Source organism: Talpa occidentalis, unplaced genomic scaffold (assembly GCF_014898055.3).
Source record: "Talpa occidentalis isolate TD23 unplaced genomic scaffold, MPIMG_talOcc4v2.1 talOcc4.11, whole genome shotgun sequence".
NCBI classification, from domain to species: Eukaryota; Metazoa; Chordata; class Mammalia; order Eulipotyphla; family Talpidae; genus Talpa; species Talpa occidentalis.
This window is the reverse complement of record NW_023601104.1, coordinates 84,074,705-84,146,793: the sequence shown is the minus strand read 5'-3', so window position 1 is coordinate 84,146,793 and position 72,089 is coordinate 84,074,705. Positions and strand designations below refer to the sequence as shown.

The window sequence follows — 72,089 nt, the reverse complement described above, 5'->3', positions numbered from 1 at the left end:
ACATATTGTTCCATTTTTCAGTAGGACACATGATTTTACAGTTTATCTAGTCTACTGAGGTCAACATAGAGTTTACATGGAAATCAGGCATTATATAGTTATCCGTACTGGCTTATATTTATATTCCCTGAGTAGCTTTAAAAATATTGATGCCTGGGGGCCTCTCTGGTGGCGCAGGTGGTTGAGCACAGTACTGTGAAGCTATCCACAGCCTCTGCAGTGCAGGTTCGATCCTGGCTGGTCAGGGATATACCCACATGGTGCGGCAGACCTCTCCTGTCTCACCTGCTGCTCCCCTCAGCAGTGTATTTTGGTCAATCTGCCTGTTCTGTTCCCCACTCTGTCACTGGTGAATCCTCTCACCCTCCCGCACATCTGGCCTGTACCCTGGCTCTTGTATGCATGAATAAATAAATCTTTAAAAAAAATTCTGATGTCTGAACCCCACATTGAGAGTTTTATTAATTGTCTAAATGACAGTGCTATTTAAAAAAAAAATTCTTCCTAAGTGCTTCTATTATGCCGTCAAAGAATATGAGAAACTGGAAAAAGCTTTCTTACTCATAGTGAGTTAATAGTTAGCATTTTAGAAATGCAGAATCTCATGCCATCTAAATCAGAACCTACAATTTTAACAACAATGTAGGTGATTTGTATCACATTATAGTTTAAGAAGAACTACTACTAAGGTAAACAAAAATAGAGAAGTTAAATAACTTACACATAGTGTGTATAGCTAAGAAAGTGTAGTTTGAGCTGTTTCAATTTGCCAAATATGTACAAAGGAGTACAAATTATTTAAGTGACTAGAACTTTTAGCACACAACTGAGGGGTAACCAGGAACCCCAAGCTGTTAAGAGGTACACACTGTAAAAGAAATTTGTCTATCCACACACAAATAAGCAAAGGAAGCAGACTCGTGTCTATCCATACACTAAAAAGCAAAGGAAGCAGACTCTTAGTGTGAAAGATTGCAGAACTCTTATGCAGAGAGAAGAAAGGATTTCAAATAGTTTCTCAATAACATCCCCTAAATTACCCATCTCCTCGTGGCAAATAAATGTTGAGCCAAACAGGTTTGGCCAGATGCATGGTCACTGAGACCAGAAAAGTTGTCAAATATCTGGGAGGAAATTATTGAAAGGGATTAAGCAGGTCTCAGAGAGCTGGGACAACAGAGACTCAAAATTCAAAATACAGCATATAAAGATAATGACTGTCATTTTCTTTGCCAAGGACCAGCAGCAGCCTCACCATGTATCCTCACCCACGTGTCTCTTTCAGTATCTTCTCCAAGTGTCTCCACATGCCTCTCCTTCATGTGTCCCCTCCTTCCTCTTCTGCTTCCTTTTATATATCCACCTTGCTCCTTCTCAGCTGCCCCCTATTCAGGAAGTTGGTTCATGGCATGCTGGGACTTGTAATTCAAGGCAGCTGCATATAAGTGGGAGAGGTAGAAAGAGAACTGGTTCAATACTTCTACCCCTTTCACAGCAATGTGTCTGTAAGTGAATCTTGATGCAAGTTGGAAAAAACAAAATCTCCATGTGCCTAATTAAGGCAAAAAGAATGTGCATCATTGCTCAATAAAAATTATAAAATATTTTAAAATAGTTTACAAAGCATTCAGTAATTAGTACTGATAAATTGTTTCTGCTTTAATTAATATAGAGAAATTTGCTTCTCTGCAAGATCTTGTATAAGCCATTAGGAATAAATATCCCAGTCAATATAGAACATTTTCTTAAGACAATCCATATATATATATATATATATAACCAATATATATCTAAATAAAAAAATGAACAAAAAAAACATTTTGTGCCCATTAAGTATCATAAATTACAAGGTAGTAAAAGTTAGCTTTAATGCTATTTTATTCTTCTGGGAAATTATTTGACTGATGTTAAACATTTGTATGTAGTTAGGGCAGAGAATATATTGTAAAAAAAATATTTTTTACCGAAGAAAGTGCCTGAAAGGATCCTTAGCTTAATGTCTATCTATCTAACTTCATTTATTACCAAAAGCAGAGTTCTCTGAACTTAGAGTGGGAGGCTTTGTTAATAATGCTTAGTCCTAAACATTCTGTGTGTGTATTTAAGATACTAAATCTTTAAGAAGGAACAATGGCTATCTCTCCTGCACTACTACAAACAAGAAAAAATAATGTATTTCCAAATAATGTATTTTCAAAGAACAGAACCATGTATATTTAAATTAGCTCAATTCTTTTAAAATGAGTTTTGTCATTATTATAATTCAAAAATATAATAGAAGGTCCTCATTGAAAGCACAGTGTTTGTGGTCTATCACATGCCAGTATTTCCTATTTCAAAGTTGAATTATTACAAACTTAAGTAAGCAATTATTTGGGTCCTTATTGAGAACTGAAAGTTTTCATCTTCTTTCCTCAACCAACCTTGAGAAATAAATGTTCTCTAAGACAGTGCCATTTATGTCTATACAAGCTATTAATCATCTTTATTGATTTTGGTGAACTGTCTCTTTAGCGGTAACACCTATGCCAAATTAATTTCACATCAAAGATGTCTCCCTGAAAGTACATCTTTCACACACATCCTTGACTCTAAGTTTATGTGAATTTTATCATAATTTTCTCTTCACTCAACCCTCATGTGATTTTTTTTCTCATTCTTACAGTTGGGATATTTTTTATCATTTGTATCTAAGAATCCCATTAATCTGTTTCTAAGTCACAGGTGGCAAATCAGAACTGGTTTTGCAGAATTCAGAGCAAGCATAAGAATGCCCCAAACAAATCAGTTGACTTGAGGAGACAACAAACTCAGCTTCCTTCTTTGACTAATATATTTCAAATTCCAGACTTGAAATAGAGATCCAAATTTTATTCAACATATTTAAAAGAAAATTGCACATAAATAGTTTTATATCAGGTTGTCACTTTAAAAATAACTTGAAAACATTTTCACTCTCTTTTCTCAGTTGCGTCCTTTACTAACTATTATTCAGAGAAGAGGAAGAGGGAACAGGATGGAGAAATGGATGGAGAAAAATAGATTTGCGGAGAAAGTGAGAGATGAAAAGGAGGGGGCTGGGCGGAGAGCATTTCAGATGGGAAAAAGTTCACTGGTCAGAAGCATACATTAACAACATATAAAAGTTCTTTGATTATTGTGAGTGGAAGAAAAGGAGATGCTTTAATCATCTCTGCTTATATATAATGGTCACACAAGCTACATTAAAAGAACATTATAGCTGTTTCAGGAAATTCACAGTTCAGGGTGAAATAGACCATATGTCCTCAATACCTATACACAGCAGGGTGCATGAAGGCAGCCATTAGGCCAGCTCCCTGTTGTGCCTAGGTACTGAGGACATATGGTGCCTTTCACCCTCAACTAACGTTTACTTCCTTTCCGTCTTTCCTCCAGCAAGTGAATATCTTCTCAATGTTGTTCTTCAGGCTGAAAAACCTGAATCTTCACCAACAACTAACCCCACTACAACACACACATATGCATAAGCTTCTTCTTGCCCAAAGTGATATTTCTTTAGATAAAATACTGTACTTGGCAATACATCCCCATGACTAATCAATCTGGGAACAAGTTAAACATATAATGATGATGCTTTTGCTGTATGTGGGCTGCAAAATGGAACAAGGTGTTATCTCCAAATTAAAGATGAAAATATTATAGAAAATGAGAGAGAAACAAACAGACAAGACATGTGGTTAACCAAAAAAAAAAAAAATTAGTAGGAATGAAACATAAGAAATTCACTATTTTCTTCACCACCTGAAGCAAGACAAATTTTCTTAAATTCATCCCTGAATGTTAAGAAGCTGCTTTCCAAGAAGCAGTCAGCAACCCAAGAATCCACTCTCTTGTTTTCTTTCTCTGTGGATATTTACTGTAGTTAGGTGTTTTCATGAGTTTTAGCAATAATGACAACAGGGAAAAAATAAACTATATTGTAGAAACAAATTCAAATGCTCTAGTAATCATTGTTACCTGATTCTGATATTGATATTTACCCTTCTTTCTCGTTCACAGAATCAGGTAACTTACAAACATGTACCCTCAGGGACCCTAGTCCTTTCTTAACCTCAAGATTCTGCTTTCTTTTTTAATCATGAGCATGGGATGTGATAAAGGTCAAACAAATCTAAGGATTTCTGTAGATATTATTCCTGGAAAACGTTGATTCATTATTAATAACTCAAAGCAAAGAAAGACTTTTAATTGCAATTGTGTTACTCTGTATGGAGATAATGTTGGCTGACAACACTATGTATGATTTAGGGTTGCAGGTTCAGACCTCTTTTGTAAATGTTACCACACCACACCCACCTCCTTTGCTGTAGCATATTGCCATGTCTGGAAACCTTGCAGTCATCTGGAGGACAAAAGTAAGTGCTAGTATTAACTGCACCTGCTTGTTAATAAGTGTTTGCCTGTTTAGCCAATTTTTTCAAGACTTGCTTTTCATTGTGAAACGTGGAGACAATCATTAACACTACACCAAATACTTTCAGCTCTTCATCTTCCATGGCATGTAGCATTTTGGTGTTCACAGGTAGCAAGCTGTGGAAGTCACTGATCATTTAGCTGTCACTATAAGGATGACTTTCCTCTGCTCTCTGCCATGACCTCTGGTGATGTTCCACAATCCTCAGCTGCAGGACAGTCATCAAAGCAAGAGGAAGGGGAAAAGCTCACTGTGGTCCTTGTTAGCATTGCTGAAGTCCCCATTAGCCAAAATTAGAGATTCCTACTCACATGCCTTCCATATATTTAAGCTGGTTGGACTAAGTTGTGCATGTGTTTGTGTGTGTTTTTCTCTACAAAAGCTGTGATAATACAAACATGGATTCGCACCATATTTGTTGAGAACTGGGTTTAATGTAAATGTTCACCTAAATGTAATGGTAAACTTCCCCCATAAAACCAAAGTTTGAAATATCTATATGTTATGACCACTCAGCAAGAGAATATTGTATAATATTTTTGTGTGAGTGCATGACTAAGCTAGGACAAGTTTTACTCATTTCTTTCAAAATGGAGAGCTTGATATAAAGAGATAAGATACAAGTTTTATTCTACTTCAGTTGCACCTTAAGAGAGAACATTTATCATATTTTTAACCACTTGGCCTTTGAAAATAATGCAAAGCCACCATCAATCATATTTAATTCATTTGGGTTATTCATGAGAAGAGAAGGAAAACTAAAATGTTTTAACTTTCTTCCCTCACTTAGCCAAGAATCTAGCCTTAATTCATTTTCCTCTCACCAACTCCCTAAAGAATCGGTGATACATGGAGAAAATATAGAGAAAAAGGAAAAGAATAGAAAGATGATGAGAAAAGAAATTGAAGAATGATGAGAAAAGCTGCTATAATCTTCAGGGGACAAAATCTCAGAACCACTGCACACCATGTATGGACTGCAAACCCTTGTTTGCTCACGACAGAAGAAGGCTGATAGAAACCCAAAGTAAACTAAGAGTTTGTTAGCTGTATGCTTTAAGTGAGACTCCTGGTGGGGTGCAATCCGGTGGAAGAAAAGAAACAGGTTTAAGTCAAAATTCTGTTCATTTTTTCTCATTGTGTGGCATTGGCCAATTTGCTAGCCTAACATTCAATTGCTTTTGAACAGTCCATCATAGGAAGGATCATACTTAAAGTAGAGTATTGGGGGGAAACTAAAGGAGATCGCCCACAGAAAAAGCATATGGAAATGCATTATGCATATGTTCAGCACATCTTCTAATCTTCCGTTCAGCAACACTGAGGTGAGAAGCTCCCGAGACTCACCATTTCCTGTGACTTGAAGTTTTCCAGCTGGGTGCAAAGACTGTCGCCAGGGTTGGCCCAAAGTAGTGGCTGAGAGAAAATTAAAATGAAAATATTCTAAGTTTATTTAACTATCTTAACTTTCCAAAAAACACATTTTTCCCATCCATATATGACTTATTCCTAAACTACCAGGAGTCTTCTAAACTGATATTCTCCTGAGTTTCAGAGCAGGATCCAGTGAAGAGTAATCTGGCTTCTTACTTAAAACAATCTGCTTATTGACTAAGAAAGAATCAGAGTCCCATCAGCTCATTCTCAATCCAAAAAAGACTCAATAGATATTTTCCACTATATAGACACAGCTATATATGAGTCACTAGTACAGAAATATATCAATCCTACCTTTGGCACACTGTCCATTCAATAACTGTCAAGTTTCATTACTGTCGTTCACTCAAGACAATTAAAGGCAAGTGAGTTGTCATATCTCTTCTTCCCCACAGCTTTGTAATCAAATGTTATGTGATCCCAGGTTATGCTGAAGTAGCTAGAACAACAACAAAAAAATCTCAGAGGTTAAAATAACAAAGCATTAATTCCATTAGAGGTTGACTGCCAGCTCTGACCTCATCCTTGTTGTTCTCACTCTGGGAACCAGGCTGACGGATCGAACTAAATGGAACATGGCTAGAGGCCATGGCCGAGAGCAAAAGGAAAAAGTCCTAGAAAGTCCTATAGCAGCAAATAAATGCTCAGTGACTTCACAAGTCACTACCCTGAACCCTAAGGTTTTCCAGGAGCCATGAAGGTGAGAGCCAGAAGTATTTGGTGTGAATTGTGAATGATTGCCTTCAGATTTCACAATGAAAAACAAACCAGGGCCTCCCTGATGGCACAAGGGGTTAAGATGCAACCTATGAAGCTATTTGCAGCCACTGCAACACGAGTTTGATCCTCGGCCAGGGAGCTACCCACATGGTGCTGCAGACCTCTCCTGTCTTGCTCGCTGCTCCCTCAGCAGTGTATTTCAGTCAATCTGCGTGTTCTCCTCCCCACTCTGTCTCTGCTGAATCCTCTCCTCTCACGCTACCTCCATACCTCTGGCCTGAACCCCAGTTCTTGTATGCATAAATAAATAGATCTTTTTTTTAAAAAAAAAAGCAAGTCATAGAAAAATTAGCTAAACAAGCAAATTTTAATTAACAAGCAGGCACACAGCAGTTATATAATCATTTATTTTTGATTTTTTTCAATTCAGTCAATCTTATAATCTGGACAAAAGACAAAGTTGTACATAAAGTAGGGGGAACATGAAACCAGTGAATCCCTAGACCTAGTCTTAAAATACGACCTTGCAGAGCAAGTGGTGTTATCTGAGTAGCATGACCCACACGATTATGGTGAAGGGTACAATGACATATCCTGAACATTGTTCACTTCATTCATAAAATAACATCTCTATAAAATCACATATTAATTAACAAAAACCTTGTTGTAGATTTCATGAAGATTTTTGAAGTACTTGAGTATTCACCTCTAGCAATGGATTTCTATTTAGCACCTATCAAATGCAGACTGGCTGCCCTGCAGTGAAAAATAAGTCACCTTGAAACTGAGCAGCAAAAATCTGTAACCATTTCTCAAGCATCTATGGGGTTCAGCTCATCTTAAGATTCCTGCTCTTCTAGCTGTGGGCTGCCTCTGCTTCACATAGCTCTCCTCTTCCTCACTGAATGACAGACGTATCTGCTCAGATTGTCCTTCTATGATTATGGCAGAAACATAAGATCACTAAGAAGAATGCACAGTTTTTTTGAGGCTTAGACTACAATCTAGTACTTTGTTATATCTACATTCTTCATTGGGGCCAAAGCAAGCTACCGGGCTGAGTTCTGAATTAAATGATAGGGAAACTTTCCCCAGTCCTGGGGTGAGGTTATTACAAAGTCACATATCAAAGGCACAGAAATGAGAAGGGGTACAGAATAATTATGACAGTCATTGCTGCATTCAAACATGTACCCCTTCAGAATACTTTAAAATTTAACTCACACACTTGTACATCACTTTGCTTTTCATACAAGTGTGTGAGTTTCAACAGCCCCTCTGCCTGTGGTAGATTCTGACTCATCGCCAGGCCTCTGACAACTACTGCTTCAGTGAAAATCAGTGTTTTCCTGTAACTCTAAAGTGTGTTGAGCAAAACAAAGGAAAGAAATTAGAACACCCTTCCATCAACTTGAAGCAGAATAAGATAAAGGGCTTAATTCTACAGTTATTTTGAGCTAAGATCAAAGAAGGTCAATCCTTAGAACACGAAACAAAGACAAAGACAGGAAATTCTTTTTGGTCCCTCCATGTATATAATTATACAGGTGATACCTTTGTTTGACCATACACCTGCAGTTCCTACTTTGTAGAGAATAGGTTAATGGAAAAAGCAATTGGTTCCCTGTGAGAAGTTTTAAAATAAATGAGCTGGAATGTTGCTACAGAGTACATAAATTTCAGAAAGAGTAAAAATATTCTAAAAAGAATTTTAGCTTTGCCTAATGTCTAGTAAAGTTGTCACCATAAAAGCCAGTTGTGGGGGAACTGGTCCTCCAGCACCTCATGGCTAAATGAGAGTAAATGCCAGGTTGGTTGAAAGCAGCCACCTTGACCCAATGCATCCACACTAAGGATGTTTCTCAAACCAGACATCTATGCTACTGAGCTTCCATTAAAAACAGAATGATTTAGAACCTCCCTGGTGGCCTAGGTGTTAAGTGTCAGTGCTATCACCTCTATGGCCTGAGTTCGACCCCGGCCAGGGAGCTGCCCACATGGCGCAGCAGACCTCTCTTGTCTCACCCGCTGCTCTCCTCAGCAGTGTATTTCAGTAGATCCACCTGTTCTGCTCCCCACTCTGTCTCTGGTGAATCCTCTCACCCCAACACCTCTGGCCTAGACCCCAGTTTTCTACACAATATTAAAAATCATTAAAATTAAAATAAATAATGGAGAATGACTTAGACTGTTTGCTTGAGCTACTATGTAAAGTTCTCTTTGCCTGAAAACAAATATATTTGTTAGTAAACAAAAGTTTTAAATTACCCATATAGTCTCAGTGAACCTGCTGATGGAGTCCAGATTGGTGGCTTGACCAATAGAAAATAGCATTTCCTTTAAATAGGATTGCTCCTCTTCTAGCTGTGGACTGCCTCTGCTTCACATGGCTCTCCTCTTCCTCACTGAATGACAGATGTCTCTGCTCAGATTGTCCTTCTACGACTATGGCAGAAACACATGATCACTAAGAAGAACGCACAGTTTCAGCTGTGATCCCACCCTGTCTTCTTGCTTCTGCTACTAGTAAGGGAACCAGAGCATCTCAGAGGTGCCTCAGACACCACTGCTCACTTGTGCCTGTCCCAGTAAGTGGACCCACGGGGTTGGTCAGCTCTCCTGGCTAAGAAGACAAACCCCACGGACTCAAAGTGATGGAAATGACCCCCCAAGAGGACTCTGTCCTCTCCTCCTCCTAGTTAATATTTATTTTAGGGCCTGTTTGATGCTGTTATTTTCCTGTACCTACGCAGTCGTGATTTGTTGCCTGTTACTTGATTTTTGTACAAATAAAAGTTTTGTTATTGAAATTACATATTGTTTTTTAAAAAACTGGAGAAAAGATATTATGGTGACTGAAAATATGGTTAGGTGCCACATATAAGTATATAAATAGCTTTTTGCTGTCCTTTTGGTCATATTAGATTCACCTTATATTTGCTGGCAATGTTGAAGTTCCTTATTGTTTGTATAAACTCTCATTTCTATGATGGATTTTTAAAATTACCATTTCATTATGATTGACTCAATGTCAGTTATCTAATTTTTGCCAGGACTATTACTGATCAAGCAAATAAATTCAACAGCCATATGAGGGAGAAATAAAGAAAAGACTGGTGGTGGGGTGAGGGTTAGGAAGGGTGACAAGGTTGTAGCTTCTCCTGAACAGTCTGCCAATATGATACGACATTGCATGTGGCTATCTTGAAAACTGTTAAATGCAGCATCATTTTCTCTGAGTTTTATTAAGCAATGTAAAGTTTATTGGTGACAGATAAAAGCTGACATCACAATCGGGTCCATGTTGGTTTCTACTATGCAAAGGAGATCTAATGGTGATTTTGTACAGGAAGCATATGCCCTGTTAATTACTTAAGGCATTAAGTTACTTAAAGAATCAGGAACCATATGGCCCATTAGATGCAGAAGTCAGAAGGTAATGGAGACTAGGAATCCTGCTCTTCCTAACGAAATGAAGATGTTGTGCAAAGTGATGTTTCTTTTTATAAGACTAGGAACCAAGGCAGAATTTCATCTTTCCAGAATTTCATCTTGCTCATTCAAAAGCTCTTTACATTCTTCTAAGAATGGCTTAAGGAAGTCAACACCCATTTTCATGCATTTGACTTAATTTGTCATTATCTCTGGAATAGCACTGACTAGACTGCATTATAATATAATATCACTATTTATTTACTCTCAGAAGTCTGGACTCTTCAAGATCAAGTGTTCCAATTTACACAGTTGGGTTGGTCCAGCCTCAGTCATAACAGACTGTCACTTAAGACTGAGTTGTCTTTGATGCTTCTAAGACAAGATGAAGTTTATCCCAAAGCTAACATTATCTTCCTATAAAGTAGGAATTTCATAAAAAGAAAAATCTTCATAGATATCATTCATCTCCTCTATAAAGTGCATCCTGATGATGAAAGATAATTGAATGACAAGAAAAAGATAAAGACAGACCACTTTAAATTTAATATCTTTGTCAGGATTGACTTTTAAAACCTATTTTTCAAAAATGACTTTATCAAAACATTGTAATTTCCAAATCATGATAAACCTATATTTAATATACATTCTTAAGTATGTTCTGTTGCAACAAATGATCTTCTAGGTTTTATAATACCTGTCTGGTAATGCTCCTTTAAGATGCAGCCACAGGAAAGACAGTGACCACCAGTTGTAACCTTGACTCTGGTGGTAGAAAGGTGAAATGGTCCAGGTAGTGGACTTCTATTTTGCTTTGTAAAGAGTGCCAGGATTGGGGATAAGGTGAGGGGAGCAAAACCTTCATACTCCTATCACATGAAAACTTTCCATTGATTTCATTAAATTCAAGGGGATATTAGATATACCTTCTTATGCTTTTATCTTATTTATAGTGCTTCTTGGAAGAACCAAATTTAATCTAGGCCTGAAATATCAGAATGACATTTTCAAACAAAGGTAAGTGGATATTACTAAATCTTTCAACAAATAAAGATAAAAATTACTTTAAAATATCATTTTTCAAAGTGGTGAGATTAAGTGCCCCTTTTAATGTCAATGTGTCAGGGACATCAGACATAATAAGAATCATAATTTAAAAGGTTATATAAAATAGATGATTATTAAAAATATACTGAAATCAATAGTTTTTGAAATTAATGTATATTTTATTTCACTATCATATCATGAACATACATGTGTAGACATTTGTAAAAATAGTATGGTTGTTTGTGCACTACATGTATACAAGTAGACAATATTTTAGTAAACACATATTTTAAAAGACTGCTTTTAATATTATTGTAGTCTGTTCCCACTAACGTTTCCACCTATTAATATTTATTGGAAAGGAAATGTGTAAGGAAGTAATACGAATGTAGTCTTTTGTTCAAATGTGGAAACTTATTGACCTTATTACATTTTATTGACCTTTGCCAAATGTAATCACATTGAGTGGTTCCATTTCACTGATTTTGGGGTTATGAAGTCTCTTTCTGAAAAATGAATTCCCAGATTTACTGCCAAACAAGTCCAAGTTTCTCTGGGGTAACCTGTTTTTTGCATTTATTTATATAGACCTTGATGTAAACAAATATAAATGACAGTGTGGTGGTGACTTGGGACATAACCTCCATATGGGATAAGTAAGAGGGAGTAGAAAATTAAGGAAAAAAGGCAGAGTTACAATGCATGTGTAACTCTCCATGTGAAAGGGATTTCTTAAATGTAAAGAAATGTACACATTCTTTTGTCCTGGCATTCTTCTCTAGAATGAGAAATGTATTCCTCAGTGTTATTTTATTCTCATATGTCTATTTTATTTCAAATTATGAAACAAATCTTTAAAATTTAAACAATTAAAAGATAAAAATAATACCAAATAAACATAGAATTGAAAGTTTATGTTACCTTTACCATAATATTTTATAGATCATATTGTTTTAACAAAGATTTGTGATGTCACCAAGATCTGGTCTGAGCCATAAGTCACATTGTTGCTATTATCTGCCATACCCTGAATTTTGGCTATGTCAAACTACCAGGGGGTATCCAAAAACATCCTTATCCCTGCTGTGCCTAGCACAACTTTTTACTAATATTTCAATTCCAGATCAAATGACACTATTTCTTGAAGACCATGCAGACTTTTGTGAACAATCATTGCAACCACTCCTCATCAACATAATTTCAATATACTGGCACTGATATTTCTTTCTAATATAAAGTGCCAGCTTTACTTATCCTATCAACTTCTAGAGAATAAAGTCCATGCCACAGAACATTGTATTCAACAAGTCAACTCATTAACCCACAAAAATAAACACCAATAATGTTATTGAGGATATGTAAATTCACATGTATTTCCTAATTTTTATATATTGCAAGTAATTCCAATGTGTTGTTTTCTTGTCTGGATCCTTTCTTGTCTGGATCCTTTCATGGTCTCCGTTTCTGTTAATCATCATAGAGCATTTGCTGCTTTTGTCTAAATTCTCTCCTAGCCCATTTTACTGAAAATGGTTTATCCGTATGTGGAGATTCAGTTTACTCCTTCCACGTAAATCGCTGCAGTCATTTCTATTCCCCTCTCCAAACCAAGTTAAACCCTTCCATTCCTGATCATCCCCACTGGACTTAATAAATGTGTGTTACATTGGATTATAATTGTTATTTCAAAACACGGTTGCCTTCTTTGAAAAGGACCATGTGGATTTCATCTGTGTATCCCCAGAGCCTCATATACATTATATTTTGCCATTGAAGAGTCTCAGTGAATGTGGGTTTAATGAATTGATGATATTAAAGACAAGCACATACTCATCACATCAGTGTGTTGTGGTTGTTTCAGTAGCATTGTATGACTGTGCACATAGAAAACTGTGATCAAGATCAAACATATACATGAAGCTTCTAAATTTTAACTTTATCGTTGCATACTATCTGAGTGTTAAGCATTAGCTGAATTCCCCTGGACACTGTAGGAAATCAATAAATAATAAAACCTGATGAAAAAGCTGTTTTACTAAATTAACTACTTATTCTAAACCTTGATCTTCTGAGAAAAACACATTCACATCAAAGTAAGTATCACTGACATAATTAAAATTCAACATCGAAAACGTATTCAGAGTTATTATACCATACATTACTAGGATATAAATATCCTTGCTTACATGATGTGATACAGAAATTGGGGAGAAAGTTCACACTTGCATACCATTGTGCAGGTTACCAAAAAGAACAATCCTAGAAAGAAATCTTTATCATAAAAGGAAATTCTTAGAAGCCATATTGGTTGGTGGAAATAAAGAAATGGTTGAATGAAAATGACATGCAGTTTCCTCTAAAGAACAAAAAACCATCAAGTTTTAAATGTGGCTCAATCATCACCTTATCGGTAATCAACCTGTATAGAGCACGGCTCATAACAGAAGTTAAAAGAAAATATTTGGTATTGGGTGAAAGGTCTGAAGTCTTAAAGTCCAAACTTATGTCAAGGAGATGATAAGATTTATAGATATAAATATTTGTGCTATTATACAAAATCAACAAACAACTATGAACCAGAAACACACTATGGGGGGGCGGGGAAACGAAAAATTGGGGTCAAAATAAGGGGATTGCAATTCTATGGGGAATATAAAAATAAAATTAAAAAAATAAATGACTAAATAAATAAATAAATATTTGTGCTATTACAAAAAATAATTTGAAAGATTCCTGAAACTACTCAGAAAACAACAGAAGCACCAAACATTCATTTTCTTGTAATATTCAGTTTCATCATCTTGTTTCTGATAGGAATTTGAATTTTTAATGATTCTCTTAAATTCTACTTCTTTTTCTTATTTTTTATGAATTGTGATAATAATCTATCTGCCGTGTCTTGTCTGTTTTCCTTCTCTACCAGATCCCTAAATGTTGCACCTGGGTACAGCAGTTTTGAGTATTTTAAATGCTCCTTCATGCAGGCATCTCAAGCTTCCCAACAAGGGACTTACTCAAATAAAGTTCATTATTTTGAGAATATATCCAATATTGCAATTTTCTTCTGTTCGTTTAATATATTTTAACAATCTAAATAAAAACTGTAAAATCACCTCACTATATAATTTCCCCCGTTGATGTTGAAGTTCTGTAGTAAGTAAAAAGATGTGTTGTGTGTATTTTCTTCACATTTCCTTGTTTATGTAAATCAGTTGAGACAAACTAAGTTCTACCTTGATTCTAAACAGAATGAACTCAAAGTTTATAATTAAGTTTCATCAAAAGCTCAAATTGGGGCCTCTCTGGTGGCGCAAGGGATTAAGACACAGCACTAGGAAGCTATCCACAGCTTCTGCAGCATGAGTTTGATCCCAGGCCAGGAAGGTGACCCACATGATGGAGCAGACCTCTCCTATCTCACCCACTACTCCCCTCAGCAATGTGTTTCCGTGAGTCCATCTGTTCTGCCTTCACTCTGTCTCTGGTAAGTCCTCTCACCCCCATGCTTCTGGCCTGTACCCCAGTTCTTGTTTGTATGCATAAATAAATAAATCTTTTAAAACACTCAAATTTTATTCAAGGAGAGAAAAATAGGTTTGTTTACTTAATTATAGAGCAAATACTTCAAATGCTATTTCAATCCATCTTTTATAGTTTCATTAAAAGCACAATCTTTATATATACATATATATATATATTTTTTTTTTTTTCCTGCTTACATCTTAAGATAGGAATGAGAAATAGTCCCTATGGCAAACACAGATATTTCCAAACAAGGAATCGTTTGTTCTTTTCTGTGTTTACAAATGCTTTGTTGGCAAATGCTGTACTTCTTATCATAAACATTTCTGAATAATGCAGTAGCAAGATCACATTTGAGCTGTTAATCTGTGTTAAACTTGCATTTTTCTCCTCATTCATCACGACCCAAAAGCCAACTTCTTAGTACTCCCTTGTCTTAGAGCTTTCTGTAAGAAAACAGTAAATGCTACTTCTAGATAATTTTTCTCCTGTAAATTCCTAAACTCATTGAAAAGAACATGTCATTGTCTCAGAAGAAAACACTTTCAGAAACAGAAAAAAGAGAAATTTTATCCTCACATAGGTGGGGTATAAGATGCCTGGTGGAGGGCCTCCCCTGGTGGCGCAGCGGTTGAGCGCTGGGCTGAGAGGCTGCCAGCAGCCTCTGCAACGCGGGTTTGTTCCCTGGTAGCAAGCGAGGGTCCCACCAAAAAAAAAAAAAAAAAAAAAAAAAAAGATGCCTGGTGGTGTGCAATGTGGGAGAAACATTCCCCAATTCCCCAGGTGTACGAGCTCAGACCAGAGGGACCTCCCCACCCCCCACCCCGCCCAGAGCCTTGGAGAAATGACTGCAGGGTGCACAGAGCAAGGTCAACATCAGCCCAGAGTTCCAGCTTTGTTACGATATCACTCTCGCCCGAGTGACAAGGAATCTTCCAAACTGAAGAACTTGGAGAATAACATGGATGGAGTTTTCTTCCTTGCATGGGCTTTAACTTTATATGAAAAGTTGGTTGAAATAAACTAACAGAAAATGATTCTGAATTGATCATAATTTTCAGAAAACATAATGCTAAAGAGTTGAAATATCTATCCACAATGAAGTGCTATTTTATATCATTCTGCAAATTGTGCTTCAGTAATAGCATACTGGAATGGAGACTTTGCATATATGTTTTCTCAGAAAAGAGGATCCAGACTAAACTAGGTTCTATGTAGCTACAGAATAACAAACCTGGATAATTTATTCTTACTACAACCAGCAGTCAAAATAAATGTAGTCACCTGACGCTGAATCCATGTGGTCCACGCATCAAAGATAGGAATCTGAAAATGGAACAGGTCACATGTGACCCAAATATGATCTGAATCTTTGTTCAGATCACATCTGGGTGAATTTTCATATTTAAAAAATTCTAAATCCTGGCCTCTCCAGTGGCGCAGCGGGTTGAGCGGCGCCGCACTGTGAAGCTGTCCACAGCCTCTGCACTCAGGTTCGATTCCCGGCAGGCCAGGGAGAAACCCACATGGTGAGCGGGCCTCTCCTGTCTGGCCTGCTGCTCCCCTCAGCAGTGTTCTTGGTCCATCTGCCTGTCCTACTCCCCACTCTGTTTCTGGTGAATTCTCTCACCCTCCCTCCCACACTTCTGACTGTACCCCAGTTCTTGTATAAAAATAAAATCTTAAAAAAAAATTCTAAATCCTAAATTAATTGTACTAATTGATGTGGCCCTTAAAATTTCAGACATTAATTTATATTTATGATGGATTTTTTTTTCCTATGTATATATTACTGGGACAGATGCTGTCTGGATGTGAGACTTACAGTAGGCATTCAATTGATATAAAAAGAAAGAATGAATTATACTGATAATTATCACTCTAAAATATTCAAATGCTTCTGAAATACTTAGAGAATAATTATGGAACTTCTCTTTATTCCTCTTAGAGGAAAGCACTCATAAACTAGCATTGTCTTTGGAGAACTTTTCATGCTTTTTCATGAGCTGGTTCATGAATGTATATTTTTATCTAATGAGTTCACACCATAAATTTTTCTATAACTTGTTGTTATGGATTAAATTTTATTCCCAAAAATATGTTGAAGCCCTACTCTCTGGTACCTGTGAATGTCATCTCAGGTAGGATATCAGGTCTTTGCAGATATAATCAAATAAAGATGAGGGCATGGGGTGAAACTTAATCCATGGGAGTAGGGAGGAGACCCTGGTACAAGGACACAGATAGATTGACAGAGACAACGACTGGAGATGCCTGTATGTCAGAGAATGTCAAGGATTGCAGGAGCTACCAGAAGCTAAGAAGAGACAAGTAAGTATCCTGCCCGAAAGCTTTAGAGGGAATGTGGTTGTGACAACATATTGACTTGGGTTTCTAGTCTTCAGAACTGTGGAAAAATAAATTTCTCTTTTTTTTTAAAGATCTATTTTTTTTTTTTTTTTTTTTTTATAGAGGCATGCTTTATTTATTTGTTTTGCTGGTTTCTTTGTTTGTTTTGTTTATACATGCACTGGGTACAGTCAGAAGCGCGGGAAGGCGAGAGAATTCGCCAGAGCCAGAGCGGGGAGCAGAGCAGGCAGAAGGACCGAAGCACACTGCTGAGGGGAGCAGCGGGCGGCAGGAGAGGTCTGCGCGCCATGTGGGACCCTCCTCCGGTGGCCGGGGAGCAGCCGGGGATCGAACCGGCGCCGCAGAGGCCGCGCGCAGCTTCGCAACCCAGCGCTCAACCGCTGCGCCACCGGGGAGGCCCTAAAGATCTATTTTTATTTATTTATGCATACAAGAACTGGGGTATAGGCCAGAGGTATGTGTGTGGGGGGAGGATTCACCAGAGGCAGAGTGGGGAGCAGAATAGTAGATCTACTGAAATACACTGCTGAGGGGATCAGTGGGTGAGACAGCAGAGGCCTGCTGCACCATGTGGGTCAGCTCCCTGGCTGAGAATCAAACTCATGCAGTAGTTGCTGGCGATAGCCTTAAAGGGCAGAGACTTCAACCTCTGCACCGCCAGGGAGGCCCGAATTTCTCTTATTTTAAGCCACCTACTTGTGATCATTTGTTACAGCAATTCTAAGATACTTGCTTTTTCACAGTAAGTAGCTTTGCATATCATTTCTAGTTTCTATGACAAAATACATGTTGATAGTTTTTATTTCTTGTGCAATGACAGTGCAATGCATTTTGAGCGTGTTTTTTTGCTCAAAGGTAGAGAATGATAAGCACTGTGGATGGTTTCTTTGTAGCTCTATTTCATGGTTTAAGTAAATGCACTGGACCATCAAATATGGCAAACAAGCACCCAATTCCTGTGTTCCACAAACACAGCCAAGCATCTTCTCCTAGACATTTCAACAAGGTTAGTAACTTCCATAGAGTACTTGGCACCTTCCTCTCTCTCTCCTAACCCCCTTTGTTATACAATATTATGCATATGTCATAAGGTACCCCTGAATAAAGTTGCACAAACTGAACACAGTTATATAATGAGAACACAGATTAAGAATAGGGACATTAGGGCCTCCCTGGTGGTGCAGGGGTTAAAGTCACAGTGCTGTCAAGCTACTGCCAACTACTGCAGCATGAGTTTGATCCCCGGCCAGGAAACTGACCCACATGGCACAGTAGGCCTCTTCTGTCTGGCCTGCAGCTTCCCTCAGCAGTGTATTTCAGTAGATTTACTTGTTCTGGTCCCCACTCTCTCTCTGGTGAATCCTCTCACCTCCTGCATCTCTGGCCTACACCCCAGTTCTTGTATGCATAAATAAGAAAAAGGAAAGAAAAATGCCTAGATCTTTCTGTTGACTGCTAACAACCCAACAGGACCTCCGGAACAACCTCTTCATTAAGCAGAGCCAAGGTCATTACCATATGGCACTAAAGAAGAGCACTATCTTTGCATAGTGGGTCTCAGAGGGAGATCTGTACCCAGGTTTGGAGTCTGGGTACAAGTAGTTTCAGGTAGATCTTTCAACTCTGTGAAACAATTGACTGTCCCATCCTTGCCCCCACATGTTCCCTCCTTTCTCCTCCTTTTATTTACAAATACTGTTCCAATTTTGCATTACAGGCACTAATTTTCTATTTCCGCTGCCTCAGTTCACATGGAGATCCACCTTCTGTGGCACATAGCACACAGCAGAGTCTTTCGAGATGGTCCCACAAGAAATATTTATGTAACCAAAACAAGAAAAATGTCACTGATGTCTCTTTATATAAATATCACCTGAGCTTACCTAACCAACACATTTATTTTAAAAAATGTTATCTGTGACTGAAAACACTATCATGTGTGCTGAGTGTCATTCTCATTTGAATCATATCCAAAAAATTCTAGCAGTAACCGAAAACAGGAAAGTTGTCTGCATGCTAAGACTAAGTATGGCTTTGGCATAAAATAGTTCCTGATCTGATCAGAATGTCTAAAAATAATGACAAGTATTGTAAGGTTCTGATCCACTTCAGGAGGACTTTTGAGAGGAAGTAGCAGGTCAATTAATTCACCTGCCTGCTTAGTGGCTGCTCCGAAAGGAGGAAGGCCAGGAATCTTCCACAAACTACAGGACAATGATGTTGCCCACCATCAAGTATTGTGGGGCTGGTGATCTCAGCTTTCACTTCTCTTAACTTTTCAACCTCACATCCTTGAGGGCAGGCCTTGTCTGATGCCCACTGAGACATATTGTTTATTATACTCACTACTTATGCTGGTAAATGAATAAGTATTACAAACATCAGCACTCTCAGGAAGCAGGACTGGAATTGAGCAGAGGCCCCTATGGACTACTAATGGGCCAAGGAGTATTTATTGAAAACCATTTCCAACATCTAATTCCTAACTCAGAAAAGGTGACCTAGAGGAAATGGAGTTTATGGCGACTATTGGAGGGGCAAGGCCCGGAATAACAGCCAATGCTATGGAGAGAATGGGCGAAAGGGAGGTACCTAGGATATCAGAGGTCAAGAGTGAATGACAGGATCGTTGCTTATTATAACACTTACAATAGCTAAGCTGTGGAAACAACCCAAATGCCCAAAAATAGATGACTGGATGAAGAAGATATGATCTTTATACACAATTGAATATTACTCAGCAATCAAAAAAAGATAAAACTCATGTCATTTACAGCAACATGGATGGAGCTGGAAGGGATTATGATCAGTGCAATAAGCCAGAAAGGAAAAGAAAAAATATCGGATGGTTTCACTTATAGGAAGAATGTAGAGGAACCAAATAAGGGATCAGGGGGAAAAAAGTAATTATAATAAATTAAAAATCAAAATCAGCAGGTAACTATAAATCAGAGACATTCTGCAGGAGACGAGGAGGGAAAAGGATCAAAACAGGGTAGGGAAGAGCACACGGGAATATGGTGATGGTGCACGGGTGAATTATGGTGGGAATTTCACAGGGACTACATCTGAAAGGAGAAAGCATACATTGTTCAAAAATGAAGAATGATATAAAATACACATATAAAAAAAAAAAAAAGAATGACAGGCACATAAGTCACCCAGAGGCAGAAAGGCATAGCCCCTGAGGGTCTCCACTCCCAGAAGGCTCCAAACGTCCTAAAGCAGCTACCACTGCAAGAGTGGAGACATAATAAACAATTGCAGATCTAGAAACACAGGACAAGGTGGCTGCAATGGAAAGCTCATTTTACTGCTTCTGCTATAGGTATTTTTCCAAATGTAACACAGTCCTGGGCTTTTAGTCTGGGAAGTCACACTACACCACTGCCACTACCGCCAACTGCTAAGGACTTTTGCCCTCCCCATAAGGAAAAGTTCCCATCTGTTCTTATTCCTTTAAGATTGAAACTTGTAAATCCCAGCTGGCTACATTTCAAACAAAGATGGCTTTTGAGACCCTTTTGAGAAACTCGGATGTGAAGTCTGTAGAGAGAATTAATATTGTTAGGATTTGATCCATGCTGAGGAGGGGGAAAAGTTGTACATGCCAATGTTTTTCCTTCAAGGAACTGCACCTTTTTTTTTTTTTTTTTAACACAGTTATTTCCCACAACAAATAGGAACAACAAAACCTGATCGGCAAGTGCTGATATGCTGTTGGACATGGATGGAGAAAAATAGCATCTGTAGTTTTATTAAGAATGCATATTAACCCGGATTAAAATTACATAGGCTATCAATCCTCTTTTCAAAGAGTCTGTTGAATACCAGCTGGATTTAAAAAAAAAAATTTCCTTTTTCCTCCCTGCTAAGCTCTAATATTTCACAGCTTGCCAGGTGCATGAGGGACTTGATAGGTGCATGAGGGACTTGATCGGTCCCTGGGGAGTGGAGAGCAGGCTACAGACGGAAGTTAGACACCTGCCCTCCATCCCAGGATGGTTCAAAATCAAATCAACCTGCACCCAAATCTGGAAAGAAATGTTTTTTAAGGTGTGGCTGTCAGCACTCACAGCTAAGTCCCTCTCTTTTACTTTCCAGTTGGTTATCACAGAAAATACACACAGTCCCATAAACTCGAAAGGCCTCACTGAAGTCAATCACCTTCACGAAACAGGAGAGATGAAGCAAAACACTTGATGAAATTAGATAACTATTTCAGGTGAAGAGATTTGTTTAAGCTTTTCTTTCAATTACTAGAGCATGTAGACATAATTCTATGCCAACAAGCTCAAAGTTAACAAAGTATTAATCGCTTAATTCAAACTAAATGTTAAAAAGACTGACTCTAAGACCTGCTATTTTGAGATGTGTTTTAATTTCCTTAATGATGTTAAATTTGACTCTCTGGAACTTAAGGGACTAAAAATTCCTGATCCAAGAAAATCACAGTTGCATAACTAAGAGTTTAAGTTAAAAAAAAAAAACTACATAACAAAACATTTTGAACTTCTACCATGATAAAAGTACTGTTTTCAATTCCTTATTTATGAAACTGACCCCAATACATGAACTAGTAGATAATTTCACAGAGAAAATGGTGCAAACATAGTTTCTTCTGAATAGTATGTTAACGTTTTTTTCCTCAAAATTTCTCATACATGGAATGTCTAGCTTTTGGATTTTCAGGAATAAAATATTCTAGTTATCAAAAGTTTCCTCTAGTAAGATTTTTCTTTATTGATAATGAAACTTCCTTTAAGTTAAAAGTGTTCTTCAACTTCATTTAAGCAGAATAACCATACAAGGGGAAAAACAATTTTTTAGTTCTCTAATTTTTTACAGGATTTTGGGGGAGGTAATCCTAATTGCCTAATTGTATTTGTAATTAATCATTAATCATTTCTAGAGTTATTGAGATTTTCAGAATATCTTTATCTTTCAGATTCTTCTAGTACAAAGTGTAATTACTCTTGTTTCTTTGCTCTCTCTTGTCCTCTCTTTTTCTTGGCTGTAGTAGTAATATAAATTTCCATAAAGTAGAAAATAAAAATGCACCTTTGAAAGTCATCAAAATTGACAAGTCCATGGTATAAATGTAAATATGACACCAGAGTCTGCTTAAATCAAGAGAAATTTGACCTAGACCAAAGTTGTTTTTTTTTTTTTTTTTTTTTTTTCCATCAAAGCTACAGTGTTTATCAGTTGGTGGGTCATGGCAGAAAGGAGAAAATTTGAGAAATGTTCAGAAAAATACCAGGGAAATAAGTAATTAATGGAGTAGTTCACTGGGTCATGGAAAATATGTGTTGACCCAGGAGCCCTGCCTGGGCAATCAGAGGCTGCTTATTCCGTCCCTTGTTTTTTGGGATGCACCATCTGCCACTGTCCCTTCACTAGGAGCTGGTTTTGAGGACACAGCTTTGATTCAAGGACACAACCTTGAGATAGTTACGTGTCTTGGGACCATTTTGACTGAACATGTGACTGAACCCAATTAAGGCCTTTGTGTCAATTTTAAAATTTGGGGGTGGGGGTGCTGTGGAAATCCACCGGATTTGTGGTCTTGTAAATCAATTTCTCTGCTTATTTAACAGCCCCCTACCAACCTGGAGTGGCCTGGCTCTGTCTTCAGCCTCTCCTTGTCCTCACTGTGCAGGGGTCAATTTCAGATTTCTTTTTCCCTGGGGAACTTCTAGGCTTGAAAACCAACCACCATTACCTGATGATATTTGAAAATTAAGGGTTTTACCATATCTGTGATCTTAGGTAGTACTCTTTTGTGACTTTTGATGGTAGCAATTAACATAAATACAGATTTCCAAAATATCTTCAGAACTATTTTTTTCCTTTTTAATCTCCTCAGAAGACAGCCTGGGGCCTCCCCGGTGGCACAGTAGGTTGAACACTGCATTGTGAAGCTGTCCACAGCTTCTGCAGTGCGGGTCAGTAGGGGTTCAATTCCCAGCAGGCCAGCGAGAATCCCACAAGGCAGGGCAGATCTCTCCTGACTCGCCCGCTGCTCCCCTCAGCAGTGTATTTCAGTCCTTCTGCCTGTTCTGTTCCCGCTCTGTCTCTGGTGAATTCTCTCACCCTCCTGCGCCTCTGACTATACCCCAATTCTTGTATAAATAAATAAATCTTTAAAAAAAAGAGAAGAAGACAGCCTGGTTTTAGAGCAAGTGTTTCATCCTGGGGGCTCTCTCTTGCGTATTCCTCTCATTGGGAGGATCTGGGCAACCAAGGCGTTATCTTCAGGATGGCACCAAAGAATCTTCAGTGTCACTTTGTCAAACTACATTTTTTTAAATCAAAACTTCCAATTTATTTACAGCATTGCAATTAACAGCATTGCATAACAATTTAGATGAAATACGTAGTTACACACGCTATGTCTCTGGATGCAAGCATTAGCATATGCCTTAGGTACTGATCTCCAAAGATCCTGACAAGAGCTGAATTAATATAATTTTATGTACCACATCCCTCTTGACTAAAGATCTGACTCATTAGCACATAGATTAAAGAGTCACAAATAAGATCTTACTTAAAAAAGTAGTAAGATTTTGTTCTAAATGAAACATACAATTCACACCTACATCCCAGCCCCAACATTTGGTGTTGTCGTGTCAGTCAATTTTCATCTACTGGAAACGCATATTCGACAATCTATATACCTTTGTCAGCCCCCATTCCCATTTTTGCTAAGCTACAAAAATCTTAATATATCAATTCCACTCCCTTTAATTCAAAGAGGAAATATCTACTCCCAGCTAAGTGCAAAAAATTGCCAAGACCAATCCTTCAGAGTGTATTTTATTATGAATGAGTACAAACCTCTACATTTGATTAAAATAAAGTTGAACACACTAATATAAATTATAACAGGACCCAAGAAAGGTTCATAAACACTAGAGAGAATCATTAGATTATGGAAATGGTTTTAGACGAGAGATGATTCTCTCCTGTGCTTCAAATGTGTGTTTTATGTACATATATGTGAGCATGAATATGGCTTAAAGGTTATTGCAGGAAACGTCTATTCTTCCCAGTTCTGATTTTTTAATTCCTGATTTTTTTTAATGTTTCCTTTTGTCTTTGTTCTGGCATTTAGCTCTCTGGAGCCATTATTCAAAGTGATACTTAATAGCCCCAATAAGAAAGCAACATCTTTCAGTAATGCACATGACTGCTTAATGATGCAAGATCATCTTAATTCTCTCTCCTTGTGTTTTATTTTCCTTTAGGGGGCAACAATTCTAAAGGCTTAACTCTGTCTCAGCTGGTGAAAGTTGAATTGCCCTGCTGAGTGCTATGGCATTCTCTCTCTCCTCAGTTGGTCCAAGGAATAAAATCTCTAATGCTCTTTTGAGAGTGAACCATGGGAAGAGTGTTAGTGGTTTGCGTCCAAAACTTTGTTGCTTGGAGAATTGAGTAAAACACAGAGGGACAGATGGGCTGCTGTTTCCAAAACCTCTTAAAAGACATAAAATCACACTGAATGATATGTCATTTTACAGATTTCTCTCTTTAACACCAATTTCCCAAAGGCTGACCTGCTAGTTAAATCAGGAAAGAAGAAATATGGCTGATCACTCTGAATAGAAGAGGAAGAAGCCCAGGAGTAGCGGAGGATTCCAGCTTTATTATCAAAGAATGAGTAATGAGTCCACTGCAGGGTGAGTAGCCTGGATCCACCTTTATATGAATATCCAAGCTGCTCCTCTCCAAGCCCCATGTGTTATATTGCCAGCTCCCCTCCACTCCTTTCCAGAAAATTCCCAAGTTCCCCAGCAGTGCTTGAGTCAATCTTTGTAATCACTCCACTGCTGGGGAAGAAGGAATTCTCACATGCCCATTGAGACCAGACTCTGAACTCAATCCTTCCCCTTACCCCCAGTAAAGTTTCATAGCTCCAAATGTCTTAAATCCTCCCAGAATTATAGGCTGGATGAGGAACAGGCTCTGTACCTGAGGCTCTAGACCTCTACAAACCATTAAATCCACTAAAACATAAAACATTTTCTTTCTTCTGTGATCGTTGTCCAAATGGCGATGGTGTCATTCATTTGCTATTTGAGATCATCCCCCCTTAGGTACTGGGGAACTGATGGAGTGAGCAAAGACCCCCTGTCCTATGATGCCCACAAGAACATTCTGCTTGCAGGGTCCCATTCCCCCAGCTGCTTTTCTAGCCTATACTAATGGGTGGCCACCAAGTGTTTGCTACTGCCGTTTTAGGGGGCATATTCTTTGCCTGGGTCAGGAGTACATGAGAAGTTTTCCCTTCGACCAGAGTCACTGGCTAAATACTTCTAGCTACTTCTAGTGGACAAGGATGCCACCCCAAGATGTGGCAGTGTGCCTATATCTTTGCACCTGAGTCCAGATGTCCACAGGGTGTTGGGTCGAGGTTGGGGAGGTGGAGGCAGCAATTGCAAATGGATCAGGGAGGGAGAGACTAGGTGAGCTGGGATGCCAGGGATCTGGAAGTCAAAAATCTTTCCACCAGGAGGTGGAGATACAACAAGAGAAGGGCTGTGAGTGAGACAAGCATTTATTTAAAGATAAAATTAGTAAGAAATTTAAGACTTTGATTATTAAATCCCAAGCCAGGGAATGCATGGGCCACATGCCCTCAGAAATGTCCTTTTTCAGGTGTTTTATATTTTTTTGATCAAACTCAACAAGGCTAACTCAGCCCCTCGGGGAGCAGAGCTTTGTAGATTTGCTTTGATAGTTTGGGAAATGCAAGTCATGCAAAATAATGTTTTCAAGTTCATGTTCCCAAACACCTAGCAACTCTATAAAGAATAAAAGGACATTTTAATTTGATCGTCATCTCCCTGAGTTTTTTCTTACTTCAGCACCTGCTCATGTTCACTCTCTCTCTCTTTGAATCAATTCTGAATGGCTGTGTCCTCAGGAGAGCAGGTCAACTGCAGGTTATTCTCCTCTGCTACCTCCTGGTACATATTGTTCCTGGAAACTGCTCAACACAGGGAGAACTTCTGGTCCATTGTAATCTGTGACTGAAAAGGTCAGTGTGCCTAGTCCCTCTCTAAATTTGTCTATCTTTTATACCCCTGAACATAATGAAGAGTCAACCTATCTACACTTTGCTCCTAGGCCAGAAATACTAATGTCTGCAATTCCTATGTGATCCTTTCAGCAACTTGTAATTCACCATGTAACCATGTCTTCTTACCTGATAGATACAAACTCCATATGTTCTGTTTGTCCTGTTTCCAGCATGCTACTTTCTCTTCATTCCTCCCATTACAGATCATCTGCATTTTAAAAGTGTATGCTATCCAATTCCCCATATTGAAGAGATTGTGTCATTTGAAGATATTAATTGATCAACCAATCACTTACAAAATCTATTTCTCCTCAAAGTTTTTATTTTCTTAAAATTAGTGTCTCTGTACTTTAAATTATCTTTTTTGAAGAATTCATCTTTCTATATTTACAATAGTAGCAAAAACTTGCCTGTACAATGTAAGTTAAACCAAGTAAATTAGTTATAAAATTATGTTGCTTCTCTTATAGAAGTAGAAATATTCTAAAGAGAAAGTGGAAGTATTATTGAAGAGCTCAAATACTGAAACAATCACAAAGATTGGGAAAGTTGTATATACAAAATTATTAGCATGATCATCAAAGTTATGCATGTGTTATTAAAATTCTATCTTTAGCAAAGAATATCTTCTATTTTTCATTCAACATGAATTCCTATAGGGGCAAGCAATAGGACTAACATTATATACAACATCATTTCAAATGAGAATTGGGTAGTTATAATCTCTTTAGCCACTTTAAAAGATATGATTAATTTAAAGTGATAAAAGGGTGTGAGTATCAAAAAGTTAAGACAAATATTGATATTTTGGAAAAAATAATCTCAAATATACTTACAAATTTGACCTTCTCAATGTTAGTGACATTAAAGTCAAATATAAATTTCAGAACCCACATTACATTATCATATAGTTTTATAAGAAAAACATACAAAAAAGTACTAAGGTTCATAGTTTTGTTAATTATGATAATCAACACAGGGTTTGGAAAAAAACTGCTTACTATAAGACAATCTTATTTTTATAATATTACATTTATTTTTTAGCTTTTGTTCCATTTCATATGTGACATTCAATTTAAATTTTTAGGGAATTAACTTGATTTACAATCTGCTTGGACTACTTGTCATCAGCTGAGGAGACTTGCCATACTTACTGAGCTCCCCAAAATGATTTATGTAAATCTGACATGTCTCTCCATTGCTCAAATTCCTTCAGTAGCTCATAAATACTTTATGGGTAAATTCTATGTCCCACCAAAGTTCTCTAATATCTGATCTTTGTTTTTCTCTTTCCATATGCTATCTTCAGCCTACTCCCCTATTTAACTTAACCTACCACAAATGTAACATATATATATTACATTTTATATGGATAATATTTTAAATATATAATATATATAGTATATAATATGTATATATGTATGATGACATATATATATAATGATAACATTTTAAAAGGACAGATTTATTACAAAAAGGAGAAAGAAAAACAGAGACACTTGCATAGTCACAACATAAGTAAGCTGTTGACTTATTATGCTACAAAATCATGCTATTTGACTTTGCACTGAATAGTCCACAGCCCTTACCCCAGAACTGATCAAGCTGGAGTCTTACACTCAGTCTTCAGTACCATCTGTGCACTCAACATACACTCCTTTAGCTTCCTTTACCACCTTGTCTTGTGAATTTTTTTCCATATTGGGTAAAATGATGACAATATCTTCCATAAGAATTAGAGAGAATCTAGAGTAAAGGAACTGTGTATCTATACACTTGGATGCTTATAATTATTTTAATGGACTCAAGATAAAAGAATATGCAACAAAATTTCTATTCTCTCCTCTAAGAGAATCAGAACAGATCCAGATGACAAAGGTACCCTGTTGTGGACACTTACTGCGATTTGCCAACAGATCTTGATTCTAGATGCAAGGCTCCCCTGACTCCCTCCCAATGAGAGATCTGAGAGAGTCCAGGAAGCAGAGGTTCCTATAAGCATGGAGCTGAGACAGCAATGCTTCTGGAAGTGGGATGAAAGTTTATTTCCAGGCTAGCTACCCACAGACCACATCCTTAGCTGACCACAAGCCATCATTGCTGTTTTTTTTTTTTTTATATATTCATGTTCTTCTAAAATTTAATGTCAACATATTCCCTTACCCACCTTTGTATTGTCCAAACAGCAAATATATTATATACCTGATACTTTCAACAATGGGATAATAGCAAATCACAATAAAAATCACTGGTGTTTTAATACCTTCATAGATATTTTTATGAGGATAACTTTTGCTTTCAGTTGAATTCAAGGAGAGACAATTTTCCCCATCTGTAAAAGGTCTTCTCCTGTCCTTAAGTATTTTAACACAGTAAGATCTGAGAATTGGAAATTATGTAATCAACTATTTTCAAAAAGGAAGAGGTAAAACTGTGTACCTAAAACTAGACATATCCATCCCCTACAGCAAAAAAAGAAGAAATGACTGGGGGCAATGAAGAATCCTTAGGATTCTTAGAGGAATCTTAGGATAAGGCCTGTCTTCACTCTAAGTCCCAGAAAACTTGCAGCAACATAAGGGAAGAGGTTAGGGTTTCAGAATTTCATTGTGGAGGCTGTTTGAGACTTCCAATAAATGTAATTAGCCCAAGTCAGCTACATTATGTTGAACGTTTAGAGATGTTATAACATGAACTTACCAAGGTATGATGGTCTATGCATTGATTCTAGTGTCTATAACAACAGGAAGATGGAAGATTTAACACACTTGCTGTCCACAACAGACATCTACAAGTTTAAGTAGGGACAAATAACCGTTTGCAGGGGCAGGATAAGCACAGAGCAGGATATCTAGGCTCCAAGCAGACAGCATGTAGGGGCAGGATGTCCACTGAGCAGGTTTTCTGATCCCACAGACCGGTAAAGGAGTCCTGAAGCCCTCGGTGGCTTTCTCAGGCTTTTTTTGAGCTTTTACATGTAGTGTGGCAAACCGGTACATGGCAGGCAGGGGTGCTGGGGGGCCAGGAGGCCGGCCAAGCCCCCAGCAAGTCTTCATTCTGGGCTTCTCTGGCGTTTTTCTCCCCTTCTCTCTCCTGCCTCTCTCTCCCTTCTGCTTCTCTTGGTGACTGTCTCTCAATAGTCCTCCCATGGCCCACAGAAGTAAATAAGACAGTTTGCAACAATGCAACAACTACAGGTGCCCCTTCAGGTAGGGCAATCCTAATGGCGGGAGGGCAGAAAAGCCTGAAAACTACCCTACACTGGGTAAAAGAGGAGCCTTGGAGTGCTTGCTGGCTTTCTCAGGCTTTTATTGAGCTTTACATGTAGTGTGGCAAACAGGTACACAGCAGGCAGGGGTGCTGGGGGGCCAGGAGGCTGAGAGGCCTCCAAGCCCCCAGCAAGTCTTCACTCTGGGCTTCCCAGGCTTCTTTCTCCCCTCCTCTCTCCTGACTCTTCTGCTGCTTCTCCTGCTGCTGCTTCTCTTCTGCTGCTCTTGATGACTCTCTCAATACTCCTCTAATGGCCCACAGAGGTAAACAAGACAGTTTACAACAATGTAACAACTGAGGGTGCCCCATCAGGCAAGGAAATCCTAATGGTGGGAGGGCAGAAAAGCCTGAAAAACCATTTACCCTACACCCTTCTTGAAGCAAACTCCCTTGGTAGGGAGGAACCCTGGTCAAGGTTATTCACCAGTAGTATCTGGTTCTTGACACAATGCCAGCATATCTTTAGGTCTCAATAAATAATGGGTTCAATTAATAATTAACAAATGAATCAATGACTCATGAAAGAATGAAGACAGGGATACTTTTGGAAATATCACAAGGGAGTATAAAGCCTTAGGCAGCAGTCTTGAAATCAGAAGAACAAGGGGATATTTCAGATTCACTTTGGGAGAAACTGGCTAAAAGAGTAGTGAACAGCTGGTTGGACAGATGTTTTTGAAGCATCAGATTTGGATTTCTAGTCCAAGCATAAGCTGAGGGTTGGCATAATGGGCTCTTGACAAGACATAAAGTAAATCTCAAAAGAATATCGTTGAGCATTTTATCCAAAGCTAACTGTCCTGCCCTCCAGGCTTTGTATTCAACACAGAGGGGAGGCCTAATTCTGATAAAAGAGTGAAAGCAGTTGTGGTAGATCATTGACATTCTCAGACTTCACATCTATATTTTTACTGTAATAAAGAAACACAAAATTCTTCAACGTACAGAAATTTTGCATACATTGCTGTATAAATTTGAAATGATAACACTTTGAGGGGCTGAGTGATTCACTTATCACATGGGTGAGTCTAGTTCTCTTGAGAGACTACATCTCAACAGGACTTTGTTTTCTCACTTCTTAGGAACAGAAGCTAGCACACTCCCTTCAGTTGGAGATATGTTAGCCCTGCAGAATTAAAAATAATGGAAGCAATTGTTTCTTTTATTTTAAAAGATTTATTTATATATTTATACAAGCACTGGGTACAGTCAGAAGAATTGGAGGGTGAGAGAATTCACCAGAGCCAGAGGGGAGAGCAGAGCAGGCAGACTGACGAAGTACACTGCTGAGGGGAGCAGCAGGCGGCAGGAGAGGTCTGCGCGCAATGTGGGACCCTCGCTGGCAGCCAGGGATTGAACTGGCGCTGCAGAGGCTGTGGGAAGCTTTGCAACCCGGTGCTCAACTGCTGAGCCACCAGGGAGGCAATTATTTCTTAAACTGAAGCAATTATTTCTTAAACTCTTACTTTGTGCCAATTGTTCTAGATTGTGAGGAAGACTTGTATTAAGCTAAGTTAAAGTGGTGTAACAAGGTTCTACCACTTTCAGGTAGCACATGAGTCCAACCTCACATTAGTCACTGCATTTCAATCATAAGCTTAGGTCTGCTCATGATTGAAGACATAAGCTTAGATCATAAGCTTAGTCTTGGCACATGATTCAGGAACTCTGCTTATGCTCGTTTCTCCATTCTGGTAACATTTTACTCACCAACTGTACCTAAATGAGATGAAATGAGTTTCTTCACTCAGGTAGCACTATAGGAATATAGAGAAGGAAAGGGTGCAATAAATATTTTGTTTTATAAATTCAAACAAAAAGAGAGGAAAAAAAAAAACACCAAAATGTCTGAGGAGCTAAAGGAATGTTGATAAAAGGGCAAAAAAAAAAAACAAAAAAAACATTAAGACTCATGCATTTAGTAAGAGAAAAATAAGTTGTTTATGGTTGGGTGGCTGGGGAGGGTACACAGATTACTGACAGAGAAAAAATAATTTTAGAAAGATGAAAATGTTGAGTATTAGGTTGTTATGGACTCTTAAGGATAATAATCCCCAGGAAGGAAAGTTTCTAAGTACAAAGTTACATAATTTTTCCAAAACATCAACATCTCCCACTTACAAATAACTCTTTCAGTATTGCCAGAATGTTCCCAATTTACTTCACTAAATTAGACCATACACCCTAAATAATCTGGCTTTTATTTTGATAATCTTGTGCAAATTCGTTTTGAGTAAAGCCTGTTTTGTCAAATTGCTGAGAACTTTGTCCCTAATTAATTAGTTGAAGTAGAACACGTAGAAGCCTACATATGATAGCCTCTTAAGGGCTACACAGTACTCCAAAATAAAACATAACTGGGTTTTAACTGCAAAATTAGAGCCCAATAGAGACATTTCTAAACCATAAAGTAGCTCAAGAGATAATAAAGACGAAGGGAGAGGGGGTGAAAACTCACAGACTTCCCATTTTGTATTTTTAATGTCAAAAGTTATTTCACATATCTCGTTATTTCTCTTTCAAGAAGTCATCAAAAATATAACATCAGGTTCTGGAGTCCCAGGGACCTAAAGTGTCTCTTAATTCTACAATTTACAGTTTTGATCGTTTTAACTCTGCTTCTTTTACAACAACTGCTGTACTGGGACTTGAGTTCCTAAGGATCGTGACATAGAAGTAGCTGTTCTGAGATTTGCCAGAAAGTTTGTGAGTCTCTTACCAACATCTAAACAGATCTCTAAAATTGGCAATATGTTCCAGTATTGAATTCAAGGTTCTGAACCATTGCATTTAGGAAAGCTCTCATCCCTTAAGTTTGGGAGGTCACTTTTTAGGGGGAACAAGGTGAAAAGAAATTTCAAACCCAAAGCAAATAGCATTTTATGTGAAAGAGTCCAAGGGTAAGAAGTCAAGCATTTTCTTGCCACATCCTCAAGGGAAAAACAAAGTTGTTTCCAAACAAGTGATTGAAAAATGAATAATTGATTTCCTATGCAGATCTGCAGGTAAATCATTTGAACTGAATTTCACACCTCAGTATTTTCAACATTCAATAGGTACATAGTGCATAAAAGTGGGAAGGAGAAATTAAAATGATGATATAGGCACAGGCATATTCAGCAAAGTAATGAAGTTGTGAGTTAAGAACAAAAAGCAAGTTAACAAGAGTGCCTGGAAAAGGGCATAATTAAGAAAAACAAAAGAGATACAGTAGTTCCCTCCTTATCCCTAGTTCTGCTTGCCATGGTTCAGTTACCTGAGGTCAACTATGATCCAAAAATATCACAAACAAAAAGACATTTTGAGAGAGAGAGAGAGAGAGAGAGAGAGAGAGAGAGAGAGAGAGAGAGAGAGAATGCACATTCACTTAACTTTGAGTACCATCTTGTTATAATTGTACTATTTTATTATTAATTATTAATAATTTCTTATTGTGCTCATTGATACATTAAACTGAATCATTGCTATGCCTGTTTGTATGTGCAGGAAAAAAATACAATCTGTGTAGGGTTAGTTACACTCTGAAGTTCCAGGCACCCACTGGGGGTTTTGGAATATATCCCTTGCAGTTAATGAGGGGAGTACTGTCCATAAAATTACAATTACAGCTACTGATAATGAGTCAAGACAGGCCCTATTTCTTAGTGTAATTAAAATATATAGTCACATGTTCAACAAGGTGAAATATTACCTGATATTGAAAACTGGGAAACATTGTGTGGAAAGATACTGTTTTGTTAAGTGATTCAGAGCAGGGTCAAAGTTAAGCTAGGTGGGATTAACTTGAATGAAGGAAAGAGTTGGAAAGAAGATCCCTAAGTAAATGTAGAAAATGGCATATACACTGCCTGCAAAACGAGGATGAATGAAGATTAATGGTCTGCAGTGTTCTTCCTGTGCATCTCAGGAAATGATCTTGCTTTATTTATCTCGGCTGCCACAAAGCAGTAGGACTCAGGCACACAGACACATCCCACATGGCAGGAACAAGCATCTGTTTTCAGAAATAACTCTGTACTCACATTCGAGAAGCATAGTATCTACATATATATGATGGATTGAAATTGCAAGGTAATTATGTTTCTTGATGCCAATTTGTACCTTTTATATGACACTGATTGTGGTTTTGTGCTTTCCTTGATTCTTTTGGGCTAATCTCTTCTCACAATTAAAAACAATCTTAGATATTTACATGTTGCAGATACGTGATATTGAGTGCTATGTCTCGAAAAGCCATCAAAGGGGATCATTAACAGATTCTAAAATGATTACTCTGCTGAAGTGAGCAATCAGTTAAAAATGGACAATATGAAACTGCTATCCTTTATCCATAAAATGATTATCACCCAAAACCTGCAGAATATAGATGATTAGAAAAGCAGGCAAGGCCAAAACCATGCAGTAAGAATTATAACTTGCAAAAAGCTGATATCAGTATCATCTTAGTCCAAATGATATGTGCCAGGAATAAAATTAATCAATTGGGAGATCTTCATTATGCTAGCATATCATCCACCAAGTAATACCTCTTTATAAATTATTTAAAATCCCAGTTTAAATGTAATCCTGAAAGTCAGTGTTCAATTTTCAAAATAAATCACCTGTGTATTATTTCATGGCTTACAGAACATTCGCATGAAAACTATTTCATTTAATCCTTTAAAAACCTGTTGAATAGAAATTATTATCTTTAATATCATTGGAGTAATATGAGGCTGACATAGGTAGCTACCAAAAATGTTTCAGCTAAGAAGTGTAGCAGTTGGAATTCAAGCCAAGTTTCCCTAACTCCATTCATTGATTAAACTGACCAAGTAAAGGTCAAGGCTTGCTTGAAATTAAGGTGGAAATTTTATGACAAGTTATTCAGCAGAAAGATGAGTGTTTGTTGGAGCTGAGGAGATAGTATATGGGGTAAGACCCTGAAGCTGGCATAAATGTGGCATATGTGAAGTATGAAAGATAACTCACGTCTGAGAAATAAAGAGATAATGAAATATTCGGTGCCAGCTGAGTCAGGTGATGTGTACAGAGCCAGATAATGTGATTATTTTTTTTCTTAGGAGTAGTGGTAGCCATTAAAAAGCTTTATTTAAGAAGTGATATAGTAATATGATCAAACGTGGGCACAAAGCAGAGAATGAATTACAATGAAAGAAAAAATAATTGGAGTGAAGTAAAAGGACAGAGGTTTGATTAAACACAAATGTTGAATTATAATGATGCATACTTGAAACCCATATAATGAAATAGTTTAATGTCACTTTGATTAAAAAAATAACTCAGCAACATTTGTTGACCTAAATTTTCTTTTTCTCTATTGTATGTCTTTACCTCCTATGTCATAGATTAGTTCTCTAAGTATACGTGCTTTTATTTCTAGGCTTTTGATTCTATTCCACTGATCTCTGTCTTGGTCTTTATTCCAATGATACACTGTTCTGATTATGTAGCTTGGACGTACAGCTTGAACTCAGAGTGATGGTATCTTGAATCTTGTTCTTTTTCCTCATGATTCTTTTGGCTATTTGAGTTCTTTTGTGGTTCCATACAAATACAGTTTTTTTTCTATTTCTGTAAATAATTTTATTAAGAACAAAATAGGAATTGTATTGAATCTATATATACAGTATTAGGTGAAATAGCCATTTCAAAAACATTGATTGTTCTGATCTATGAGCACAGAATGTCTTTCCATTTTTTCTTCCCTTTCTTTCATCAGTCATATAGTTTTATTGCAACACTATTCACAATAGTCAAGATATAGAAAAGGCACAAGTACCCTATGATGAGTGAATGGATAAAGATGAGGTATATTTACACAGTAGAATATTACTCAGCCATAAAAAAAATATAAAATTTAGCTATTTGAAACAACATGGATTGACCTTGAGGGGATTATACTAAGTGAAACTAGCCAGAAAGAGAAAGACAATACCATATGATATCACTGGTTTCTGGAATATAAAGAAAAAGAGGTAAACAAACAAACAAAAATAAAACTAAAATCCTTAGACTGACAACAGAATGGTGGTTACTGAGGGGAAGGATTAGGAAGGGAATGGGCAGAGTGGCTCTATTGGTTGGTAGTGAATGAGAACTAGAAATCTGGTGGTGGATGTGATATGATATTTAGTTACAAAAGGTGATAAACTGTACACCTACACAGTGTTGTAAACTTATGCTACCTCAATAAAAAGAAATCAAAATAATTAAAAATTCAAAAAATATTAAAAACCAAAGATTTAAATAGTTATCTAAGATAGATGGAAATAAGCATATGTAAATATGTTCAACATCAAATGTCTTTAGGAAATTGCAAATTAAAACAACGAGATATCCCAACACACCAATAGGAATAGCCAAAGTCTGAACCACATACAAAACCATGATGGCAAGGATGTGGAGTAATAGGATATCTTATTCATTGCTGGTAGGAATACAAAATGATAGAGTCGCTTCTGAAGATAGTTTGGCAGTGAAAAGACTATTTTGAGGTAACTTTGTTACATCTCATTACAAGATAGCAACTTATTTTGGGGTGTATTTGGAATGAAGGCTGAATTTTCAGCTCTCCTTATTCTACACTTGCCTGCTAGGGGAGGAAAAAGCAACAGCTAGAGACATAGTATAACTGAAATGGAGGTTCCCTCCATTTTTATATAGAAAGCTCTGCTCATTCAAACAACACAGTGCGGAGTTATGCTTTAGTTAAGTCCAGACGCTCCCTTACTTCAAGCAGCTGAAAACAATTGACAGCTCAATCACATCTCAATCCTAAAATCCCTTTAATCTTGAAATTATTAAAGAAAATTGGGGTGGTAGGAAGGATCGATGGGTCTAAAATTCAGACTTGCCTGGAACCAAGGCAAGGCACTTGAGGAAGCAAGATACACTTCCTCTGGTTACATTTTATAATGCTGCTCACAGGGGAACACTAAAGCTTTAACTCACACTATTTTTTCCACCTGGAATGCCCTTTCTATAGTTCTATAAATTCCTCATGGCACAATCTTATTCATTTTTCAAGGTCACCACATCTGGGATACATTAACTGATAAACCTCTCATTCTCTTTCTTCAGAATTCTGCATTTCTATTTAATCATTTCTGAGTTGTCAGAATACATAAAATATAACATATAGAATGCATTGAATATATGTATATTATGAATATGTATTTAGAAACGTGGAAATACATGTTTTGTGAGCATATTTACACACACACACACGGATTAGCCAAGAGAGCTCTACTCGGAGGAAGAAGCAGAGGGACTTGTCCCTCTAACATCCAGACACTGATCTTGACCGAAATTCCAGCAATTTAACTTTTGGAAGTCTATATAACCCCTCCTGCAATTGTATGCTTAAAGTGTCCAAACACCCTCAGGTTTTCACCTCTTGCCCATGCCACTCTGTCTACTTTGGCATTTCATATCATGTGTCATCACAGATTATAAACTCCATCTTCATTCACTTCTGAACCACATTCAATCCCATGGTGTGTTTTAAATTCTACACATTTTTGCGTACTTGGAAGAGTCATAAAGAGAGTTTATGTCGGCATCACTCAGCCATTCACAGTTTTTGGTGTCTCTAGTTCTGACTCCCTCCCATTTCTGCTCTCACTGCCTCCCTCATTCTCTTCCTATTATTATCCCTGGGAAATCCACATTCTTCTCACTCTATTATTCAAAACAACTAGTTTTTCTCACTTTGATTATTGTGAAATCCAGGGTTTGATTTCCAAGGGTTCAGCAAAGCTAAGGAGCCTCCATTGAAGATGATTCAAGCTGACTCCCATCTTCGAATGCAGTCATGGATGCAGGTGTGAATGCACCCTCTGGGCCACTCATTCCCCACGCTGTGATCACATAAATGCTCACACTGCACTGAAGGCATCAGTGTGCTTCTCTTCATCAACAGAAAACCAACTCATCTGAAAATGTAGCTGTCAGCCTCTGTGTTTGTTGAATGACTGGTTGATAATAACAAATGAATGCACTAATAAGCAAACTGAAATTTCTGTGTACCCATTATCCTAACACATGGCTGGGCTCACATGAACCCTTTATAAACATGCTATGTGGATAGGTACAAAACTAATTTTTGAGAGACTCTATTATTTGTAATACTAGACATATTGTTGCGTATTTGCAAATGTTTATAGATTAACTATTAATGTTCCTGCACACTGTGAAATTATACAAAGTTCCTTAGATATCATGATCAGTTAGAATTTATTCAGTTCTTTGTGTTAAGAAAGATTTAAATAGACTAACACCCTGCTGTCCTAAACATTATCAAATATGTGCCTCTTGCTTGGAATTGTTTGCAATCTGTGATAATCCAATTTTAGATAAGTGTCACATAATAAAAATGATAGTCACACTGTTACTGGTTTTATTAATGCAGTCTGAGTCAGAAGAAGGAGATGAATTACTTTAAAGAGAAATAACATGATCTATAAGCCCAAATAGAGGGAAGACCAAGATAAAATGGCCTTAGGTTTAATCCTTAGAAGAATGACATTTCAGAGTATGAGCCTGTTGCCCCATAAGTTAACAATATTCACCTAGAAACTTTATTTTCTTTTAAGTCTGCCTTTATTTGGTATCAATACAGCAATGCTTTATGTGAGAGCTTAAATTGTGTTTCTATGAGATTAATGTCAGTTCTAGATAGAGTGGATTTTAAATATGCAATGTGAATTACTCTCAGTTTAAGTTGTCAAAGAGTTAACTGAAGTGTTTCACCAGTGTGCGGGGCAGGTGGGAGAGTATTGAAGGACTCATGTTGATTGACATGGCAATCGGGTCTCATTTTCATCCACAGCACATGTCATTTCTATTTAGAAATACTGGAAGCTAAAATGATGCATATGCCAATCATTTCATATAAAACACAAAAGCAGTTAAGCCGGTTTGGTCCTGTCCCCCAGCTGGAAGGAAAATTAAGGTACAAGAGAAAGGACAGAGGAACTGAAGTGATAGGAACTTGAGTAAGACTCAGTAAGTCAAGGTCTACAACATTGCCCCATGAATAGTCCTGGCATTACTAAATCCCTGAATATTGAATCCCTGTCTATTCCAGACATTGTGTTACAAACTTCTTTTTCATTTTCTCCTTTACAGCTTAGAACAATCCTTTGAGAGGATTATTATTAGCATTCCTCTCCCTTTATATCATGGAACTCTGACATGAGAAATTATTTGTTAATCATTCGAGTAGAAAACAGCATGTAAGAATTCACATGAAAGTTTTAGGGATGTCTGAAACATCAGTGAGATTTCAATGGTGTGTAGAAAAATAAATGGAGCCTGATTGTTTAAAGTCAATCCAGAAAACAAAAATGACAGTAAGAATAAGCTGTGACTGAACAAAGGGAAGAAATATTTCCTATTGGTTTAAAGAGAGTTCATGTTATTTAAGAAAACAGGTTAATTATTGATATTATCTCATTTAACCTTCATTTAATTCTGCAAGTCTATTGTGTCATGATGAATTTACTGTAAGGAAAATAAGGCTTAGGGAAATCAAAGAATTTTGAAAACTCACAAAATTTTTAGTCTCTGTAGAGCAAGTATCCGATCCAGAACAGCAAAAACATATGATATTATGCTTTACATTGGCACTATTCATGTTTATTATTAATGACAAACCACATAAGTGATATAAACAGATTATTTGAAAATAGTGACTATGCCCAAGAATTTGTTGTCTATTGGGCGTTTGGCATTATAGCAGCAGAAGGTAAGATGATAAATAAGAAGACATTATTGTTGCTACTTGGAAGGAATGAAAATATTTTTTGCACAGATGTACAAATGAAACAGCAAATAACTCAAAGCCCAGATAAATAAAAAAAATGTAGGGGAAGAGAAGCATTATCTGAACGTATGAGAGAATACATTTTCTTTCTTTTTTTTTTTAAATAATAAATTTTATTTTTATATTCCCCAAACAATTGCAGCCCCCCCACTCTGACCCCAATCCCTCCCCTCCCGCCCCTGCCCCCCTAAAAGTGTCTCTGGTTCATAGTTTTTTGTTGATTTTGATTTTCACTTTCTTATAGTTATTCATTTTCCTGGTCCCTTATTTAAGTTTTCTAGATTCCTGCTATGAGTGAGACCATCCGGTATTTTTCTTTTTCTTTTTGGCTTATTTCGCTGAGCATGATCCCTTCCAGCACCATCCATTTTCGATGAGAAAATTTAGCCAAAGCAATTTTCAGAGTAAGGTATCCTATGAGAAGACTGTCAGAGTCACTCATTATCCAGAAAGTAACATTATTAGGCACTTTGTGAATTTGGTTCAAAATACAGATACTAAAAGAATGAAGAAAGAAAGAAGAAGAATTTTAGAGTATCTTAAATTACATGGCAAAAAGGTTATAATTGATCTACTAGGTAAAATACAGGTACCAAATAAGATACTTGTAAAGTTTCCTTAAAATACCTTTTAAGACCTTTGGAGGACAAGGCTCCTGCCCCTATCCTTGAGAATTTTGCTCAGATTGACCCAGGGAATAATGCAGACATTGGAATTAAACATGAACTTAAAGATCATAAGTAAAGGAAAATGGTTAATAGGCATTGGAACCTTCTGGGAGAACTGAGTGGACTACTTCAGGTTCGGTGCTAATGATCTGTAAGAGGGTGTAGACAGCATGTTAATGACATTTTTTGATAACATTAAATCAGGAGAAGCTGAAACATAACTCAGATCAGAAAAAAAAAATACCTGTTATAAGAATGGCTATGAGGAAGTTATGAACAGGAAGGTAATAATAAAATAGCATCTACAATTACAAAATTCTAAGATAGATTTTTTAAAAAGTTCCTTAAAAAAGATTTATTTTTATTTATTTGTGCATACAAGAACTGGGGTGTAGGCCAGAGGTGTGGAGGGTGAAAAGATTCACCAGAGACAGAGTGGGGACAGAGTGGGGAGACAGAGTGGGGAGCGGAACAGAGGGGATCTACTGAAATACACTGCTGAAGGGAGCAGCAGGAGAGACAGGAGAAGTCTGCTGTGCCATGTGGGTAGCGCCCTGGCTTGGAATCAAACTCATGCTGCAGTGGCTGGCATTGGCTTGATAGCGCTGAGACTTAACACCTGCACCACCAGAGAGGCCCATAAGATAGATTTTTAAAATAACCCAGGTAGAGGATATCAATGAATGAATAACTGGAACTGCCCCGGAGCAAAGATTATAAAACAAATAATCTATAGGACACATGCATGTGCATACTCTACATGACCCAGTCTGGGTATAGAGATTATTGGTTCTTAGAAGATATATATTTTGGAGGTTCATGAAGAGCTAGTGTCTGTTTTGGAAACTACTAAAATCAGCGAGGTCACTGGAAAAAGGGGCATCATTCATGCAGATGTATGCATGGATTCCAGGCCTGTAAAGTAAGAACACTGGTTTTCAGTATAATCTTTTGTGCTCAAAGAGAGAATTATAACCTGCTAGAAGGATATAGCATCATAAACATCACTGTGCTTCCATATTATGATAAATTGATACCTGAAAAGGAGAGAAAAATAGATAGACTCATTTATACAGATAGAGAAAGCAGAATGGATGACTTCTCCAAAAGTCCTTAAGGACAAAAAATAGTATCATTAAATTCCAACTGAAAAGGCTTTCTTTTTTAACTACAGATTTTTTTTTAACTTCTCTTCCCATACATGTAACTGTAGTGACAAGCATTATCAAGCAACTGGCGTTTCACAAAGAAATACTATTTTATTATTTATAATAACTAAGCACTGCAATTAAGAATAAAGTTTCTGAAACTAAATATGAACTCAAATACCAGCTCAAAAATTTTTTAATAATGTGATTTTTTTCATGTAATTGAAAATGTGCCACATAATGTTTATATCTATACATTAACATTATTACTTCAAAGACTTCTGGGTTAAATAAGAAAACATCCATAAAACATTTAACATAATTTCTGAAATAATATGGATGTTAAATAATATACAGATTGTTTTTGCTAAACATAAACTCATCAAATATTATTGGTCGGAAGAGATTTCAATGATAATAAGTTCAGCCTCCCCAGTTTGTAGACTTCTATATATTTTATTAAAGAATCATAAAATAGAATTAAAATCACTTTCTTAAGATTATGGGGATACTTGGCGAAAGAATGGGGAAGCAATTTAGTTGTCATAATTTCTTATTCAGGAAGATCATATGCCTGTATTAGGATACATTTCACAGTGATAAATATGGATAATTTTCTTTTTTTCTTTTTTAAAGATTTATTTATTTATACAAGCACTGGGTATAGTCAGAAGCACGAGAGGGTGAGAGAATTCACCAGAGCCAGAGTGGGGAACAGAATAGGCAGACTGACGAAATACACTGCTGAGGGGCGCAGCGGGCACCGCAGGAGAGGTCTGCGCGCCATGTGGGACCCTCACCTGCGGCTAGGGATCAAACCTGCACTGCAGAGGCTGTGGGCAGCTTCGCAGCCCAGCACTCAACCGCTGCGCCACCAGGGGAGGCCAATATGGATAATTTTAGAAAGTTATGAATTTCATTTTCTCCATGGGTTCTTATCTTCTGCCCCATCACTCATTTGCTTAAAATCTTCAAGGCAAAATATCCACTTATTAACTTCAGGATCATCTTTCTTTTTATTCAGACTCACCTGGGATGTAGTTTATAGGATGATACCATCTTTCCAAGATTGTCTGAACAGCTATATTAAGTGACTTTTTGATGAAATTAATCATCCAAGAAGCTGCATCTTTAGTCTGTCATCAAGGTGGAACATTTTGTTTCAATGAACAAATCCATAAATATTTGGACCAGACAAGATGGAAATGCATTCATCAGTCACGTTTCCATTGATTAGAGATAGAGACACCAGCTGGGTAAATAAAGTCATTGATCTCAGGTCTCTAACTAAGCATTTAAGCATTGTCGATGCCTGGGGAAAAACAAGAAATTTGGTCAATTTCCCAGAAATTTCCAAATTTGTTTGTTTCTTACAGCTAGATAAAGCATGTGATGTTTCAAAAACATTCAGATTTGATCAATAGGTTTTCTCTTGAGAAACCAGAAATGTTTATTTCAAGCAGGTAAAGTCCTACTTTATTGAATTTTAGTCACTTTTAAATATTCATATAAATCTGTTTAATCTGTCATGTTCCATTTACAGATATTACATTAGAGGTAATTGAAAGGATGAGGGTGGGGTCACAGTGGCAACCTTGAGATACGCATGTTTCTATTAGTATCTTGTTATTTTCATCATTCTAATTACAATTACATTTAGCAATGAAATTACATGTTGTCATTCCCTTTAGAACCCAAGTTTCCTTCCTCTATTTTATATAAGCTTATAGTTGAGCCTAAGTATTCAGTCCATTTAAATTATCACTTTATTTCTCTAGGTAGATTTTTTTTTGTAAAATCACCGATATTTTTGAACACTTCCTCATTCAGAGTTGAGCACTGATGGGCCTAAGGTGAGGACCTTGAGCCTGGCTAAAAGTCCAGATGAGAGCAGGGATAGTAAACTAATCTTATCTCTTGTGCCACCTCTAATAAATTGGCAGTGTTTGCCTGAAAAAGTTTGTTAAGGATTCTATGGCTCAGGTAAGGTGAGAAAGAAATAAAGAAGTAGATGAGCAATATCTGTGAGATGATACAGGGATAGCAATGCAAGTCTTAGGTATTTTACTTTTTCAGGCTAGTAGATCAATAAATAATAGGAGAAAAGCTCACAAGTCAGTGGTCAAATGTGGTTGGGAGACTTGTTAATGGAGACTTGTTAAATGGAGACTTGTTAATATGATAGAATTGATATTAAGTTGATACACGGCTCATTGCAAAGAGAAGGATTAAAAACAGGACCGTATATGCACAGCCCAGTCCAGGGCAGCCACGAGGAAAGGCAATGAATGGATTAGACATTATATAGAAAGAGGCAACACACAACCATCCTATTAAAAAGGATGGTTGAGTACAATAAAAAACAAAATGGGGTGTCTCTAGGAACTGAGGGAACAAAAACAAGTTTTGCAAAGAGACAATATGTCACTTCCTTCAAAAGAAAGAATTTAGATAACTAAGGCAGGATACCTGCTGTAGGCTTATGAGGCAAACACTATCACATGGACTTACCTGGACTAAGAAGGAACAGGCTACATTGTCTAGAGATGGACAAAATGGATGACAGGTGGCTGGTCCGTGTCAGGTCCATCTTAATATCCCAACTAGCTTTCCTCAAGCCCCCACTGTTTGGCACCAGTCCAGCAATGGCCAACATTGCTTTCTCCAAGCTTGCCTTTTGAGCAAACACATTTGTAGCTTTTGTTTTGGTAATATACTGCTCTCTTCTCCGAGGCAGATTTTGCAGTTGACACAGTCATTAATTCCACTCCAGGAAAATAAATCTTGCGGGTCCTCTCTCATGGCACAAGGGGTTAAGACAGCACTATGAAGCTATCCGCAGCTACTGCAGCATGAGTTCGATCCCCCACCCAGAGAGCTGACCCACATGGCACAGCAGACCTCTCCTGTCTCGCTCGCTGCTTCCCTCAGCAGTGTATTTCAGCAGATCTGCCTGTTATGCTCCTCACTCAGTCCCTGGTGAATCCTGTCACGCCCCCACATACACACCTCTGGCCTACACCCCAGGTCTTGCATGCATAAATAAATAAATCTTTTTTTTTTTTTTTTTAAAAAAGAAAATATCTTGCCAGGACTGGCAATGTGCAGGTGCATTTCCACTCACCTGGATCAAACCAGAGTCTCCTGAGAATACAATTTGTGCAAACAGCCCTTATCCCATTTGACAACTGGAGGATTTAGCACAAATTGTAGAACCTAGAGCCTACAGTTTAAGACAAGTGGCCTGGAAGAGAGATAAGCACACACTTCTGAGATGCGTGTGGTAATTAGCTCCCAGCAGCATAAAACATTCACTCGAATGATGAATTTTAATTTTATTTCAAAAACCTTTTCAAGGGGAAGGTGTCAGAGCTTAACACTTACTACTAGATTTAACATAAATGGCCACCTGCCAGTTGGAATCTGTTTTCCAATCCTCTGTGATCTAATATATGAAAATGAATTATGTGCTTGAAGATAAAATGAAATCTATAATCTCCTGCACAGTGCTGAAATATTAAATCATGTTAAAGGGGTGAGCAGTGAAGAGAAGAAACACATTGTTGATTTATACATAAATAACAAATACGTCACTCAACCACAGCTCAAGTTAGTGAGCAAAGCATTTGGTTCATATTGCTATGGGGAAAACACGGATTTCTAAAAGTTTAGCTGTGAAGTTCATGATCTGAAGATAAAACTAGTTATGTTTCCAGACAGGAGGACCAAGATGATCAGTCTTGCAGAGAGGGAAAGCTGATGCCTTCGCTTCTTGAGAAGCTCATTGCGGTACCATCACAGACCCATGGGAATGAGCAGGGCTTAGCACTGTTTTTCTGGGAAAGGTATCAAATGGGAAGGGACAGTTGATAACTGCTCTTTAGTGCAACACATTTTTTTTTTATTTGTTTTATTTATTTATGCATACAAGAGCGTGGGGGGTGAGAGGATTCACCAGGCACAGAGTAGGGAACAGAACAGGCAGACTAACTGAAATACACTGCCGAAGGGAGCAGTGGGTGAGACAGGAGAGGTCTGCTGCACCATGTGGCTCAGCTCCCAGGCTGGGGATTGAACTGGAGCTGCAGTCACTGGCGATAGGTTAATAGTGCTGAGACTTAACCTCTTGAGCCACCAGGGAGGCCCCCAGTGCAATATATTCTAAGGCAGTTTAATTATTCACTGGGGCTGTAAGGCCCATACACTTAGCTATACCAAAGTTATATTTTCTATTTGTCTTAGTAGAAGACCCCAGGGATTTGTACTCTCTAATCCAGAATCATTGAAAACCCTTTTTAGTGTTGGATACTTAAGGGTGGAGTTGTATTCCCCCAAAAGCTATGGTAAAATTCTGACACTTCCCCCACACCCGCTGTGTGTGCATATGAGACTGTCTGGAAATAGACTCTTTGTAAATACAATCAAGTTAGGTTGAAGTCATACTGGAAATGAGTGAGTGGGTCCTTAAACCAAAGTAACTGATGTTTTTACAAAAGAGGGAAATTGAAAACATTAAGAGAAACACAGGGGATAAAACAACACAAGAACAGAGACCGAAGATTCATGTGCCCTTTGAAAATCAAGGAACAACAGGGGCTACCAGAAGCGGGAAGAGGCAATGGGGGATGCTTCTTTAAAGCCGTCAAGAGAGGCCATGACCCTTCTGTCCCTCTGCTTAAAGACGCCCACCTCCAGAACTGTGACATAATAAATTTCTATTGTGTTAAGACATCTAATTTGTGGAACTTTGTTACAGAGGACCTACAGCTCCCTTTATTGTAACAAAATACATTGAAAATCCTCAGGGTTTCCCTGGTGGCACAAGGGGTTAAGCACAGCACTATGAAGCTATCCTCAGCCTCTGCAGCATGACTTGGGTCCCGGGCTGGCCCGGGAGCAACCCACATGGCGCAGCAGACCTCTCCTGACTCACCCGCTACTCCCCTCAGCAGTGTATTTCAGTTAATCTTCCCGTTCTGCTCCCCACTCTGTCTCTGGTGGATCTTCTTACCTCCCGTACCTCTGGCCTGTACCCCAGTTATTGAATGCATAAATAAATATATATTTTTAAAAATCCTCAAATATTAAGTAGGTAAATGCAATGCTACTCCTGTGTAAGCTGGAAAGAAAAGACCCAAATTGCCAGCAGAACAGCTCCCAGTCCTGTGGCCAGTAAGAATCCGAGGCCCCTCTGAAACTCTCTCGTGGGCATGAATGTGCACAGGTGAAGCCTTTAATTTTAGTTTAGTTTTTATTTTTTGTTAAGAGATAGGTCCTTTTGACTTTTGAAATAATCCCTGTCTCTCAAATCATTTTGGTAGGGTAGGTTGTTCTCTTTAAAAAACAAAAAAACAACTGAATTCCTGGCAACTTTGTGAACTATCCAACAATACTTGGTGTTTCTCATATTTAGAAATATTGGCATTGGTCAGCATGTAGTCATATCAAATCCACAGGTGAATTTAATTTAAAAATATGAAAATTGCATATAAGAAATTTTAATCAGTACCTAGTACAAATATATCCCTGTTTCCTTATTTTAAATTATTTTAGTAAATGATAGGTTATGCCTGGTATTTTAAAGAATTTACTATCCAGCTATCTTGCTAGAGACGAAACATCTCCCCAAAATACTTCTTAACTCCCAACTTTATATTTTTAGAATGATTTGCATGTGAGGAAGAGGTTGTCTCTAACAAGCTGATATTAATTTGATTTTATTTTTTAAAGATTTATTTTTTATGCGTACAAGAACTGGGGTACAGGCCAGAGGTGTGGGAGGGGATGAGAAGATTCATCAGAGACAGAGAGTGGAACAGATAGGCAGACTGACTGAAATACACTGCCAAAGAGAAGAGCAGGCAAGACAGGAGAGGTCTGCTGCACCATGTGGACAGCTCCCTGGACGGCTGGAGTTCAATATGTATAAACCAAGTATTATTACTATTGCATCAACATCTTTTTACAAAACTGATGAAATGACTTCTAAAACTATGCAGCATTTGAGCAATACTTGCTTTGTGTCAAATATTTCTCTGAGTGTTTCTACATTTTAGAAATCACTTAATCTCATAATGACACAATGAGATAGGGTGGTTATTATTCACATTTTACCACTGAGGAAACAGGTCACAGAGGGTTTGAATAAATTCCCCAAGATCACAGGTGAATGAAGCTCAGAATCCCACCCAGACTGGCTAACAGCTGGAGGCCACATCATCTAATTCTACAAGCTTTTAACAGAATAACATTTAAGGAAATGATATTAGGGAAATAAAAATAAGGAACAGGAAAAATATACAAATTCAGGCTCTAAAGGTCCAGGCATGTCTGAAGACTAGTTCCAAAATTATTGCTTTGAGTTTTTTCAGAGTAAACATACAAACCAACCAAATTTGCTGAAACCATTCAGCTACACAGAGACAACATACTTTAAAAATGTAAGGAATAACAGCTTTTCAAAAATCTTTTCTAAATATTGACTTTGAGAATTAATTCTTCAAATTACAAATGCATTTATTGACCCAGCAATCCTGTTCCAGGCATTTATCTAAAGGATAGAGCTTCACACATGCAGAACTGACTCATAGCCAGGGCTGAAAACAGCTCAAAGATCTGTTAATTGCAGCTAGTAAATAGTGACTCCGCATTCTGTGCACAGACATAAGACAAGCTTGATCATATTCCCAAGTGAAATGAATGAATAAACAACAGCCAGGTCAGAGTATATAACAAGATACTTTGTAAAGCAAATTTAGAAACCAAGTATATCTACTAGTACAGGCATGAAGATACAAAGAAGGATACATAGAAGTCAGAAAAAGTCACCTAAAATTTACATGATGTTATACAATAATATGTTATAAGGCAAGTCACATGAATAGAATAATTTAAAAAGTAACAAAAACCAAAAGTTTTCTTTCTCTTGCATGACATTTAAGCAAATTCCATTGGTTACCCTTTTAAAACATAATGTAATTCTGGCTGCTACTAACAATATCGCTTACTGGTCCTGTGGTCCAAACCACTGCAATCTCATGGCTGGATGGTTACAATAGTTTCTACACTTGAAACTTCAAACCATTTTGATGGGGCGTCCAGAGTTTGTCTTGAAGGACCTGTCATCCTTCTGCTGGAAACCTCCCATCTCAGAGTAAAAATCAAGCCATATTACAAATTATCATTTTCTATAATCTCTGAGTTTACTTAGTTGATTTCATTGCTGTCTGGAATTAGAAATACCCTCATTATTAATTATTGAAACAATGCAAATGTGCAAATTTTTCTTTGACAATGAAAATACTAATTTGCCCATCTGATGCCTTTATATTTTAGTATACAGTAGCACACATAGATATATCTATGCACACATATACATAGACACACAGAGAAATATATAAATAAGCACAGACATTTTCTCAATTACAAAAGAAAAACTTAAATCCTTAGGGTACAGCCCTATGTAGTATCATTTTCCTTTTGTGAAAATGATAGTCCATATAAAAGTGCCAGAAATTTCAGCATGACTTACCACTCCTTAAACCAAGACTACTTTGTCATTTTCTGCTGAGAGTGCAGGATCATACCCTCTTTGAATATGTTACTCAACTCTCGCTGCTGGACCAGCTCACTTTTGACTCTCCTCAAACCTGATGAGTTTGACACTGAGTTGCCATCGGCTCCAGCAGCATTTCTGCCTAAAAAGAATTGTCAGAAGTTTCAAGTCCAGTATGGCAAGAGCTTCTTTGACAGCTGCTTTATAATAATGGAAGGAGAATAGAAAATACTGCTAGTAACATAATTGAACAGCATATATAGGAAAGGTCCCCCTAACATTCAAAGCTCCCCAGGGCTTTGAACTGTGATAATGTGTTTTGGTCTTTCCATATCAGCTCTCCTAGGTCAGCCTTGAATGCAAATTTGTATCAATTGGTGCAGCAAACTCTTCCATCCACAACTGGCAGCTTACATAAGCACACCAAAGGCAGAATCACCAGCATGAGACGTTAAGAAAGTTAATTTGACTGAATGTAAAATTATGGTCTGTTTAAGCAGTATCTGTCAAAATGCAAAAGATACATTTTGCCAAGAAGTTCCACTTCAAAGAATTCATTCTGTAGGTATTCTGGTATAATTTCCCAAAGATGCATATAAAAATGCATTCACTGAAGCTTTTTTTTTTTTTTTGTGATGGCAAAAACTTGGAGATAAAAGTTGATCAATGGGTGAGTTTGCCACAGTGTATCAATGATAACATTCCAAACAGTCTTTTATTTTATTTTTTAAGATTTATTTTCTTTAGGCCTCCCCCCTGGTGCAGCGGGTTGAGAGCAGTGCTGTGAAACCTCTGCTGTGTGGGTTCGATCCCGGCTGGCCAGGCAAGAATCCCACATGGTGCAGCAGACCTCTCCTGTAGTGCCCGCTGCTGCTCCCCTCAGCAGTGTATTTAGGTCCTTCTGCCTGTTTTGCTCCCCGCTCTGTCTCTGGTGAAACTTCTCGCCCTTCCGCACCTCTGGCCTGTACCCCAGCTCTTGAGGTACAGGCCAGAGGTGTGGGAGGGTGAGAGAATCCACCAGAGAGAGAGCCAGGAACAGAACAGGCAGACTGACTGAAATACACTGCTGAGGGGAGCGGCCGGTGAGATAGGAGAGATCTGCTGTGCCATGTGGGTATCCCCCTGGCCAGCTGGCCAGGATGGAACCTGGGCTGCAGAGGCTGCGGACAGCTTCACAGCATGGCACTCAACCGCCTGTGCACCCAGGGAGACCCATAGCATCTAGGGTTCTTAAGAACAACCATATTGGGCGTGTAGTTCTTTAATATAATTTCAATGCAATGATAATAATGTGATACATTTAAAATTAAATCATGCAATGCAGAAAAAACAAAATGACAAGGCTTCCTTGAATTATGATGGGTTTTGTCAATAAATTCATTGTGAATTTGAAAATACCTTAACTCAAGACTTTCTGTCTGGTTGCTGGAGCTAACTGCTACTGCTCAGAATCACAAAAGAATCACACCTCAATGACCATTAAATAAATATGGCTTTCAGTTCATACTAAAGTTGAAAAATCACAATTGCATATCATTGTAAGTTAGGGAAAATAGAATATAAATGTATATAATAGGTGTGTAGGTATAATATGTATATAATATCAATGATATGAATGTAATTAACTTTTTAAAATATTTATTTTATTTATTTACACATACAAGAGCTGGGGTACAGGCCAGAGGTGCAGGGGTGAGAGGATTCACCAGAGACAGAGTGGGGAACAGAACAGGCAAACTGACTGAAATACACTGCTGAGGGGAGCAGTGGGTGAGATAACAGAGGTCTGCAGTGCCATGTGGGCAGCTCCCTGGCCGGAATCGAACACAGGCTACAGTGGTTGCATGTAGCTTCATAATGGTGAGACTTAACCCTTTGCACCACCAGGGAGGCCAAGCCATGAAATAAACTTACCAGGGAAGTGGCAAGGAGGGGCAGGGGAGGCCTGTTGTGTAACAGAAACTCACTTCTGAGTTCTCCATTCTGTTTGCCTTTCCTGGGCACACAGCGGGTTCAGTCAGCAGCTTCCTGTGTGTCAAGGCTGGACCCTTCATCATAAGGGTAGGTAAGTGGAATGCGGCTAAAAGGACACAGATGGCTTTGCTCTTAAGGAACATTTTGAATGTCCTTCTCGATCTCTCTCCAAAAATTCAGAAACATTGGCAGAACTGGAGGAAAGGGACCTCTCTGGTGCCCTTGGGGTTAAGTCTCAGCACTATCACCAGTAAACCCTGAGCTCGATCCCCAGCCAGGGAGGAAACCCACATATGGCGCAAAAGATCGCTCCTGTCTCACCCATTTGTCGTGACAAACTATTGAGGTGTTAAGGTTTATTCACTATTGAAGCCTACCTGGGACTATCCTAGGCAGAAAGGCAAATGATATGAAGCCTTCCCTGTGAGGGATCGATTCTGGCAATTGATTCACAACATGGCGTAAGTGAATGTTGTTCAACAAACTTTGCTTTACAAAAGCATCTGAAGTGATTGCCAGAATGTATTCTCCTAGATGTCCAACTATTAATTAATACTACCTTATAATGAGAGAGGGTTTTTTACTTGCTAAACATTTTTATAGATTTAAAAAAATCCGTATGGAGATAATTAACCATGTTTTCAATCACAACACCTGAAAGTATTCAGAGAAGTCAATGATAAATTTAGGCAGACAACAGAGGATTTCAACATATTATTTCAACATATTATTCATATTAATTGAATAAATGAATGAGATTAGAATACTTGTTTACAGGACTCCAGATCTGTTGTATCTAAATGTATGATGAAATAATAGTGACATCTCTAATTTTAAGTCACATATTCCTAAATGCTTTAAAAATATCCAGTTATTTGATTCTCAAGTAACTTTGCAAGGTAAAGTTGACCTCTGATTCCTGGGAAGCAACACAGATTTTATATTGGGTATTGTTAGGTATGTTTCTTTGAAAGGAAGTGTGTTAAAAATTAAACAATTTGTGCAGTTGGAGCAAAAATTGCATATTAAATAGTAATCATATAGGTGGTGCAATCACAGCTAAAATTGTGATTGCATTCTTCAAATAACAGAAGTTTGAAAATCACATATTTAAAAAGCATAAATTCGGTACCATATATTAGTCACAAATTAAAAATAGGACTGTTATTTGTACAGAAACATTTCGGAATGAGTAACTCATTTGGAGTGAAGCCAGTACTAAAAACAGCAAAAATTCATTTCACAAGTCTACTCTTAGTAGTTGTAAGCACTTTTCTAATTTTACTTATATTACATATAATTTACATACAGTGTTAGCTATTGTTTAAGCTAATTGACATTTTTGTTTTTGTTATTTTCTGCTGAAGTAGCATTGTATTGTAACATTATTTGACTAGAATTAAGTTAAAATATGTCTAAAATAAAATGAGGGCCTCCCCTGCTGGCGCAGGTGGTTGAGCCAGCGCTGTGAAGCTGTCCACAGCCTCTGCAGCATTGGTTCGATCCCGGCTGCCAGGCAAGGGTCCCACATGGTGCGGCAGACCTCTCCTGTCTTTCCCGCTGCTCCCCTCAGCAGTGTATTTCAGTCAGTCTGCCTGTTCTATTCCCCGCTCTGTCTCTGGTGAATCCTCTAACCCTCTGACACATCTGGCCTATACCCCAGTTCTTGTATAAATAAATAAATAAATCTTTAAAAATAAAATAAAATAAAAGGAATAAAAACAATATATGGATTGTTTAATTTTATCTATTTTTCACCAATAAAACCAGTTGTTTGTATTTGCCTACATACATGTGTAGCTATGAAATATTTCTTAAATAAAAATACCACTCTCAAGAAATAACATTTTAAATTAAATAGATATGATTGTTATTAAAAGCTTTATAGAGAGCTATATGTAATGGTAAAGCTACTTGAAGTGATATTGAAATATAATAATTAATATATATTATAATTCAGGATAAATGCTATTTTTCAAAAACTATTCTTTTTTGTTTTTCATATTTCTAACCACTCTAGTATATTTTCAAAAGTTAGGAATATTATGGGGGTCTTAGATTAAATGTAAAATAAATATATTTCCTTCTTTAAGTTTTATGACTGAATGAAGCTCACAGCACTATTTTTGGCCATGGTCCTATCGGGTCATACTAGTAGAAACATTTGAAAAATTGATTTCAAAATTGTAAAGTGTTAGACACCTAAGAACTAGATTTTTTTCCACTTATTTAATAATATGAAGCTATGAGATGAATATCACTAAAATACAAAATCTCAGCAGATCATCATTTTCTTTCTGTTGATATTATAATGGAGAATGCCTAAAGCCTTCCTGTTACTAATGTGTATACACAATTTTGTTGGAAACCAATGAATAGAGTGTACTAAAACCATGGTGCAGTATACCATAAGAGTTTTGGAAATTTTCTCCTGGAAAGCACAAACTTCTGTCACTCCAGAATTTTATAAAATCAAGGTCATGATATCATCAAACAGCTTATGGGATCAAAATTTCAGCTCATTAATAAACTGATTGCTCCAACTTCCAGTGCCAACTCTGACATGCTAACTTTAAGCCATTATCTTTACTGAGCCAGTCACCTATTCTTTATAGCATTTAAATATCATTTTTTTGACCAAACACAGCTTTAGTGATTTTGCTACAGACTCATTGTCATAATATTTACAAAATGCTTCTGAGCCAGATTTCTCTCATAGAATTTCAAGCTTAATTTAACTTGTCCTACAAATAGACAAAATAGAACGATATCATATCCAACAGAACATAGAAATTAGTCAAACTCATGTTTCAAGACCAGGAGTTTATGTAAGCAAATTTTTGCGGGTTCTGTGGTTCCTCCATGTGGCATTAATTGTAAGATAATGGGATGATACATGCCACCCCACTGCCTGCTCTCATGTCATTCTCACACTTACTGCTACAATTAAGTCAATGGAAGATTTTTTGTTTCTTACCTTTACTGTTCTATTCCTTGCTGCATTATTGAATGCTGTTTTCTAAGCAGTTTATATTTTCAGACCTACACACCATTTTTATTCATGTTCATGGGGGCTCATGATTTATTTATTTATCTAAAGATTTATTTTATTTGTACAAGAGCCGGGGTACAGGCCACATGCGCTGGAGGGTGAGAGGATTCACCAAAGACAGAGCGGGAAACAGAATAGGCAGAATGACCGAAATACACTGCTGAGAGGAGCAGCGGGCGAGACAGGAGAGGTCTGCTCTCCTTGTGGGTTGCTTCGAGGCGGGCGGGGATCCAACAGGCACTGCAGAGGCTGGGACAGCTTCAGAGCTGCACCCAACCACCTGCAACACCAGGGAGGTCCATCATGGGGGCCTATGTTTTAAAAGATGATATTAATTTAGACAAATTTCACTTGGGGAAATAATTACTTGTCTCATTTTTCTTAGGTCAAAAGATTTAAATTCCATTTAATTAATCTCTAGTTAATAAAGAGATAATTTTTTCTTTAGGTTCTTTGAAATGAAGAATTCATGTACATTTTATTATGCCATTTCCATATTTCCAAATTCTAAATAGGTAAATCAATGTATTTTAATGGAGAGATCAAAAACCAATACTGTTGAGGACAGATAGTGGGAAAGAATTTATAAAAGACAGGAGGGCTTGATTGAGGCATGAAAAAATGGTGGATGAATGTGCTACCTTAATTCATTAAAATTTTATTTAAAACTTTTAACTAATTCTATTAACTAACAGAGGACATTGTTTTCCAAGATGGCCTTGACAAAACTTCACTTTCTCCGAGCTTTTTACAATGAGGCTTTACCTCTCTCATAATCAAAAATGATGTCATCTGGGCCTTCCCTGGTGGCACAGCCGTTGAGCACTGAGCTGCGAAGCTGCCCACAGCCTCTGCAGTGCCGGTTCGTTCCCCGGCCACCGGTGAGAGTCCCACATGGCGCGACAGACCTCTCCTGCAATGCCCGCAGCTCCCCTCAGCAGTGTATTTCCTCAGTCTGCCTGTTCTGTTCCCCACTCTGTCTCTGGTGAATCCTCTCACCCTCCTGCGCTTCTGACTGTACCCAGTGCTTGTATAAATGAATAAATAAATAAATCTTTAAAAAAAAAATGATGTCATCTCACTTCCTCCCTTTCCCTGTGGCAGACTTTTACCACTGGAAGGAAGTTAAATTGAGACTGAGAGGCTTCTCAAACTCATTGTCTCATGATCCTCTATGCTTTAATGTAAAGCTTAATTACACAAAGTATTATACAGCAAATGCCTTGTTCCTACTTGCTCCATCAAGATTACATTCAATAACCCATCCCTTCTTCCTGGCCTCCCTTCCAATCATCATTCTGGTGATTGTGCTTCATTCATCCAGGAGAAATCTGTCCGTGAGTGCTGAGTCCTACAGTCTACCTGGAAGACTCATATTTACCAACTTGAGTATCAGCCATGTGATGAAACCTTCAGCCATCGTCCTCTGTATGTCACTCTTTCTCATGTCTATGACTGTAATAGCACCCATGATATTTATTTTAATATATTTGTTAACCTATGTGCATCCCTCCACATAAATAATAAATTTACTAAGTTGAATGACCATGGTCTTACTCATCTAGAATGCATGCAACCTAACAAAATGCTTGGCCCACAGAAACATGACAAAAATATTTTCAGGAGCAAGTAAATGAATCTCTTATTTGTGCAACTCTATGCTCTTTATTTATATTAACCCTGTGTTATTGTGTCCCAGGTATCCCTATGTTTGTTTTCCGATCTATATAATATTGCAAGTAATTCTATTTCTCCTAACAGTTTGTGAATTTCATCACTTCACATACTAGACCCAGATGAGATTAGTCTCAGTACTGCTGCAGAAATTTCCAACGGGGCTATTTTGTTTTTTTAGCTCCTTTAACACTGTGCTAATTATTTGCATCAATCCTTGCTTAACTGTGAATTATTACTCAATAAATACTTAAAAGAATGAATAAATGGTTTAGCATGCCAAATATCAAGTATTTTACTTGTAAAGTATATGGTAGCTGCTTTAGATAATAAGAGAAGATTCTCATCAAAGATTAAATAAAAATTTTAATATTATCACAGAAAATAATAAAACATCTTGACAGTTATTGTCTTTATGATATAATCTACTTAATAGAAATGTAGCAAAAATCCACCTATCTATCTATATCAGAGAATGTTATGTGATGTATTAATTTTTCTGCTTTAGATTACCTTCAATAATGCAAGTTATTCATGGCTTTTCAAACAAAATAATTAATCTACATACTGAAATCCTTGAGTACCCCCTTCAAATTCCATCCCCTTTACCACTTCTCTAGATATAACTGTTGTCAACATGCATATTTTGTTGTATCTCTGCAAGACATACACCCCCGGTTAAGTTCAATTAAAATCTTTGTGTTTATGTACCTGTCATTTTGCTCTGAGAAAAAGAAGTGAAAATTGAATTCCATTAATGGAATAAGAAGACAATCATAAAACCTGCCATTCATAATTTCAAATTGTGTTTTCAAAAGTCTGTTTCATTTCTAATTATACCTATCAGATAAAAGAATCCAGCTGTTTATGTTTTGTGAGAGCTTGCTTGGATGAAGTCCAAAAGGTGAAGTGGGTGCGTTTATAATCTTCTAACTAGCAACATATTGGAACAGCAAGTGGGACAGCAGCAACGTTAAGTGTGCTTGTTTGTTTTGCTTTTATCAAACATTAACATCGTTTGCATCGCGAGGGGACCTCTTGGGATGCAGAAGGACAGTTATGGTTTACATTCCCAAGTCTCCTTCCTCCCCACACCCTGCCCTCAGACAGCCCTTGTACCTCTTCCTGCAGCCTCCAAGGTGTTCCTTGTGAGAACAATGGGGCTGTTCATATCGAGTCACTCACCCTCCCTGCTCTGCTGGCTCCTTTACGGTTTCTATGTGAGCTCTGCTGATTACCCAGAGAGTATATACTATACCTTGTCAGATTGCTTATTAAAGAGGCTGGAACTTGATCTTTAAAGACGTGAGGAAAATACTTTAGTCTTGACTGTTCCCATGATAAATTTCCATTGGGCACACCTTACAAAAGGCTCAGGGTGAGGCAAGTAACAGGTTGCTTTTAGGCAGAGCTGGAGAGTACAACCCATTGTGATGAAGTGTTTGTAACATTTCACAGTTGGATGTAATTGTATTCTAATAGAAGTTTTCTGCCATGAAATTTTTTCAGTCAAGAGTCCTATCAAAGAGCATGGGTCACTCACTTCACCATTTAAACAGCAAATTTTGTTCTAAAGGATATCCTTAGGGATAACTAAACAACTAAAAGATAACATCGGCAAACCATGAACCCAACAAGAGACCTATGATAATTATATTAGATGGATGTTTGCAGAATGTATGGATAATATGTGAGTGCTTGTGCACACACACATAGACAAATATTTATTTATTTGGAAAATGGATCCTCTATCATTCAACAATTAGCAGAGGGAAGATAAACACTATTTAGATTGACTTTTCATTATTTACAAAAGTATATGACTTGATCACATATAAGAAAATGAATATATGTTAGCTATGTGTAAGATGCATCACTTATACTATGTCAGCATAAGCATATATTTGCATATCTTCATCATTTTAGATGGAGCAGAGGTTCAGAGTAGTGGTAGAATTGCCAGGAACTTGGGAATGTTATTTCAGATTTTGACATCAGTTGACTGTGGTCTTGAGCATTTTCATTAACTTTCCTAAATCTCTTTATGATTCCTCAACTGTAAAATGGGATCCAAATGTTGGCTAGAGGTTGGCAAGTTATGCATGAACCACCAAATATGGCTTCTATAAAAATTGAGATTTTCACCCATAAAAAACCCTAAGTGCCACACTTAATAAAAATTTTATTTACTATTCCATTTCTCCCAAGCAAATAAAAAGATGTCAGATAAACAACCATCAAATATCATTCTCAACAAGTCTCTTTCCAACAATTTTTAAGTTGTAGTTTTTAAATGTTTTTGGGAAATTATTTCACTTTGCACATTCAAGCATTTTATTTTGCAGCTAGAAAAACTAAAATTCCATTAGTTCCAATGTGGTTAGTATGCAGACTGAGAGGTACCCCATAACCCCAAAACTTGCACATCCTAAATGGGTTTTGTTATAAACCACCTAAAGACAAAACATTCTCTTAGAGCAAAAGAGCTTTAACAATATTAGTGTGTACAGAGCAAAGAAAAGATAACAGTTTTTGAATAAACCACCCAAAGTTACCCATCCCCTTGTGGATAATTGCCCAGCCAAACAAAGTTGGCCCAAAGCCGGGCCATGGAGACCAAATTGCTTGGCATTAGTCTATATTAAAATTAGTAATAGGTAATTTTCTTCCAAGATTGAGCATACTCTGAACCTGACAGATTCAAGAAGAGGACCAATACAAGATAAATGATATTAATTTCCATTGAAAAATATTTTTGAAAATAAATGGAACACTAAGCGAAAAAAAATCTCAGAAATTATGGAGAGGGAATAAAAAGCAGATTAACTTCAAATATATATCCATTAGACCACAGACTTCTCAGTAACAATAATATAATCCAAAAAAGAATCAGATAATATCTTCAAAGTGCTCAGTATACACATAGATAGGTATGTGCACAAGGTTAGTTCAGCATATACATAGATTTTCCTGTTCCAACAGGTCAGAGGGCCTAGAAACAAAGAACACTCCAGAAACAATGAGAACATCTGGCATCCAGGTCTTGGTTTCTAATTTCATTGTACAAAATAGGGAGCAGAGGTCTTTGAAAAAAAAAAAACCAGCTGATTCTAAGATTGGGACAGGAAACAATCTGCAAGATGATCCTGGAGCATCTTGTACTGACAAATTTCTGTTAAGGGAAAAAACACCTACAAAAGATAATGGATCAATGTCAGTGGGACACAGTATCCAATGAAAAGTGTTTCGATGGTCAGAGTTGGAACGATTCTGAGCAATAAAATAAACTATTGGATTTACAACTCAAAGCATAAAATTTGATATCCACAAGCCTTTACTAACATAAATAAATGATGAATGAATTAATGAATGAATGGGGGAAAATAGAAATATGATGTATAGAAGGTGTCCAAATAGTTTATGTAGACATTCCACTTACAGAGGCAGAAATAACTTCCCGTTCTTGAAAAATGGATCCCATATAGTGACATTCAAAAGGTTCAGTAGAGAAAGAGGGCAGTAACTCCCCAAAAGAGTTGCCAAATATTTATCTCATTTACATATCAGCAGTTGACAGTAGCCATCAGAAATTATCTTAATAGTATGTCTCTTTGATATGTGATCAACATGACAGCATCTCTGTGGTCTTCCAAAACTTGCAATCCAAGTCTAATCATGTGGAAAACAAAAAGAGAAGTCCCATTGAGAGACATTATACAAAATAATAAGCCAGTACTTCTCAAAATTGTCAAGGTCACCAGAGATAGGGAAAGCCTCTGAAACTGACATTGTCAAAAGAGAAGTCTAAGGAGACATTTAATTTGAGACCCTGATTACATTCCTGGAACAGAAAAAAGATGTAGGTAAAAGCTAATGAATTTTGAGTAAAGTATAGATTTGAACTATTAATAATAGATACTTATTTTTATAACAAATGCAAATATTTGCATACTAAAATGAAAAGCATCCTAAAATTAGATTATTATCTATAAATATATGCAATATTAACCAAAAACAGGTTTGTTTTAAACTTGAATATATTTAACATAGCCAAAACATGCGTAATATTAACAAAATTGAAATGAAATTTTGCTAATCCACCACCAAAGTGGAAAACTTTCAAAGAATGACACAGAAAAATGAGAACAATATAAATTTTCTTTTTCTTTTTTTTTTGAAGATTTATTTATTTTCATTCAAGAGCTGGGGTACCGGCCAGATGCGTAGGAGGGTAAGAGAATTCACCAGAGACAGAGCTAGGAACAGAACAGGCAGACTGACCAAAATACGCTGCTGAGGGGAGCAGTGGCTGAGATAGAAGAGGTCTGCTGCTCCATGTGAGTTACCTTCCTGGCTGGGGATCGAATTTGTGCTGCACCGGCTGTGGATAGCTTCATTGTGCTGAAACTTAACAACTTGCACAACCAGGGAAGCCCACAATATAAATTTTCAAGAAAATTAAAATTCCAAAGAAACTATCAAAAAATGTTAAGGGTAAGGATAGAAATTAATGAATAAAACAAAAGAATTAATAAGTAAAATTATTGAAGCTGGTTCTTTGATAATCTAATGTAATAGGCAAGCTAATTACAAGACTGTTGAAGACAAAATATTGAAAGTACCAATAGAAATTATAAATTTTAAAGTATACAATTGTAGATAAAATATAGATTAAGAATATCATGAACAACTTTATGTACAGGAAGTAAAAAAAATAAATGAAATGGATAGTATATCAAAAAAATGTAACTGACCAAAACGAAGATAAAATAATCAAAACTAAGAAAAAAACTACTGCTAATGGACTGAGTCAACAATTATTAGTATACTCCCCAAAAAGAGGGTGGGGGGAAACACACAACTACATGTAGACCTCACCGAGATAAATTCTTCTTCGTAATCCAATGTTTAGGAAAAGCTTCCTGAAAGTATAAAAAAATGGTTGCCTTTGTTTTGTGTATGCAAATCGTATGTTATTGATAGTAAACCCAGAATAAGATACTGCATTAACAAAATGAGGCCACTATTAGCAAACTGAATCTACAATGTGATGCAAAATATAATACATCATAACTATGTTGAGTAGGTTACTTAAAAGTGGTTTCACTTTGAAACATACATTTATGAAAACAACTCTGCATACATAGAAAGATGGACATGGAAAGTAAAGCCTTTAACTAAATAAATACTGTGCCAAAAAGTCCTAAAATAAATGGATAGATGTTAGCATAACATTCCCTCTTCAATGCATATATTTGTTATAAATATTTACTTTATATCTCTATCTAGGTTTTGTTGTGCAGTCAATGCTTCCAGCAGAGCCAGTGAGACAACCAAAACAAAAGGAAAAGATACAGATTTTTAATCAACAGCGTTAATAATCAATAATGATATGATGTCCTAAAAAAAATCTGAGAGGACCTATAAATTTTTTTTCTTGAAATGCCATAAGTAAAATACATAGGTCTATAGATTTCAAAAACAAAAAATTTTGAATCTTAGAAAGGTAAAAATGGTGTCTTACCATATATGATATAATATTTTCAGTAGATTGGAAACAGCCTCTCATAATCAAATACATTAATGCTTTTCAATGAAACTTATGAATATTCACATTAATTAAGGCAAGGACTGTAAATGGCTTCACATCTGCTCAGATCAGATTTGGCCTTGGGATAAGATCAGATGCCAAATTTACTTAAAAAAATAATCTCAGTTATTAGAGCTTTTTGAATTTCAGAATTATGAATAAGGGGTTGTAAATCTGTTACAGAAAGAGAGATCATCATAATTTCTATATAAAAGTTAATTATAGAAAAGCAACTAATTTCTTCTATAATAGCTACAAAATAAGAAATATAATTTTGAAATTGTGTATAAAAATACTGTAAAAAGAATTAGGGATAAAACCAGAAAAAATAGCAACATAACTTACAAATAAAAATTGTGAAATTTTAATGATGTAAGGTAAGATTCAAGTAAATGTAGGCATTTATTCATATATGGAAAGACTTAATATTGCAAATATTTCCTTTTTTCTAAATGCAATTGAATTCAAAAAATATCATTGTGAATACTTAGGAATTTTTAAGATGAAATTTGACAAGTAGGTTGTTGTTCTTATATAAAAGATCAAAAGGCCTTGAATAGGTAAATATATTTTGAAGTAGGAAAAGTGGGAAATTTGCCAAAGTGAATAGCAAAAAATAAAAAAATAAAAAAAGTTGAGTAGTTAAAAGATAAAGTGATCCCTAGTTCAGAGTAGAGAGCCCAGAAGCCAATCTCACACATGAGATAAATCTGACCTTATGAGCTATTGAAATAATAGTATGTGCAAAATTACTTCCCAATTCAAAAAAAAATAGAAATTTAACCTCACAATATCCACACATTTAATAGTGAAAAGTTTCCATATTAAAATATGTAAAACACTAAGAAAAATATAAATTATTTAATTTCAGTGTGGTAAGAAAAGATTCTATTAATCTGATATAAAATAAAACATAATTAAAAAGAGAAATCAGGCCTCCCTGGTGGCATGAGGGGTTAAGGACCACACTATGAAGCAATCCACAGCCTCTGCAGCACGAGTTCGATCCCTGGCCGGCCAGGGAGCCACCCACATGGCAAAGCAGACCTCCCCTGTCTCACCCACTGTTCCCCTCAGCAGTGTATTTCAGTCAATCTGCCTGTTCTGTTCCCCACTCTGTCTCTGGTGAATCCTCTCACCACCACCACTCCCACCCCTGGCCACATCTCTGGCCTGTACCCTAGCTCTTGTATGCATAAATAAATAAAACTTTAAGAAAAAAGATAAATCGACCTGTGTTAACATTAATATTTCTCTAAATGTAATATACTGTGAGCAAAATTAAATAAAATTGCAAATTGAGAGAATTTACTCTGTATGTGACTCATAAAAGATTAACATTTATAAACAGATGAATCCTTACAAATAAATCAGTAAGAACAAAAGAAATCCTTTGATGGCCTCCCCTGGTGGCGCAGCAGTTAAGTGCTGGGCTGTGAAGCAGCCCGTAGCCTCTGCAGCGGTGGTTCGATCCCCAGCTGCTCCCCGGCCACCAGAGGAGGGTCCCACATGGCACGGAGACCTCTCCTGCTGTGCCTGTTGCTCCCCTCAGCAGTGTACTTAGGTCCTTCTGCCTGTTCTGCTTCCCACTCTGGCTCTGGTGAATTCTCTCACCCTCCCGCGCTTCTGACTGTACCCAGTGCTTGTATAAATAAATAAATAAATCTTTAAAAAAAAAAGAAATCCTTTCAAAATATAAGAGAATAATATAAAGGAATGATTCAAAGAAAAGAAACACAAAGGCCAATAAACAATTGAGAAATAACTATCTTACTGGTATTGGCAAAGGGCAAGTTCAACAACAAGCTATATTTTCATATCCAATAGAATGGCAAACGCTGAAAAATCTGAAAATATTAATTCAGTAAGCATGAAGAAGCAGTAATTTACACACACTCTAAGGAAATGGGCCAAACATTTCATTAGCCATAACATCTAATAAAATTAAAGAGATGAATAACAGGTAAACTATCAGTTCTACCTCTTGCATACACCTTAGAGACACTCTTGAACACATGCTCACACACACACACACACACACACACACACAAGTTTAAAATGCAATTATAGCATTATTGGTAATAATGGGTAAATTATAAACATCTTTAATGTCAAGCAATAGGAGAGGGAATTGATACATTTTGTTATAACTGTGCAATAGAGTATAATGCAGAAATTCAAAAGAAAACACCAGAAACTTCATTTAACAATAAAGCTTAAAATGAAAAACATATTGTGGAACAAAAACCAAATTTTTTTAAATATTTATTTTTTTTGCACATACAAGAACTGGGGTGTAGGCCAGAGGTATGGGGTGTGAGAGGATTCACGAGAGATAGAGCAGGGAGCAGAACAGGCAGATCTACTGAAATACACTACTGAGGGGAGCAGTGGCTAAGACAGGGGAGGTCTGCTGCACCATGTGGGTTAGCTCCCTGGCTGGGGATCGAACTTAGGCCATTGAGGTGGTAGCTCTGAGTCTTAACTCCTAGGCCACCAGGGAGGCCCCAGTCCTATCCTTTTAAGTTGGAGAGTGTGTGAGCCATCCTCCTCGTGGGTATTGAACTCTACACAGAACCAGGACCACTGCTGTCCAGGAATCCCTAGGGGAAATAATCCAGATGGATTCATGGGCATGTGCCTTTGAGGACATACTTAGTACCCTATTTGTCCAAGTTTGGATACAGATTGATATTTCCAGAGGAATTCTGCAGTTAGTCTAGTAATTAAAGCCATTATTAAAAGAAACTAAAAACAGGCATTTTTGAAAAATGTTGAGTGCTGTTATCAACACTATCAGGGTTTTTTTTTTTTTTCTCTAATAGAAATAGTAATATTATTATTTTTTATTCCCATTTGAAGAACAGCCAGATGAAGGGACAGTAATTCAAAATTCTCTCTTGAATGTTGAAATGTTAACATTTGATTAGTTAAGACAGAAGTTAGTTCCTAATTGTCTGTCTTCTCAAAATTTTTACTTTGAAAGTAATTAATGGTTATTATATAATAATAATTAATCCCACAGCACACATACCCTTCCTATTCAACTCATTAAAATTAAAAACACTTAATTTGGTAACCAACTAAAAAAACACTCAGCTAACAAGATGTAACATCATTTACTGTCTTCACATTCATTATATATGGCAGAATACCAAGTAGTTAAACTATTACAGGAACATCTGGTAATCTTTTAATCAATCTACCCTCAGCTTTACTTATATAAATCTCAATTATATATATATCTAAACATGTTGCTTAGATCTCATTAATTTAATTTACCTTTGATGATTAGTAATTAAATATTGATTATAGTTTATATTCTAACATAAAAATGGACTAATATGAGTACATTATAATCTATCACCTTATATCCCAAATGCACCTTTGTAAAAATTTAATTAAATTTTTTTCTGTCTAAATATTTTAGGAAATTTATAATACGTAAGTAAATATGGAAAGCAGATTAATAAAATAATGTGAGGCAATGAAAGTCAAAATGATTTTTCATATAAATTATGTGTTTCCTACTATTGCTACTTCTTCATACATCACAAAATATGAATACTACTTATTTACTTCATCACAAACTTATGAAGAACAAATTATTCTCAATTTACTGATAAAAAAGTGAAGCTATGAGAGGTTAAGGCACTTGCACCAGGTATTAAGTAGCTCAGTGAGGACTGAAAGTTTTGCTATTTTATGCAAAATCCTATTAACTGCACCAAAGCTTATTAACTGCATCATCTCTTCTTTATATTGTTATAGTAAGCATACAAATTAATTAATCTTATTAATAGGAATTTTAGGAAATTAAATCTGTTTCCTGGTTCAAATCAAATAATATACTGTTAAAATGTTCTCAATTAAAGATGTTGAAGCAGGAGAGAAGACAAGGCAGGAAGGAAGACAAGGAGGTTATTGAGGTGGTGAGATAAGAGAAGGCAGGAGGAGAGGGAAGAAAAGGATGAAATGAATTAAAAAGAGGAAGATAAGAGGATGGTGGGGAAGGGAGAGAAGACAAGAAGGGGAGAAGAGCAAGAATAAAAGCAAAAACAAGGGCCTTCCTGGTGGCGCAAGGAGTTAAGACCCAACCTATGAGGCTATCTGCAGCCACTGCATCAAGAGTTCAAGCCCCAGCCAGGGAGCTACCCTCATGGTACAGCAGACCTCTCCTGTCTCACCTGCCACTCCCCTCAGCAGTGTATTTCAGTCAGTCTGCCTGTTCTGCTCCCCACTCTGTCTCTGGTGAATCCTCTCACCCCCCGCCACACCTCTGGCCTGTACCCCAGTTCTTGTATGCATAAATAAATCTTTAAAAAAAAAAGCAAAAACAAGAAATAAGTTCTTCCACCATATCACCCACAACCCTATCTCATTTTCATATCCAGATTAACCAATTTTTCTCTCCTGCTTGAAAAATGTGTCCTACATCTACGGAGCTATGATCTATACCTCTTGATCATATACGGTGTTGTCAAGTGAAGCTACCAAACTGCTTAATAGCTAATGTTTGTTCATATCATATCATTGGTGTATTATTTATTTATTGACACCAGTTGTTTTTATGCTGCCCTGATTAGACATGATGGGAACATGAAGGGTTTTTTTTGTTTGTTTGTTTAAAGATTTATTTATTTATTTATACAAGAACTGGGTACAGGCCAGAGGTGCAGGGAGTGAGAGGATTCACCAGAGACAGAGTGGGGAACAGAACAGGCAGACTGACGGAATACATTGCTGAGGGGAGCAGTGGGCACGACAGGAGAGGTCTGCCGTACCATGTGGGACCCTTGCTGGCTGACCGGATGGAACACGCGCTGCAGAGGCTGTGGATAGCTTCACAGCACTGCACTCAACCGCCTGCACCTGTTGTTTTTTTCTTTTTTTCCCCCAAAGATTTATTTATTTATGCATACAAGAACTAGGGTACAGGCCCAAGGTGTGTGGGGGGCTGAGAGGATTCACCAGAGACAGAGTGGGGAGCAGAACAAGCAGATCTACTGAAATACACTGCTGAGGGGAACAGCAGGTGAGAGAGGTCTGCTGTGCCATGGGGGCAGCTCCCTGGCCAGGGACAAACTCGTGCTTCAGAGGCTGCAGATAGCTTCATAGTGCTGTGCTTAACCCCTTGCGCCACCAGGGAGGCCCAAGAACATGAAGTTTTAAAGCTTGCATCTTAATGCAAAATTCCCTGGGGCTTGCAATATACTGATAAGAAAGTGGAAGTAACTAATTTTGTAAACTCTGAAGGTATATGTATATGTTAAGATCACAAAATTCCCATTCACTTATTTTCTTTGCTCATTATAAGATAATGGTGAGTAAAATTGAATTAACTTGACAGAACAACACTTATCAATAACAAATATGTAATTTCTTATCACTTATCACATATTAACATGCTTTGAGAATATCATTTTATTTGATTCCACGTTTTTCTTTGTAAGAACATTACAATCTCTCATAATATATTATCTGACAAAAATAGTTCAAGGATCTTCAATGACTAATCTGTGAATTCATGAGGGCAGTGATAAACTTTTGTTTCAAGTTCCTTGAGACTAAGTGACTGGAGGTCATACAAGAAGACAACTAAAAAAATTAGTAAGCAACATTAATCCTGTGTTGTCTCCAATATATTAATTTATCCTAATTGAATTCTAAAGTTAAATGTTACCAATAGGCAGAAATTTTTTTTAAACAATTGATAACCACCTTCTGAGGTAGAAACAAACCAATCACTCAGAGGAGAGAGGATTTAAATTATTTCCATGAACCCAAACCAGGTTTAGCCTATGATCTTAGGATAAGGACTTTGAAGTGAAACCTGGCAATTTGGTATATTAACAATTTAGAAAAGAATCTCATCCCTTACTGATACAATGCCAATCTGTCATGTTACAAGATTTCTTTCTTATTCTGTCAGATCATTCAGCCTGTTTTCTCTCAATCTTCCAGACTTTGGTGGCAGGGCTTAGAGAAAGACTGGTTTGTTTGTTTGTTTGTTTTCCTGTAAGAAATAGTAGTAGGGTAGTGCAGGGGTTAAAGTCTCAGCGCTATCAGCTATCACTAGCCACTGCACATGAGTTCAATCTCCAGCCAGGGAGCTATTTATTATGTATGTATTTATGCATATAAGAACTGGGGGATAAGTCAGAGGTGTTGGGGGTGAGAGGATTCACCAGGGACAGAGTAGGGAACAGAACAGGCAGACTAACTGAAATACACTGCTGAGGGGAGCAGCGGGTGAGACAGGAGAGTTCTGCTGTGCCATGTGGGTCAGCTCCCTGGCCAGGGATGGAACATTTATGCCTCAGTAGCTGACAATAGCTCGATAGCACTGAGACTTTAACCCCTGTGCCACCAGGGAGACTCTCTACTATTATTTCTTATGAGACATAAATATCCATTCCACCCAGACTTTTGATATTATTGGAGGGAGGGAGGAAGGAGGGAGAGTGAGAGAGAGATTGTAGGTGTGCATGCAGACATTTTTGTACTCCTGCTGCATTGTGAGTTCCTTGAATGCAACAATGATGCTGTATGACTATTTTCCAGGTTCTCCAGGGAGAGAGGAAAAAAAAAAAGAAATAGCAAATGTCACAAGCAATTCTGTGTTCTGACAAGTCTAAAATATGCAGAGCAACTCTGCTGATGAGACACCTTGGGTCGAGTTGATGGTGAAGCCTAAGTCCAGAAGCAGAATTGCCTGATTCTCTGTTTCTTAGAGACCTCACTCTTTTTCTCCTTGAGCTCTCAGTGAGTTCTCTCCCAGCCACCCACTTTATGATAAGGATAATCTACTCTACTTAAAGTAGTAACTTAAATGTTAACATCATCTGACAAATGCCTTCCTAGAGCCATCGAGAGCTGTGCTTGACCATGTATCTGTATACCTGACCTAGTCACATTGAGACTTGACATTAACCATCATGCATGTTATACGTTTCCATCATCCACTGGATTCCAGCTGCAGTATAGATTTCAAAAAGTTGGAAGATTTTTCATGTTTTATATATTAGCTTTTATTTGCCTGTTTGGAAGCTTTCACTAATTATTACTTGGTGGAAATGACTCAGCTTGATTTCTACATTCTAAGTCTAATTCCTGGATTTAATTTTTTTAAACAATAATAAAGTTAAAGGAACATGTACTTCTTGTTTATCAGTTAAATGTGAATCAATGTAATGAAGAAATCATTGGAGATGTAACACCCCATCAATAGTTTAGTAAGATTCATTTCTAGATCAAAACATTGTTCCTACTAATAAATTAATTATAGATGTTATTAATGGCTCTGCTACACAACGTGATCTGATCATCTGGAAGTGGAGCTGGCATGGGTCCTCTGTCACTGTAATAGTACATCCTAGTGACAAAACTGCATTAGACAACTCTGCCTAGGTGTCTACTATTATTGTTTCAGGAAAGTCTGTAAATACACAATAAATGGGTATGCACAAAGCTGATATATTTAAGAGTTTACAGATTTCTGACACACATAATAAAGACATGGTTTTACAGGTCACTAAAAGTGCTTAATTATGTTATTGACCAAAAAAGAAGAAAGGTCCTAACACTATCTCAAGTATTCTGAGTAGGTCCTGGCCAAGAAGCATTGTGTCAGCTATCAAGATGTAGCTGGTTTGCACAGTTGTTTATTATTATTATTATTATTATTATTATTATTATTATTTACTAGCAGTCGATAAAGAATACCATTATTTAAAATACATCTTTTTTTTTTCTGATTAGCAAGTATTATGATTTCTGCTGGCAAGTCCCTTAACCAGCGGCAGCGTCTTTTGCAGGTGGGGGGTGCAAACAGGCAGTTGAGATCCTGGTGGAGAATCTGCGGGGGCGCCGTTATTCACACTGTGTGCACCATGAATGCCTGCACGGATGTGTTAATTATATTTGTTTTTTATATTAATGTACAGGACAAGAAAACAACAGGAAACAGTTGTCAACACCCTGTTGATTTTTCTAACCCTCCAGGTAGAAACACACACGGCCATATAGAGAGAGAAAAAAGAACTGCGTGTTATCAAAATGGATATTAACTGTTCTGAGGAAATGGAGAAAGACTTACATGCTCATTTGCAGAGGAAGAAGTTAATCAGGGGTAAAGTTAATCCTGTTTTATGGACCTGTGGCCAGTGAAGGGATTAAAGGTGTGTAAACATCCTCTAAACATTTCCGTTAAACATCAGTTAGCACAATAGACTTCTCCAGTATTCTAGGAACTCAGGGAAACAGGACGGAAGACAGGAAGGAAGTGATGTTCTCTTTTATAAAAAATGTGATCTATTCACTTTCCTCATTGATGCTATCTGTTGATTAGACCTTATGCTATCAGGCTGTTCTTTTATCTGATAATGACTTTCCTGCCAGCCTTAGATATCAATCACATGTCCACAGCACTGTTGCACTCTGTTCAACTTTGTTTCCATAAGATGATATTATACCTGTCCTATGTAGGGAGGGGATAAGAGAAAATAATTCAAGATAAATTAGAATGAGTTAAAATGAATTGATTGGCACCTAATTAAAAATTCCCTGCCAACCATGTGAAAGTGTGTCATATTTCAGATTAGATATAGTTTTAGTTCAAAGCACTTAACTGTGGATGCAAAATATTAGAATTTCAAAAAACAAAGCTGGAGTTGGACAACCTGCAAAAAATTGAATCAGGTTTACTTAACCACCATGGGAAGCATAAAAAGCTAGAGTAACATGGAGTGAGCAGTTACCATGGCATGGAATAGAATTAAATAGTCAGTGTCCAGAAAAACCCAAGCATCAAAGTTCAAAAGTCAGAGGAAGGTGTAAAGGAAAGTCTATTGCAAGCAAACAGCATGATGAAGACACGCGTCATTTGTGTAACATTCCACAAAAATTAGCTGTAGTTACTCTATGCCTGTCAGTGAACTAGGTGCTTGAGATAAAATTAAAATACACCTCTTGTCATCCAAGAATCCACAATCTAATTGGGGCAAGGCAACTAATAGCCATGCACATGGTGGCACTATGAATGGGAGCTAAGTGGATACTTTCTGTTCCTCATCATCTTACTCTCTCAGGTACCTTCAAAGAAATCACACCCTTCTGCTTAAATGTTCTTTGCACTTGAGCTCTGTGAGGTGTCAATCTATTATTTCTTCTGGACACTTCAATACATTCACTTGCATCTGTCCCTTTCTTCTTCCTTATCTTTAGATTTTGTATTTACTCATAGCTCAGTTCTGTATCCCTTTCCCTTTTCTATGTGTCTCCCTAGAATAATGTATCCATTGATGGTTTTAAATAATATCTAAATTTAATGACCCCATAATTTCTATCTCCAATACTGACTTGTCCACCAAGGTCAACCTCTATCATCAAATGCTTCCTTGATCTGTTTGCTTTTATTTATCAGTGCCATGGTGAGTTCTACACATTGGTACTGAAATTAGGATTATGTCCCTGAAACTTCTTTTCTGGATTGTCTTATCTTTATAATGCCACTTCTCTCTATAACAGAGCTGGCACTTCTGTCTCTACAGGAGCTGGGTCCAGAAAGTTGGGGTTGGAGACTGAGTCCCATTACAGCATCATTTCCATTTGTAATCCATCAACAATGACCACTGCTTTGGTTCTTGACACCAAGCTATCTCCATCTGTTGTCATCAGTCACCACATTCACAGCCTGAGTTTTGCCTCCCAACTGTGGCCACTTGATGCGCTTTCTAACTGACTTCTTATTTACAAATTTATGCCCCTGGTTAATTAATCATCAAGTTATCTTTTAGACTGTAAATTACATCAAGTTACACTGTTACTTCCTTGCTTAAAGTTGCTAGCAGCTTACAATAATCCACAAAATAAACTTTTATATTATACCATCTAAATATTCATCTATGTTTACTATGAACTGAAATGTATTCACTCAAAATTTCTGTGTTGAAGTCCTAACCCCACTCTGATGGGTTTCAGAAATGGAACCTTTGGAGGGTAATTGGGTTTGGATATGATTGTGAAAGTAGGATTATGCATGGGGAGATTAGTTCCCACACAATAGAGTTATCTGACTGCTTGAGTTTTCTCTCTCTCTCTCTCTCTCCCCAAACTGCCTCCCAAATCGTGAGCACTCAGCAAGCAGGGTACCACCTACCATCTAGGAAAAGTGCCCTGATTAGAAAAAAAAAATCAGTTATCATCTTGATCCCAAAGCTCCAAAACCATTAGATTCTTGTTTTTTTAACTACCCAGTCTATGAAATTTTGTTATGGCAACCTGAACTGGCTAAAATCTATACCTGTATCTACAGCACATTATCATGTTTGATTTTTAATATCTGTTTCTAATGCTAGATTCTATGACTAAGCTTCAAGAGGATTGGGACTGTATCTGTTATTTTATTCACTGTAATATTCAGGCTTAACCAGGAACCCTTTTATATAAATGTTCACTGATCATTTGAATGACAGTAACTAAACTGATTCTAGGAGTTAATGACATAATCCTGTTTTGATGTTATCATGCTAGTGACAGCCCAACTATGTACAATAAACAAATAAGTGCATACCTTAATAAATGTTAAGAAGAAAAATTGTATTGTAGTGTGTGTGTGTGTGTGTGTGTGTGTGTGTAGACACATGGGTATGTCCAGAAATATGACTAGGCAAAGCAAGGAGAGAAGGGGACAGGAGAACTCCACAGGGAGAGAATAGCATGTAGAAGTCCTAGTGTCTTCATCAGGAAAGTGAGACCAATAAGAATAGAACACAGTCCTAATTGTGAAAATGCCCCCAAAATACAATATTTGCCCCAAAATACACTATTATTTTTAATGATCTGTAATTTCCTAAAACTTTTCATTAAGAGTCTAATAGTGGGCCTCCCTGGTGGCCCAGGGGGTTGAGCACAGCACTGTGAAGCTGTCTGCAGACTTTGCAGTGCAAGTTCAATCTCCTGCCCGCCAGGGAGCAACCCACATGGCACAGCAGGCCTCTCCTGTCTTGCCTGCTGCTCCCCTCAGCAGTGTATTTCAGTCAGTCTGCCTGTTCTGTTCCCCACTCTGTCTCTGGTGAATCCTCTCACCCCTTGCAACTCTGACCTGTACCCCAGTTCTTGTATGTATAAATAAATAAATCTTTTTTAAAAAGAGTCTAATAGTAAGCTTTTGTTATTGTAGAAGGGGTTGACTTTATTGTTTTAAGAATTGGGCCTCCCCTGGTGGCGCAGCGGTTCAGCACTGGGCAGCAAAGCTGCC

At 37.3% G+C, this 72,089-nt stretch overlaps 1 long non-coding RNA gene across 1 annotated transcript; it reads right to left on the bottom strand.

The window, feature by feature from the left end:
* Positions 1-39,468: 39,468 nt before the first annotated feature.
* On the bottom strand, positions 39,469-69,037 carry LOC119238314 (uncharacterized). The gene is made up of 4 exons (XR_005123538.2): positions 68,928-69,037; positions 48,516-48,681; positions 42,015-42,296; positions 39,469-39,665 (listed from the first exon to the last, which is right to left on the bottom strand). It is a non-coding gene; the product is annotated as an uncharacterized LOC119238314 (long non-coding RNA).
* Between the last annotated feature and the right edge of the window lie 3,052 nt (positions 69,038-72,089).